Below are 56,457 nucleotides of genomic sequence, written 5' to 3'. Positions count from 1 at the left end.
TCTATAGATCATATTAAATCCTCCATAAAACCTCTTGGAATAATAGTGATATGCTGTTAAAACTCCTTTAAAGAACACAAGGAAAATAAGGAGAAAATGATACAACATATACTGATTATTTTCTCTTTGTAAACTCATATGAGAAAAATCTTCAAAAGGAAAAACCCATAAGAGAGTTTAGAGAACAATAGATATGTCTTTGATATCTTCTTTAAAAACCCCAGTAGGAGAAATAAAAGATATGACATATAATCTTGTGTAGATATTGCCTCATTAATAACCTATTATGAGAAATTTTGTAAGTAAAACTCATAAAGGAAAATAGTGCAATATGATGTATGAATATGTTAAATTCAGGAGAAGACTCCCCCTGATCCTTGCAAATCTCGAAATCGCCGTATACCAATTCTGTGAATATTGTAATGTGGAAGTTGGTAAGGACTTAGTGAATAAATCAGTGAGGTTATCACATGATTTAGTTTGTAAGATTTTTATCTCTCCATGTTGTAAGTCATGAGGATAAAATAATTTAGGGTTAATATACTTAATGATATTTCTCTTTATGTAATCCGTTTTTATCTTAGCGACACAAGTAGCATTATCTTTGTAGATAATGGTGGGAAATTCAATGGAGCCAATACCACATGATAGTTTTATGTGGTTTATCATCCTGTGAAGTCATACATATATGTGATGTTTCAAAATGATCAATGGAAGTAGCCTCTGGAATATGTTTTGATGACTCCTATGAGAAGGCTATATCACTATATAATCAGGTTGTGATCTGACATTATGGGGATCAGTTATATAGTTAGTGTCTAGATATCTCACTATGTTCATATCTTGATTTTCTGATAGAAAAATCTAGATCTTTGGTGTCATACAGATATCTGTGGATATCCACATTGACTCTTGTCTAATGGCGTTATTTGAGTTGCGATGTTTGAGCTACCAAGTTATCTGCAAACGTAATATCATGCATGCTGCAGTTTTGCGAGATATATGAGCGCTTTGATGGTATTAAGATATAGAACTTTAGGTTCAATATCTTTTCATTGTCAACCCAAGGTATGAATAGATTTTAATTCATATTTAGTGTCGAATATCTAACTATGGGGTATATATGCATAAGGAGTATATCATACACAGACAGGGTATGTGCAACACATATTAGGAAGCTTCAGATATCATGAAACTGAATTAGCGGTACCTGATATACCCAGAATCAAGGAAGTACATATCAGGAAGGTTTAGATTAGTTACCCAACTTGATACAATCGATATTCAAAACAGACTTATCTACTTGGACGTCAAGGAAGATAACTCCCGATCGACTACAGCTGGATAGGAGTCGGTACCTCACCCTTATATAAAGCGAAAAGGTTGGGGGCAGGGGGGGGGACGACAAGGGAACAACACGAAACACACGAGAGAACTCGAGGCAAGCATCAAGACCCTAGCAGAGAAGATATTCGATGACTGTAGCCTCAGGTTTGGTTAGATCTGATCTACTCTCTGTAATAGTTTTAGCCACATTGCTTGTACTCGAGATCTTCAATATACGGCAGCAACACCCTCACAGGACATAGGGTATTACTCCAATCGGAGGTCCGAAACAGTATACATCGATTGTCTCGTCTCGTGATTAATCCTTGCACTTGAAGGTACCCAGTCAATTTACGAACATATTGTCAGGAGCTAATCTTCGACAGTTAGCACGCCAGGTAGGGGTCTTCTTCTGTTTCACAGGATTCTCCAACAATGGCTTCTACGACCACTTCGAGTCGACGAAGGATAGCTTCGAGTCCCCTCTCATCAACTCAGAAATTATCTTCAGAACTATGGTTTTCTATTGGGATGGTCAAGGTGGACTGATCGACACTGGTTCCCTCGAATCCAGACCAGTGGATGCGTACCGTGAGGTGGGACATCTAGAGTGGGATCCCGTGGAGCCTAATGTTCTCCACTGCATGGACACCGATAGCGACGAGGGTGGTGACGGTGATTCTAATGCTAGTCAATATAGTCGAACAAATCGATTCGTCTATATGGCTAGAAGGAACGACCCCCCATCGGCTGATCTAATGGCGATAGATCCAAATGTCGTGGTCGACAATGGCACGGAAATTCCCAAACATCTGGCGATAGCTGTCGCTATCAACAGTACCGACGCCAAGTTGCCACCAGAAACATCCACAACTAGAGCCTTATGTGCACCCGACATGACCCTCCACCAACGAACCACGGGAGGGCAAATGCCTCCTGGCCTCTCCCGACGACTTTCGGTGGGTGCGCCTTCGCACGTGATGACCCACGACTCAAGGGAGATGCTCCCTCTGAACAGTCACTGTGAAGCTTCATCAGCTCGACCACCAACGAGCCTTGGTAGCAACGTATCCAGTACTCCAAACACTAACGTACAAGGAGCTCATCTGATTCTCAGATATCTTCCAGAGTTGGATTCGGCGAATCCACTAACTCCTATGGTCAATCAAATCAAGATCCTACTTGATGCAACTCAGATCCAAGTTGTTCGAGCAAACAAGACCAGTAAATCCAGCCCCCCCCCCCAATCGGTACAGTCCCGGCTCGAGGAGCCATGGGCGGGAACGCTCTCGAGTATAGGAATCTTATACGGGAAGCTCAGGTGGTCTAGCTAGAACACGACACTGTGGGCCAAACTGTAGCTGCCCTATCCATAGGCGCAGAAATCAAGAAGACCTGAGGAATTGTATTCCTCACAATCGGCATGATCTACAAACAGTGATCGAAAACCACCATGAAGAACGCCGTGAAGATGATCGCCGCCACTATGACCGTAGATCTACAAGACGAGATGGTCGACATGACTCCCCTGCTCGAAGAGCCAGGCGTGATAGTCCCCCCCCCTCCTCCTGAAGAGTTTGATGGGGGCTGCGAGGCTTTCGTGCATGAACTTTGATCAATTTGGTGGCCTAAGAAGTTCAAAGCAGGCCCCATCCATAAATATGACGTGAAAATCAATCCCAATGAGCGGTTATAGATTTACACCACTGTTATTCGAGTAGCCAGTGGTGACAATCGAGTAATGGCCAATTACCTGTTAATGCTTTTGATGGACCCGCAATTTCCTAGTTGCTAAACTTGCCGCCCAACTCGATTAGTTCTTGGGTAGAACTTAAGGCTCTATTCATAGCCAATTTCCAAGGTACATTCGAGTGGCTAGGAATGGAGAATGACCTCCACCAACTATACCAAGGCGACAATGAATCTGTTTGAGATTTTATCCGCCAGTTCAGTGACAAGCGTAATACAATCCTGGACATCTCCGATGAGTCGGTAATTATCGCTTTCAAATGAGGTGTTTAGGACACAGATTTACGTGGAAAGATGTCTACTAAGAAGATCTGCATGGTCAAAGAGCTTTTTGAGTTGGCCGACAAGTGCGCAAAACGAGCGGAAGCGTAGTATGCGCTAAAAACCTCCAATCTGGAAAGGATAGACCCGAGTCCTCGAAGAACGGAGGAAAGAAGAACAAACCCATTGACAAGTGCAAGGGTCCCGATATGACTATAGCCGTGGTCGACAAGAGCAAATTGCGCAACACTGGGGACAACAAAGGCCTCAGTCGAGGTGGTGAAAAGTGGTGCCCCATCCATCAGAGCAACCAACATGACTTTGACGAGTGCTTTGTCTTCAAGAAGAAACTTGATGAGAAGATCAAGGCAAATGCTGAGCGTGGTAGTAAGCAGGTTAAGCCTAATGTCGAGGGTGACGAGCCCCAGTTCCATGAGGCTGAGCACAGCTTGGCGCACATCTTCAGAGGATCCACCACGTACGAGTCCAAAAGGCAGTACAAGGCGGTCGAGCGAGAAGTCAACTTGGCCCTAACTGGGTCCACTCAATATCTCAAGTGATCAAAACAGTCAATCACCTTTGATCAAACCGTTCATCCGGTCGTGATACCACATCCTGGTCAATACTCGATCGTGGTTCAGCCGACCATACTCAACATCAAAGTCTCCATAACTCTGGTCGATGTTGGTAGTTCACTCAACCTCATTTTCTCCAAAACCTTGGATAATATGGGAATTTAGAGGTTAGAGATTAAGACGGAAGTCGAGCCTTTCCACTGTATAACTCCCAACTCATCGACCATGCCTCTCGACCAGATCGACCTGCCGGTCACGTTTGGCACGCCCGACAACTGCTACACGGAAAAGTTGACCTTTGATGTCATGGACTTTGAGATGGCATACAATGTGATCCTAGGTCGTCCAATGCTAGGCAAGTTCATGGCGGTGGTTCACTACTCCTATCAAACACTCAAGATCCTGGGTCCTAAGGGGACCATTATCGTTAAAGGGGATCAGCGCACAGCGGTCGAATGCAACAAGCAAAGTCTAGATATGGTCGAACACTTTAGTCGAGTGTCCATCACTCCCAAGGACGCAAAATCTAAGCATCAAAGGCACCAAGGTTTCATCGAGGCCAAAGATTCCAGGCTCGTAAGTCTTGCTGGCACTTTTGAGTCAGACGACGCCAAAGGCAAGAACAAAGACGGTGTTAACAATAAGAAGATGGATGGTTGCATCAAGGCAGTGCCCCTCAACCCGTCTGAACCATCCAAGACGGTTAAGATTGGGGCCAATCTTGACCCCAAATAGGAACTTGAGCTCATCACCTTCCTCCAGGCAAACCAAGACGTGTTCGGATGGGAACCGTCTGATATGCCTGGGGCCCCCAGGGAGGTGATCGAGCATCAACTAGCTGTTAAACCCGACGCCAAGCTTGTGGTGCAGAAGCAACGAAGATTTGCGAAAGATAGGAAGCGGGCCATCCTGGAGGAGGTCGATAAGCTCCTAAAGGCGAGTTTCATCCGAGAAGTGCGTCATCCTACATGGTTTGCAAATCCCGTCCTTATCAAGAAGGACAATGGCAGATGGAGAATGTGCGTTGACTTCACCGACCTCAACAAGGCTTGCCCCAAGGATCATTTTCCTCTCTCGCGCATCGACCAAATCGTCGACTCTACAACAAGCTGCGAATTGCTATGTTTTCTAGATGCCTATTCAGGGTATCACCAAATTTGCATGGGATTAGAGGATGAGGAGAAAACGGCTTTTACTACTCGCTCCGGTGTATTTTGCTATGTAAAGATGCCTTTCGGTTTAAAAAACGTTGGTTCTACGTATCAAAGGTGTATTCAAAATTGTCTACAACCCCAAATTAAGCGCAATGTAGAAGCATATGATGATGATGTCATAGTGAAATTAGGAACCAGAAGTTAATTATTTTACGATCTCATGGAAAGATTCGACAACTTCAGGAAGTATCACATGATGCTCAACCCCGAAAGTGCACATTTGGTGTACCGTCCGGCAAGTTTCTCAGCTTTCTGGTGTCAAGTCGCGGCATTGAGGCCAACCCGCACAAAATTGAGCCTCTCGACCACTTTCGTTTAGAATTTAGGCATTATTTTTCCCGATGCAGTCACCTCGAATACTAAAGGAGGTTCAGAAACTGACAGGTTGCACTGCTGCTCTTAGTCGATTCATTTCCAGGATGGACCGATGGATGAGTGAGGAATACTTTTCTTCAAGTTTTTGAAGAACCAAGATCGATTCGAGTGAACAGAAGAAGCAGAGCGTGACTTCCAGGACTTAAAAAAGTACTTATCTTCTCCATTAATTCTTACACCGCCTAACGAGAAAGATGAGGTACTGGATGAATCATGCAATGGGCGGTAGAACTAAATGAGTTCGACGTAAGCTACACACCACGCGCAAGCATGAAATCAGGAGTGTTAGCAGATTTCATTGCCAAATGGACAAGTGTTGAAGAAACAAGGCCAAATATGGTTGATGATCACTAGACGCTCTTCTTTGATGGATCGCTCACGCTTCATGGCTCGGGGGCTGGCATTGTACTCAAAATCTCCAACGGGTAATGAACTCAGGTACATTGTTCAATTAGACTTTAAAGCTTCTAATAATGTTGCAGAATATGAAAGACTGGTAAACGGGCTCCGTATAGCTACATCAATTGGGATTAAATGACTTCTTGTGAAAGGGGACTCATAGCTAGTTGTAAACCAAGTTCAAAAGGAGTACCAGTGCTTGGACGACAACATGACGGCTTATTTACTCAAGGTACGAAAGCTCGAGCAAAAGTTCGAAGGGCTAGAAGTGACGCATATCAGAAGGAGTGATAACTCGCTTCTTCTTGGGCACCGATACCCATAGGAATCTTCATTGAGAAACTCCTTAAACCATATGTCCCGATAGTTCGGTGAACGAATGCTGCCCAATCCGACCAGCAGTCTGGCTAGGTCAGCGAGGTAGAACCCGCAGACACGAATGTTTTACTACTTGAACGCAACCTGACTTGGATGACTTCGTACCAAGCCTATCTCGAAGGTCAAGACATCCCTAATGATGATGCGTCTATAGAGAAATTGCATGTAAATCCAAGCTCTACGTTTTGGTAAACGGCAAGCTCTACCGAAAGGGGAGTAACAGAATCTTGATGAAGTGCATCACTCAGGAAGAGGGCAATAAAATATTGCTCAATATCCATGGAGGAACGTGTGGTAATCATGCGTCTTCTTGCACCTTGGTCGGAAAAATTTTCGTCCAGAGATTCTATTGGCCAACTACCCTCTAGGATGCTTCCGAGCTGATCAAAAAGTGCGAGAGCTGCCAATTTTTCAGAAGGCAGACCACTCGACCAGCCCAAGCTCTGCAAACAATTCCTCTTTATTGGCCTTTCTCCGTCTGGGGCTTGGATATTCTGGGACCATTCCCAAGGGTCCTAGGTGGTTACAAGTTCCTATTCGTAGCTATCGACACATTCACCAAATGGATAGAGGCCGAACCCGTAGGAAAAATAACCGCAGAAGCGCCCAAGAAGTTCATGAGGACCATAATTACTCAATTCGGCATTCCGCATCGGATAATTACGGATAACAGTAGCCAGTTCAGAAGCGGAACCTTTATTGCATTTTGAGAAGAATTTGGCATCAAGACTTGTTTTGCCTCAATAGCTCACCCTCAGAGTAATGGTCAAGTTGAGTGTGCTAATGGTATAGTCTTGCAGAGTATCAAAACTCGAGTCTTCGACAGGCTAAAAGCCTACTAGAAACGCTGGGTAAAAGAGCTTCCCTTGATACTATGGGCCGTTCGTACATCGACTAATAGGGCCACCGGTGAAACTCCATTCTTCTTGGTTTATGGAGCGAAAGCGGTGCTCCTGACCGAGTTGTAGTTCGGATCACCTCTAGTGGAAAGTTACTCAGAAGAAGGGCATGAGCACTTACGAGCGGATAACATAAATTTACTCAAAGAGTACCGAGATTGAGCATCTATTCGAGTGGCTAAGTATCAGTAGGCATTGCATAGATATCAAAGCCAGAGAATTCAGCCCAGGCAACTCGCTGCTGGGGACCTCGTCCCGTGAAAGGTACAGAAACAAGCCTAGTGCCACAAGTTATCGCCTAAGTGGGAAGGACCTTACATAGTAGTCAAGGTCACCCGGCCTAGTTTAGTACAACTATCTACTCCAAACGGCGAGAGACTCGAGCACTCGTGGAACATCGACCAACTCTGAAAGTTTTATTCATAAGGTAGATTACAAAAAGGATCCGCCTAGCTCTGGCAAATAGTGAAGATCCACCACCTCTGATAGTTTGAAAGCGTATGGACCCTTGTTCGTCCCTGAAGGAGTCGAGGAATCTTCTATAATCCTCCCTCGGGCGGCAGCTAATCACCCCAGGAATCAGCCACCGACCAGCATAAGGGCCAGGAAAAGTGGCCGAGGTGAAGGTTCTGCTGGAGCTGATTACCGACGCTGGTGATGCCAAGTGGTTTTCTACCTGGTGCGAAGGTGATATAGCGGTTGTCGATAGAGAAGGTGATCGTGCTTCCTTCGCCAACGATGACTCAGGGGCTCCACTGCCGAAGACCTCAATGGCAGCTTGGTCGATGATTCGGTAAAGATCACCACCATCCTCATTCCTCTCCGATGCAGAGCGCTGCATCGAAGCATAGGTTTTGATATAACGGCGAACGTGCTGAGTGAGGGGACGACAATAATCCATGGTGTATGTTCTTCCCTCTCCTTCTGAGGCCCACTACTCAAGTCCTCGTCATCGAAGGACATGATGATGATGACGTCAAGAGGTATCATGGCGAGAGGCCTAGGGGAAAGGACTTTTGGGATCAGCTCAAGAGGCAGAGATGGAGGCCATGGCTTCAAACTCTACGAGTCCTAGGAGGCAATGGGTAAAGGAAACAAAGGAGACGATGAACAAATGGCTTCGAGTTCACTTTATTTATAGCAGGGGAAACAGGTTGTATTGTGTAAATATGGCTGTCAAGATCTGAAACGATGGCGTCGCCTCGGGCACGTAGAGTGTTTGGTGGAAGTCATGATGGCGTTATGGCTTGTGTCGTCTCTGCAAAGAGGGATGGGCGGCCATTATGACACGTCAGATCAATGTTGCAGTGAAAACGAGTACAAATGGGAGTGGATCTTTTAATGCCCACCTGCCCACTGGTTCAAGTTCACTCGATAATCATATTGCAGTTAAAACCATAACGCTCGGGGGCTGGTATTATTGAGTATTCAGTCGAGAACGAGCCACACTCTTCGATTGACTCTGTTTTTCAGTACATGGTCGAGAACGAGCCTCATCGTGCACATGGTCAAGAGCGAATTTCGGTCGAGTATAGAGTTATGAGCTATAAAACTACTTTCTGATCAATAGTACATGTATGTCCTTTTCTACTCTCCGATCGAGTAATTTCTTCCTTGACCATAGACTCGGGGGCTACATCATAATACTCTTGGATCGAGTAATTTCTTCCTCGACTGAATGTTTTTTGCAAAATTTTATCTCTCTGCATCGATCACTTTGAATAGGACCAACAGAGGCATGTGTTGGGTTGATGACGGATAGCTATACCTCTGGAGGCATAAAGGCACAGAGATTGTCAGACATCTCATGCCTAACGGCCAAATGGGTTTTGAAGTCCTAGTCTGTCTCGCGTGTGCTCTCTATCGAGTTCATGTTTGTATGCTGATCAAATGCGCACGTTGATAAAAGTTCGCAACAAAATTCGATATGTTCTTTATTTTTCTAGCTCTATATTAGTCTTTTCCTTACTATTATGGTCTTCTCGACTACTCGAGGGCCGCTCATCTAATAGCTTATCTCGTTAAGATTTTAGGTTTATAGATACATAATCGTATGGTCTTGTGACAACATGCATCTATCAGTTATTGCATCTACTTATGCTAATCCTATTTTATCGACAAGGAAATAGTAGACAAAAGCATAATTGACTGCCAAAATGTAGGGTTGTTGTGGGCATCCTTAGATCATAAAATATATTTTACAAGTGCCAGAACAGGATGGATCATCAGTCTGAGGGACTCTCCTCACCATCATCATTAGGCAAACTAAGCCTCAGAGACTCGACAAAGGCTGGAACCACCGGCTGAACGCTTTCGACAAGTTTTGCAGCCTCCTCGCAAGTACAATTAAACCCGACAATGAAGTATCAAGTGCGGGATTGTAACTATTGAGGATACCGAGCAATGTAGCGGCATTTATAGAGGCTGATTGGGTCATGCAGTCGAGTGTCTTCTCCTTCAGCTGTTGAAGAGCCAGGACAACAGCATCCCGTTGGGCAACGTCAGCATCCCTTTCAGTCATCATGGCATTCTTTTCGGCTCGCGCAGTGTTCACCTGGTTCTTGAGTCTCTCCCGATACTTGATATTATTGTCAATCTTCTTCATTGCGTTAGCAAGAAGTTTTTCCTTGTTGATATAGGAGGACTCAAGGCCTGAAAAAAGTAAACCGAAAAGTTACCGCCATTTCAACCACTCCCACCTTTGCAATGCCTCGATCAGCGCATAAAAAGGAATGATGACGATGTGAGAATCTCTGCACACCCTTTTGCCCGCATTAAATGCGCCCATACTTGTCATTTCAAATTTTGAAAGGTTTTTTAACTCTACTCAGAGTCGGGTGTCAATCAATTGAGTTCTTTACATATTTTTTCTTCGAGTCTCGAGTGCGGTTAGCCACAGGGCGCTCGACCTGACTTCACTTCCACTTGATACTTGAGAAAGGATTCATCCATACTCTATTCTTTCGACCATGAGTTTGATCTACTTAACTCGACCAAACTTAAACTTGGCAATACTTGAGTAGGTGCTTATGAAAACCTCTCATCCGGAGTAGAGTTAGGAGGCTACTACCGAATACCTAACTATGGGGTATATGCGCATAAGGAGTATATCACACACAGACAGGGTATGTGTAACACATATTAGGAAGCTTCAGATATCACAGAACCGAAGCAGCGGTACCTGATATACCCAGAATCAAGGAAGTACATATTAGGAAGGTTTAGATTAGTTACCCAACCGAATACGACCAGTATTCAAAAATGATTTATCTACTTAGATGTCAAGGAAGATAACACCCTATCGACTACGGCTCACCCCTATATAAGGTGGAAAGGCTAGGGGACGACAAGGGAACAACACGAAAGACAACAACATGAAACACATGAGAGAACTCGAGGCAAGCATCAAGACCCTAGCAGAGAATATATTCGGCGACTGTAGCCTTAGGTTAGATTAGATCCAATCTACTCTCTGTAATAGTTTTAGCCACATTATTTGTACTCGAGATCATCAATATACGGTAGCAACACCCCCCCAGGACGTAGGGTATTACTCCAATTGGAGGCCTGAACCTGTATACATCGATTGTCTCATCTCGTGATTAATACCTGCACTCGAAGGTACCTAGTCAATTTACGGACATATTGTCATGAACTAATCTTCGACATTTAGGGATTGAATGACCATAAGTATTTTGATGGATATGATTATCCAATATCATTTGGATATTGGTGGATTGATGGATAAATATTCTAGAAGGAATATGCTCAAGTTGGACACTTCAGCGAAATTTGGTTTTTAACCAAATCATTCATCTCAAATTCAGTCATAAGATGATTACATACTTTGTCATGTGTGGTTTGGAGATGATACAAAATTCAATTGGGATTTGATTATGAACACACATATGCAATCGTTATAGTTGGAGTAACCCTTCAGTGGAAGGAACTTATTTAGTCAGTTGTACCACAATCAACTTAACTAATTGAAGTCATGGAATGACTTACACAATATATATTATGATTTGTATTTAGATTCAAAATACGAAGTCCATTAAGGACTTGTATGTTCGAATCTATCCGATTCATTTGATCTGCCAATGATATTGAATATGAGAATATAATTTTCACACATACCATAGGGTATGTAGCATCGTAATTGATGCCGGGTCTCTACGTGAACCCTTGTGCTACTAGCTTCTCTATTTCACCACATTATGGAATAAAAATCTATTTTGCTTCCGTAGAAAAGATATTGGAGGTGCAGGTATTATTTTTGTGAATACCTCTCTTTTTGTGAGACAGTATAAATCTACCTTAATTGCTTCCTTCTATTTGATCCAGTTTGAGTGCTTGAGGCCCCTTGCCATGGCCATGGACTTTGACCTAGATCCAATTGAAGATCTTCTGCAATTTTTGAGGAGAAATATTTGTCGACAGTTCATAGTCTTTGGTATTGATTGATTCTGTGGAATCAATATAGTTCATGGAAATATTATCTCATTTAACTTCGTGTATTTTCTAAAACAATAGAGTTAGGGTGTTCTCATGACCCAGCGCCTGAATTTGTATAGACATTTGTGCTGGGCATTTGAATGTTGAATATTCATAGGCGTTTGGATAGTGAATATCCATAAGGTGTCTATCAACTTGATGTTGATTTGTATTTACTGTTATGGAGGAGGAATTCCTCTGTTTCAGTGGTAGCTTACAAGAAGCTTTGTCCTTTATGACCGCACTTCTCTCCCTATTATTTTGATTTGGGAGTTTACTTGTTTTGTTTGGTACCTCTACTCTTCCAGCACATTCTAATTAGGAACATAGGATTCGTGACACCTTTGTTGTCAGTAAATGCATCTTGACAGGTTATTTGCAATAGTTGCAAATACAAGATGTTCAGATATCAGGTATATGGATATGAGGATTGAATATGAATATGTGTGACATTATCTTATGATTCCTAGCATTCTTTGTGGTATTAATCTCCCCCTAATATCTGAAATTATCCTTAAAATGGTATGAGCATACGAGTAATAAATATGTCCCATGTGAGAGAGTCAAGGTATTATATGGTTGACGCATACTTATACCTCATATGGATCCCTAATTGTTGGGGAATGGGCAGGCTACGCTAGCCTAAAACAAAAATTTTCTACCGCATTCACCCAAAAAATCATGCTAGTAGGAGATCATAGATCGTTACCGCTCGACGCCAGTGCAGCGGAAGAAGAGTTGGAGTAGACCGATCCAACATCGTGCATGTCAAACTCCTCGAGCAGCTTCTTGATCATATCTATGACCAGCCCCCGTGCTTCTTGACCAACTCCGAGCAGATCAGCGCCACAATAGCAGCAACGCCTCTACGATATCCACATATACTGGGCAGAAACGCCGAGTGCCGATGTGCTATCACCACACGCGCGGCTAGGGTTTTGGAAGATCGTGTGGAAGGCTACGGGTAGGGTTTCGGAGTGGCTCAACCTCAGTACGCCCTACCCACGCCTCTCCTTATATAGAGTTCGCCAATGGGCTCCCACTTGGAAGCCCTTTAGGACTGTAACTTCTCATGGATCCCAATCCAATCAAAACCCATATACGAATCCAATTCACATGTTTTGTTCCAACCCATTAAGTGTGTGACCCGTTAGGTTCATGTACAAATAGCTATGACTCGAAAACCCTTTTCAAACTGAAATCAATAGCGGTCCCTAGCAGAACATGTTGACTCTTGAGTATACACAAAAGATCATATTGACCGAACCTTCATATACACATGCATCGATCCCTTCGCCTCATGACACCAGTCAAGCTCAAGGCGAGATACGTGCCACCCTTTGTGATAGCTCGACCGTTCACTCAATCAAGTAGTAGATTCATCATGATTAACTATTTAATCATATTGGCATGGCTATGCACTTTCTTAATCCAACTACCTCAAAGGGCCTAGAGATATCTCTCCCATTATCAAGGAGGGTCAAATTCCATTTTGATCGCTCATAACCCATGACATATTTCATGACAAACTCGAAAACTACCTTTATGACTACCCAGTTACAGAATAGTGTTTGACAGCCTCAAAGTACGCCACTACACATTTTTGGAATCAATGACGATCTCAAGTTTAAGGATCCTGCAGGTACACCATTTGAGATAACAACTGATGGCACATCATAAATATCAATCCCAACAGTATCTTAAGGTGGGTATGTCCAACATCATATTCTCTAACATAAATGGACACATTATTGACCTGGTATCTCTATACCTATGATCTGTGAAATGTGATCATCAATCAATACATATTCTGGTCTTATGTATCATCACAATGATATGCGACCAGGGATCGACTAAGAATAACATCATGATATAAACAAAGAGTTTAATGAACAAGTCACATACTTGCCAATCAATGTAAATGATAGTAATTCTTGGAAGAACACATTATTCGGTAGCACATGAACATAGAAGTGTGATACAATTATCTCTATGATTGTCTCTAGGATACATCACCTTCACTAATGCCCTTTGATATATGCTGTATGGTGGTGATATCAGTACATGCAGAACATAACCGATTTACAGAAGGAAAATACTTGGCTGAGGCCAAATTTTCACGCAATAACTGTAACAGAGGGAGCTGTATGATTGCAATTGGATGAATTTGGTGTAATGATGTAGTGTGTAAAGCCTCATGTCGCCAACAAGATGTTGGCAAATTGTAATTCTATGGTTGATCATGTAATGAATTGATTCTCTTGATGAGATATTCAGCTAGACCATTATGAATATGGACATAGGGTACTCAATGCAGTAATGCCCAAAGCTAAATAATAATTAAATGCACGTTAAGGAACGAAATTATCCATGTGAATTGATTTGATCCTGCATCCATGATAATTTGCTCTAATTTTAATTATGTGAGCAATGAGTTTGGCATAATTGTGGTACCTTATGTATAAGGACACATGTGGGACTATTTTGTAGATGCATCAATCAACATTGTAGAGTACATAGATGGTTCATAATATTGCTGAATAGAGCCACATATGTTCTTGAAGGTGTTCAAGAAATTGGGTGGCGCATTTTGAATTTTAAGGTAAGTGGGCCATAAAATTAAATTCCCTGTGACACATGTGGTGCATATAAATCTGAAGATTTTGGAAATACTATGACCAATAGAATTGTTAATAATTTTTCTCACCATCTCTAAGAAAGAGTGAACAAGACAATCATGCCAAGTTTTGATTTGATCAAGATAGAAAAATTATTTTGTATGCAATTTGTGGTACCGGATTTGATGTATGTATAGTACATTTCAGATGGTATTTTGGGAGGATTGCCATATTTTTTATAGGTGACGGATATATCTATAATTTAGTAAGGTACGGGTTGAATTGGGATACAATAGAGCATCAACGATTATGACTTGTGTACCCATATGAAGAGTAATTATGGCACGATCAGAGCCAACAATCACTATATTGCGTCCAGCGATTATCAAAATATTTTCTTTGTCTCTTAGTAAGAATTTGGAAATTTTTAGTTTCCCTAAGTTTAGAATTTGTGGTGCATATGTCCACAAGGCACATATCTTCCACCATCGGATTGATTCCCAGTATTCTATATATAGAATTGAAGAATTTGATATCAAATTCTTTATCAGATATATAGAATACATTCAAACTTTATATATTATCATAGTGCTGAGATAATATTGTATTACAACATTTAATGTGACGTAGATAACATGGTATCTAACAAATTGGGAGAGTAGATAAGGTTTCCAATCATGTTGTGTGAAGCAAATTCGACAAACATGTTTTTCATGCTCATGTGATCTTCTAGTTGCAGAAGAGTCTGGTTGTTACTTGGTTCTTGTAGAACATGGTTTGAAACCCTAGCCTCCTTGATAGAGTCAGTTTGAAGATTGAAGTGTGCTTCAAATCTTTGTCTTTGAGCAGGTTGGTTATGTCCCATAGATTATAAATACAGATCAATTAAATGTCATGGGGTGCAGCATTTCTTAGTAGAGTGCTCGTGGCATCCATACTTGTGACAAACATAAGATTTGTAAAGTTTGGAAATGCATTGACCTTGATTTGGTACATATGGTTTCTGCTTCTTGTTGCATTTACATTTATCATTGAAGTTCTTTGGATGGCATCTAAAAGAGCCAACGAACTTATTGTTATTCTAGATAGTAGCATATATTTCAGGTAAAGGAGCAGCGCCCATTAGACGCTGATGATGATTCCTTAGAAAGAGTTCATCATACTTTTCGACCTGAAGTAGTGCATGGATTAAGTCAGAATAAACTTGGTATTCTTGCACGGTATTATTGCTATAAGATCCTATCTGCGGGAAGCATAGAAGATAAAGTTTTCTCTATCTTTTCCGCATATGTAGGTTCTTATCAGTAAAAATGCAATTTTGAGCGAATTTTATGAACAACATGATTGTATTCTTTGACAGACTTAGAGTCCTGGAGTCAGTGATGTGTCAATTCATGACTTGCATCAGTCATAATGACTGCCTATTGTTGTTCATACATGCTTTTGAGAGCTAGCTATAAAGTGCTCAGATTTTCTTCAATCAGATACTCAGACTTGAGATCCGGATGGATATGATGCTATATGTATAATGCATCATATTTAACATAATCTGGTAGCGGTGGATCACCCTTTTTGGGGAGGTGGCAGTGCTGCTACTTTTCCGCTGGACTCAAGTCTGACCTTGATGTCCATTGCCCATGTTAGATAATTATGACCACCAAGCGCGAGTTCGTTGAACTCTTGGACGGTCATTATATCATATATAGATTTTGAACCATAGATTTGATTAATTTACAGTAGGTAAATGAAAATTCATCATGGTAATGTTGTAATAATGATGCAAAATTTGTAAAGTCAAAATAAGACTTGAATTACATAGTGTAGACCTCAAATTATGTAACTAACACGTTGAAGATAATCACCAAATGTGATGTTGATCTTGCAATAGTAGGAGGCATAATCTGATATTTGTCACTAGATTCTATGTTCCTATTACTTTGTGTTATACTAATATTAGTTGAGATAGTTACTCAAATTTTTGCATGAAAATCCGCATTTAATTAAGCACTTTGTGCTTTTATGAAGCAATTTTAGGCTTAAATCAAAATATGAGTGCGGATAGTATTCAATTGCAATATAATGTAAATTGCAAGAATTTAAATGTATGGAAATGTAAATACATGTTTTTGGGACTGTAGGATGCAAACACATTGAACATGTTGCAAATCTAGTCCTCATTAGGTCTAGAAATGCTTATTCATAAAAGTACAAAAACTAGTACAATTATGAATAATCATAGGGGCTATAACAGAAATAATACACATAGTACTATTTATATGGGCTATTTATTGGGACCTAGGGGGCCTAAATGGAAATAGCCAGCCTACTGATATTTTGTTTCGGGCTTAAAACAAATTTGGGCTGAAGCCATTTCATTTTTCAGCCCGAAACCGCAGAAGGGAGGGGAGTTTTTTTCTTTGTGCGCAAGGCCAAACAAACCTGGGCCGCAACCCTTGAGGCCTTTGGGCCCAAGGCCCGGCTAGACGCACCCCTCCCCACGCCGTATAAAAGTAAAAGGGGCGGCGGTTAGGGTTTCCAACCCTGCCCCTTCTCTCTCGCACCCATTTGGCGGCGGCGCCGCCGAAAAGCTACTTCGGCCGAGCCGTCACCACCGTTGCTGGGCGTCGGTCGGAGGGAGTCGTCAGCGTCCCTAGGCTAGCCGGTGCAAGGTGATGGTGCGGGCAAGTTTGGTGTGGCCATGGAGGGCGACGTTGGTCGATCTGCTCGAGCCGGCCTCCGTCTGAGAAGACAAAGCGTCGACTTGGGCCGGCCATGATAGTCATAGCTGCCGCGGGAGAAGGCAGAGGCGTCGGCCGATGGCCACCGTCGGTTAGCCGTGAGTTGCACCTGACGGTGCGCCAAATCTGTGAGTGTGCTGCCTGCTGAGAGCGCTGGCCCTACGAGGGCTATCGCCAGATAGGGCTTCACCACTATGGCACTGATGTGCCGCCATCTAGGCATGACCAGATGTCCGCTACCAGAAGGCGAGGGGAGACGCTAGAAGATATGCGAGCCAATTTGGTGGCAAGACCAGGCACCGCATGAGGCCGTCGATGGAGCAACTAGTTTCCACTGGTTGAGTAGGTGCCACCACCGCTGCTAGGGTGGTTCGCGCCACCGTTTCCCTCAACGAAGCCATGTGGGAGCACCGCCGACCGTCACCTGGTGAAGATGGAGCAATCACTGAGGACTGTCGTGGAGCCAACCCAGATCCATCCCATTTGGCGGTAGTCCACCGCCAGCCGGTCGTAGTTGGGCAACGGTGGTCACCGGCGGGTGGGAGCCTATCGGGCCGCACCATTCTAGGTGCATCCATCGCAGGCCCGTGTTATCCGGGCACCACTAGAGAGTGGGCGTCGCCAGATCGATCTGTGCGTGTGCGTCATCGGAAGGACGCCATCGTAGTGCATCATGTGGTTGGATGCTGCCGGCCTAGGGTTAAGCAAGGAGGCCGCCGTGCACCGCCGGAGGGCAGGCACGTCGGAAGGGGCGCATTGCCAGAGGGCGGATGACGCTGATTGCTGCTAGAGTGCAGATTTACCCCGCCAGAGAGCGGGCGCCAACCATCGCTTGGTCGGCCGGCACGCGAGGCAGGCTGCCACCGGGTTTGTGCGGGAAAACACCATCAGGCAATGGCTGGAGGGGCAGGCCACCGCATGGTCAGCCGAGGGCACTGTTTTCATGCCGTGGTCGTATCTAGATCTGGGGGATCTAACGCCATAGGAGGCTTGGCCGGATGGAGCCGGCTGTGAGGGCCAGAGGAGCGCCTCCATGGATGGGTGCCCATGGACGCCACCAACGTAGTTGGTGTTGCATATCTGGATGGGACCCAGCCGATGTACGTGGAAGGCGATGGCCAAAAACAGGGCATTTATCGGTGATAAAGGGTCGAAGAACTTGGGCATGATGAAGGTGAGTCAACATCATGACTCACATGTGGTGCGTCGTCTGAGGCCTTCATTGTATGCCTTGATTCTCTGTTTTGGTCGTCGCATCGTCGGTGCCGCCAGAGACGAGGTGAGAACTTTGTTGATCACCATGGCTTACTTGTAGGCGTGTAGATGTACTGGCCGATTAGGCTCCTTCGGTGTCCGGCCATCGTCATCCTCTGATCGTCGAGTTCTTCATTGTTCTTCGCCAGTTCCTCTCTGTGCTTGTGATGCCCGGCATGGCCGTGTAGTCTCGATAGAGCGACGTGTCTGATAACGTATTGTAAGTAACTGTAGATAGATAGAAAGTTGAGTAGAATGAAACTCTTGTATTTATTGATCATGATGTTTACATATTTATACATAGTGAAGAGACATAATGAGAGAACATATCTATTAGAAAGATACACCTTTCTAATAGACATAACTCTTAATAATTGATCACATCTAAAAGTATCTACAACATTTTTCAACCTTAGCTCCTCAAGAGGCCAGTGACACGTGGCTCCAAGATGTTGGGGCCAGCATGTCAGCCTCATCCCGTGGGGTGGTCCGACGATGCTTTCGGTCCATCTGGAAAAGGGTGGTTGCCACGTTGGAAAGGCAGATCTGCACGAGTGGATAAAGATTGGAATTTGGAAGTGGCGCCGCCGACAATATTATACTCGTGTGTGCCAAGCCAGCCTGTCACCACCTTTTCTGATCCAGGAAATACTTACTATGATTTACTATGATTTATTCCCCCCTTCACAAATACTTAACCTTTTAATAAGAGTTAATCAATTTTTTTAAAACTTTGATTATCATTACCTTTTAATTTATTTAGTTTAGAAATATACAAATTATGTGTAGATTTGTATAAAATACTATAATAATCTTCTAATTTTGTTAGATTTTATAAATATATCATAATACAAAATAATGGTCAAATGTATACGTTACAGATCGTGTTATGTTTAAGATGTCAAATATTTTTTTTGCTGGAGGCGGTACCAGACAATATTTTTCGGTCACGGCTGGGATAGGAAAGCTTGAGATGAAATGGTGGTCGATGAAGGTTGTCTTGACTAGCGGTTTGCTTCCTGTATTTTGATAATGTTTTAATTAGATTTGGAGAATTTGAAATTAAAAATATCCCTATTCGAAATATTTGTAAGTACTGTACTAACTATTTTGCAAATCTGCTGATTTGATCCAAATCTACAGCATTCTTCTGAAAAATTGACAAGATTTCATGGGCGCCTATGCAGCCTTAAATTAACGGAATTAACGGCAGTGACATGAAAGGGAATGGAAAAGTTAACTTGTGATAAGGAAGAAACTCTAAATTTTGATAGCAGACAAATTTTGGTAAGCGAGATTATTAGCGTTCACTGGCACATGAAGAATTGCCGCAAGCTTATCTCTCTTTTTGAGCGCAGTAGTACCGCGAGCAGGGAGGCCATTCACGTTGGCAAGAAAATGTTCGCCGTCGGATCATTATCGTGTGGTCAATTCCCGTCCCCCTATCTGTATCGTCTCACGCGGAGCGGTCCGGTAGACATTGGAAAGTTCTCGACGGAGCTACCGAGCCCTTACCTTATCGTCTCGGGGAAGCAACTGAGGAATCGGCGGCCGGCCAATCCCAGCTGCCGCCGCGCCGCAGCGGCATGCGCTCTCCGACAAGGTTTGGGAACATGCCTTCTTCTTCCTCCTCTCCCTCTCTGTCTTACCACAGGACACCAACGGGTGGACAGTAGTGGAATACCCATGCCCTCACCTATCAGCCTCGGGGCACCTCTTTATCTTCCATGGCTTTAACACCTACTGACTTATGTACTTCACCATGGACCACCAATCCGACGTCAAGGAGCCCACCGAGTCCTCCACGATGAGCACCCTAATACCGAGGAGCCCACACCACTGTGCTCTGCGCCGCTCTTATCCTCTTCCATCAAAGTAGGCCTCCCATTGTCCTCTCCTCACCAATGCCGACCGCCCCTCCTGATCGACACTTGGCTGCTCTATTGTCCAGGTAACTCTACCATGCTGTTGTGCTGGACAATGTTATTGCTTAGGATGTGCTGAGCTCAATGATGATTGTTAAATTCGAATATTGGGCAGTTCTTACAGTACTCTAGTTTATATCCTTTGCGTGGTGACGTGTTGCTCTGGTTGGATTACTGCCGCTGCTAGTACCTGTTAATTGGTTTGCTGATATCTCTGTTACGCTATTAGTCCTAGAAACTCTTGTTTGGTTAATTGTTCGGAGAGCCATTTAAGTACAGTTCGGCATGTGCTTTATATTTTGCTGAATGCTAGTTGGTTTTATCTTGTACTGGCAGTTTATTCTCTGAAAAATGATGGCTATATTATGTAGACAAGCAGCAATTTTTCAGATTAGTAACTAGTTGTATTGTTGTCTGGCCTAATTGGTGAAGAATTTTTAGACAGTGAGGGAGCAGGAACATTATAAGCCCAGGGGCCAACTGAATTAATAATCAAGGAGCAATAGTTATGTACAATCTTACTATTCAAATTCTATTATACATTTATAGCTCAATTATTTATGATATGCTTCTGTTCGATGCTTGTAAGATCATGTTTATCGACTACTTGTGTATTTGTCCTATTGTTATTGTTGGAATATTATTTTTGATCATATTGTCACATATTTTACAACAGTCCAAAAATCCTATATTTGTTCAGTTCTTTCTTTACACATGGTATTCAATGCTTATTTGTGTGAAATGTTATTAAATCATTGTAAGGTCCTACTTATTTGCTACGTTATCTATTTTTCTTTAATGATGATACTTAGGAAATTAAAACTAACTTTGTAAGAAAATCTTAAAAGTGAATTTAGTTTGTGTCACCTACATCTCCCATTTGAGAGTGTTTGATTATAAATATGACTTGATAACTCATTCATATTTATAAGAAGATGCTTCTAAATTGTTCACGTACTTTGGACAGTTTAAGGATATATGATCTGAGTAGTAGGTTTTTGTGCTCTTGTATGGTTGTAGAGAGGATTTCAGTGATGTTTCCCTAGTGTTTTCCAAATAGACACCCTCTCGACTCATGTCGAGACATGTATTCGGAGAACAACAAGGACATGCTGTTAAAAAAATTTCTAGAATCGTACAAGGGCATGAAAACCTACTCGGGCCACATATCCTCGAATGGTATTAGGACCTATCTTTTTCTATTAGAAATTAGCTAGGATCCTTCGCTTTAAATAAGAAATACATCATATTTTCATAAATTCGTATAAAAGTTAATATAGTTACTAATACTTATACAGTTATATCTACATATTCCTATCTATTAGATATCTGCCAATGAGCCTTCATCAGGATCCTCTGATGAAGGACAAGCTCGTAGTAAGATATCTTTGCAACCAGGTCTGAGTAGAGCAACAGTACGAAGGCCAAGTAAGAAGGCGAAGGGCACAGGCAAAGTGGCTAACAGACAAGATTACCATCACGGATTTTGATGATGATGGTATGCCTATGGAGAAGAAGGCCCTGTAGAGGTTACGGAAGCTCACATGCCTTAATGCTCGGGAGAGGATGCCATTGACCCTTCCGAAGTTCAATGACTTCATTGTGGCTCAAAAGAATGTCCTGTTCAATGATGGCATCAATAAGTTTCTAGAGTTCCCAGAGAACATGAAGGCGAAGGGTTGCATGGATGCTATGAAAATGATCGCCAAACTTTGGAGAAGCTATAAGAGCAAGCTTGTGAATGAGTATATGGAAAAAGTGTTGGAGCACTTCAGCAAGTACCCATATATGAAAAGGAATGATTGGGACGCTTGGTGGGGGTTGAAGACCTCAGAGGCATCCCAAATGAAGAGTTTAGCAAAGAAGTAGTTTTGAGAAAAGAACAAGTAGAATCATAACCTGAGCATAGCGGGTACGTGGGGAAAAGGGAGAAATGGCAGGCAGAGGATAAAAAGTTAGTAAATGAAGGCCACGAGAATCCTTGGTTGCAATTCCTAGGACAATCACAATCATATTTGTGAGCAAAGGGTAAGCTGTCAGATGGTGGAGAAATAACCTTCAAATACAACAAAATCGAGGCAGCCATTGTAAAGGTGAAAGAAATAGCATCCCAATCCATCGAAGGTTTATTCACTGGGGTCAGGGAACATAACGAGCTCTCTACTGCGCTGGGAAACCTGAGCACCGAGGTCGCGTGCGAGGCGTGTACAGTTCCTAGGGCTGGAAGTTAGGCTTGACACAGTCAACCATGAAGAGCATTTATTAAGACCTCTTGCAAAGGTTTACATCATAGGGTGTCATAATTCCTAATACACCAATGGGTGATAGCCCTATTGCTGGACGCAGAAGTAGTCAAGCCTTCAGGGAGGTCAAACAACCTGTGTTCTCTGCATCCATAGACTTTCTTGTTGGGCCCACACCATGCTCGCTGGTCATAAGACATAGTGTCGAGGGTAAATCCCTGACAGTGATCCCGGGGTATGTCGGACGGTGGGTGTGTGAACGGCGTTTCAGGGAGTGAATGTGTCTATGTGTGTAGATGAAGGATTCGGAGACACCGGGGGGTTATACAAGTTCGGGTCTCCCGGAGGATAACAACCCTACGTCCTGTGTTTTGTGTTATAGTAGATCTCACTTAGTTACAATAGTGTTCTAGCAGATTGCCAGAATTGACCTGTCCTAGTTTCAACAGGGTCCTCATCCCTTTATATAGTAGGGAGATGGAGAACTAACATGCGGGCTCTACACAGACGGCTTCCGCTTATTCTAATATCTAACTCAAATCATCTTTACGAAATACCAGGCATGCAACTTGCTCGATCAGCATTGCAAATCATGCTGTTGTGTGTCGCCTTGCTTAGCTCGTAGAGCCTTATCCTTTTGCATTTAATGCGACGGGATAGAACGGTGCCCTTCTGCACCGTCCCTGTTTGCTTGTCTCTCTGCTCCGTCCCCATCCACTTGCCTCTCCGTGTCATCCCCATCCACTTGCCTCTGTGCACCGTCCCCGTCCACTTGCCTCTGCGTCGTTCCCGTCCAGTTGACCTGCCGGATGGCTGACAACATCCCATCTATCGTCCAACGCTCGTCGGCATGTGGAGTCTTACTCCATAGCCTTTAATTCTACGGGATAGGACAACACCTCCCTACACCGCCCACGACCTTATCCATTGGTGCTGGTTCTTGGTGAAGAGAAACGTCCAGGCAAGTGTCCAATCCAGTCCCGTGACCAGGGGGGCTGGTCGTGGGTTTGTGTGAAGGTGTAGTGATATTGGTTGCTTGAGGCTTTGTGCTGGTCGGGATAGCTCATCGACCGATTAGATTTTTTAGATGCTCCCCTAGCTATTTGCACCCTTTGTGGGGCCTGTTAGCCGGGGTACCCCTTTACTTGATACACCGATAGTACCCCCAAACTCCCTTGTTATCGCGGTCCGATCTGATCCTACCACTTGGGTCCCAGGCCAAACATAGTTCACCCTAGGAGTAGTTATTGACGCCGTCCATCCTCAAAGTTCAAGTTTTGAATTCCGCATCACGGGGGGAGGTTTCAAGTGCCCTTGGAGAGAAGAAAGAGGGAGGCACATTTATCGCCGTTGGACCTGAAGGACTCTTAGCTCTTTCTGCGTGCCCAGAGTCCAGTTTCTTCATCCCATCTCACGCTCGGCTCCGTAGTGTGGATAGACCTAGAGGTAATGACGTGTTCCCCTCCCTTCTCACCGGAGAGGTTGACAATTTTGGATGAACCAGTGGGGTGGGGGGATTTACTTCCCACCCAGGATCCGCCTACCGCGGTGCTTCCGGACGAATCTTCTGTTGCGGTCGTGATCACAAGATCGGAGCTAATACCTGCCTGCACGGCGCTCGCGACCACCAATCTTACGTCGTTCTATAGAGAGCCATCCTCTGCAGGGCCGTCCCACTCTCCTGCCTGAACGGACCCCCTAGCTGATGTCATTGATATTTCTGATGATGAGGAGGGGATTGTTTGGAACCTTCTGGAGAAGGAGATCAATGAAGAGGAAGAGTTGGAGAAGCGGAAGGGAGGACTTCGGGGTGCGCTGGAGCCGATCAACAGCTCTAATAGGGCCTTTGCGTCGGTCGCGCATCTTGGCCCTTACGCTGGTCACCGTTCAACCCTCGGAGTGGTGAGCTACCGTCCCAGGGAGGAGTATAAGAGGCTCCTTGATTCGTTCAGGGGCAGATAGAGGCGAGTATCCGATGGGCTTTATACGTGAACCTCGCACTGGTTACTAGAATTAGGGAGGATAGGGCAAGTAAGTATTTGGATAACTAGCCCGAGTGGGTGTAACCCACTGCGAAGGACACGCCCAAACAAAGAGACAAAAGCACGAACAAGTCGAATGCAAGTTAAGAAAAGCCGAGCAAGAAAGTCACCGATTAGATTTAGATCTATCTAATTAGCCATATACCCTATTTAACAGGCTTAGATCAATACAAATAAAATAAGATATAAGGTTATTATCCTCTCAAAGGTCTGAACCTATATAAAATCTCTACTTAAAATATTCTTTATTTTTTGAATAAGTTTATTAGATCAATGGTCGACGAAAAATTAGGCAAATAGCTCTGTGTTCCACTCCGCAAATCACCATCACCAGTATTTTGCCACTTTTCCATGCCTAAGAGCCACCCGTCGCCATCTTGGAAGCCCCCATCTGCATGGTTGGAGCTTGTACGTTTCTGCTTGCACAGTAGGGAAGAAAGGGCAAGGGGCATAATGGTCAGGCAGAAAAATGAGACTGATTAGACCTTTTACGTCATTGAAAAAACTCGAGCTAATTCCGAAAATCGACGAGTTCCGGACACTGGGACGCACTCAACATTGAACAATAACAAGATTGCCAGGAAGGCCGATAAAAAAATTGCCAGGAAGGACCTGAGCAACAATCCGAAGGCTACACAACTTTAGACTCGTGTCACTCTGGCCCAAAACTAAACTTCCAGCGGGCCGGGCTAGTCAAAAGCTTTAGTTAGAAGATGTATACTAAACCAGTAAATCACCGAAGCTTCAAATTAACTTTCAAAAGCATGAGTACTGTACATGGTGCAAACAAGCAACTAAATTACCGGTTCGACCGTTTTGAAATATGTATTCCATTCAGTACAGGGACCATGAGTGAAAGATAGAGGGAGAAGAGTGATGAACCGGAGATGATTTTTTCAGTGGAGTATGCGATTCCATTAAACCATGGATGAAGCCAAATCGCTCCTCACTTAAGACTACTGAATACAATCTGGAGTGCCATCTAAGGTTTTATTTGATTGGATTTTTTCTGGCTTTTGCTTCTCAGAAGTTAGAAGCCTAACCAAATAGATTGTTGAAGCTGATTTTTAAAAAGTTGAAAAAATAGTTTATGAGAAAATAAACTAAAAACTAAAAAACTGGTTTAAAAGAGTTTTTCTAACTTTTAACGTACTGAGAAGCTAAACAATTATTACAAAAGCCTATAACAAAAAGTCACCAGTCATCAGTCAGAAACTAACTTTTCAGCTCAAAAACTAAAAACCTTAGTCCAACCAAACACAATCTAAATCTAGATTGGAATCCACGTTGCGCCTTATTACATTCTGTAGGACAGTACGAAACTGAAACTTGTATGAAGTGCAGTGCAAGGGACTCGATCTCGACAACATTGAGCGAACTGGAGCCAAATCGAAAGCATCTCGTTTCAGGGCCATCTTTAGCATATATTGTTGCACTCTAGGACAACATTTCCCATTCCTTTCTCAATTGCAGCTCGAGAACCAAATAAACATGCAAGAGCTTCTGCATGGAAGGAATTCTGCAGCAAAGGCAAACAACCAGCTCCTCCCGTGATCGCTTCCCCCTCATTTCTTCTGATGACATAACTCCATTCCCCGCTGCGAGTATCCTCTCTGAATGCACCATCAGAATTTATTTTCAGTACTCCTTCCGCTGGTGGCTGCCATTTCTTCAGAATTTGCACTTGCTTCTCTTTTGTAGCATTAAAAACTTCGTCAAATTCAGCAGCTTGCACTCGGATGATATATGCCAAATCAGCTGTCTCTCTTCGACGCCTACCTTCTCTAATATCATTCCTCTCATTCCACCGCAACTACATACATGAGATAATTATCTGCTTAAATTGATCCGATCTTCCCAACACATCTTTGATCACTTCCTTTGCAGACTGGTGTTGCTGTAATTGTAAAGGTTTCTCCTCTCGCTGCAGCGCATACCACACTCTTCTCACATACTTGCACTTCAAAAATAGATGGCCTCCGTCCTCCATACACCGCTGACAAACAGGGCATACGTTATCTATGTTCATGACTTCATCCCTCTTCTGCACAAATTGGATCTCAGAGCCAGAGTACTATGGGCCATCCTCCATAGGAAATAGTTAATCTTATTCGGACATTTAACTCTGCATAATTTCCTTCGTTGTTCCTCATCAAGTAATTGTCCGTTTGCAGATGAAGCTTCTCCCCTTCTTCCATTTCTCCTTAACCGCTCACAAAAGACTTTGTATGCTGATTTAACTGAGAAAGTCCCTCTCAAATCAAAATGTCACGCTGGAACATCTTGCATTTCTTCATGCCTTGGCAAAGCTAGGATCAGATCAGCATCCTCTTCCCGAAACGTTTGCTTGACAAATGCCATATCCCAAGTACATGTCCCTGGATCGATGAGCTCCCGCTACCCGCGTAATAAGATTGGATCTACAGGCCGGGTGTGATCGGCCTCCTAGTCCAGTTGGGAGATTCGACCTCCTAGAGTTCAACTCCCGCTCTACCCTGGATCATTTGACATATGTACGTGTTCACCATAGCCTATTCTCTAAATAATACCATCATTTAGCAATTTTATGCGGCCCAAGATACCCCTCTATGTATATGACATGCCATGCGCTGGTACAAGTTTTAAATTTCAAAACATCACCTTCAGGGAAGTATTTTGCGCTAAAAGTTTGAGCACATAACGAATCTTGTTTTGTCAATATTGCTAGTGGCAATAAAAGCTAGATGAACTGTGAGAGAGAGGTGTTACACCTGAGACAGAGGGCTGAAGCGAATGATCGATGTGCTTCCTTCGTAAGAAGGGTGCTTCTTACTAGACTGATGGAAAATTATGCTTTACATCCTTCAAAGATCAGGAAGTGATGCAAACTCTTACAAAAAGGCTTGCAGACGTACACACGTAGTCTGCACAAGGCTCTTTCAAGCCAGATAGGGCTAGGGACGAGCTCACTTTGGCCTTGGGAAACAAGAAGCACGTTGACCGCACATGAGGCATTGGTGTGATGGGTTGGAAATAAGGATTCCCCGACGTCGTCGATAATTATAAGAGTGGAAAGATATCCTAAGCAGAGTAAGATACAAAATAGGAGGCAAAACAAGTTAGGATGATTAACATGTTTGAATGCGCTACAACATGAGAGGGAATAGATATATGTAAAAATAAGACAAGTAGTACTGGAAGCCATCAGGCTTGAACAGGGCACCATTATTATGCAACAGAAATAGTCAGCAGCATCTCCTAATGTTTTGCACTCCAACCCCAATGGTCGTCAAAGTAGCTGTGCATCCACGGGAGTTCCGGAAGCTAACTCCATCACTTATCCCGCAGACCACATCATAGTAAGGATACCATGTGAACTACACATTGGTGCTAAGAACATTATCATCAAGGTGGCTTCCGGTGTGGCTTATCCTCGTAGTGCCCATGAACTTTTAGACGATGTAGTTGACCATTACAATCATGTTGAGGTGTACTACCCCGCAAAGGACGGGGCGCATACTATAGGAGAGAACGAGCACTATTTCATCACGTGGGAGAAGGCATACATAATATTTTCACCAGGGACAGCTCCCGATAACCTCTACTCTCCACAATACCCTGGGTCACCGTTGCCTCATAGATCTCCCTCTCTTTACACATCTCCTAGAAGAAGTCCACATCCTTAGCCCTCGCCTCGAAGAAGTCCACCGCTCAAGAAGCTAGCACCATCAAGAAGTCAATCATCATCTCAGAAAAAATGATCAGTTTCCGCAGCATCCAAGAATACGACATCATCTAAGAAGTTGGTGTTATCTAAAAAGTTGGTGGAACCCAAGGATGTCTATTCACTTAATGCGGAGAAAAAAAAAGATGACGGATGTCAGTGTAACGGCTTTTTTCCATCCTCTAGCACCTCAAGTAGGCCAAAGTTAAACAGACGGTGGCGGCTTCAAGTAGGCCACCGACTAACTATGAACGCATCAAGGAGTCTGGGCGGAGTCACGGGTGATCATAGCTAAACACATGGAAGTCAAACAAAGCATTGAAGGCAGATGAAGATAGCGTGTTGACAAAGTCAAGCGAAAGGGATGCTGGTGCAAGTTACAAGGCGGCTCGAGAGACTTGCCGGTAGTCAGGATTGTATGACGGAGTACACACGCCGACATCGAAGCGCTTGCTTAAGGTGTAAGCAAGGCGGTGAGTCACACTTTGAGAAGCGTGCAGGTGGCTTCACGGTTTGGCTTCAAAACCGTGGGGGACTGGAGGAGTATGTGGCACTATCGCAAAGCTTGCGTCGAGACGAAGCTAAGTTATGAAGGCGTCGCGGCCGTCCGATGAATGGAGAAGAAAATAGACCAAAATACTCTCGGTAGTAGGTAGGAGTGTACTACAAGAGATGGATATTTTGAGAAAAAACTAGAAAAGTTAGGGGTCAAGTTTCTTAGGCCTATAAATAGAGGGGTAGAGCTATGGGAGAGTTTGAACCAGCCACTTGAGCCCCCTTGTGCCACCCATTTGAGAGCCTTAGAGCTAGGGTTTTAGAGGAGAGAACAATGAGTACTTAGCCTATGTAATATGTGAGAGTTTTGAGAGATAAATCTTTATAATCCACCTAAAATAGGGCTGGCCTCTTTGAGTAATGAAGTTTAAGTTTTTTGCATATGCTTCAATGCCCCTCATTCTAGTTTCCCTCTATTGGTTCCTTTTCAAATTTGCAAGTTTTTCGGTTTTTGGTTTTGATTTTCGTTTTGGTTTTTGGGCTGAAATTTCAGTACCTTGTGAGGTCATTCTTCTTGTTTCTAGAGATATAAAATCTCACATACGAGTGTATGCTCATGGTTCTTGAGTACCATTGCCTCTAGATCATCAACTTAGAGAGATTCTTTACCCCGTGATCTTTCTTTGAGCTACAATTTTTCACCTTTTCAGGGTTATTTTTCTTGATGCTAGTAGCTTAAATACTCACATACTCATGTATTTGAGAGGGTCTTGAGTCCCCTTGCCACTAGACTATCATCTTGGAGGAAACCTTGTCTGGTGTCCATCTTCTCTAATTTCTTTGAAATTTGTTAGTTTTTTAGCACAAAGACACATAGAATGGTCTTGAATGGAACCCATTATTCATATTCCATCCGTGGTGTCATGTTGCCATGGAACTAGTCTTCTTGCTTTGTCTCTCTGATTCTTTTGCTTCCACTTGAACGTTCTGAGGTGCGTTGGGTGAGAAATAGGAAAAGACCATCTATTTTGAAAGAAATTTGTTAAGACACCTATTCACCCCCCCTCTAGTCATCATTCCCGTTCCTACATCGTCCATTTCCATAGGCCTTCGATCATAGGCGGGTTGGCTAAACGCCCGTACAAATGGGTTATGCCCCGCCTCTAAAAAAAGTTTTTATAGTAGTGGATGTCGCTTGGCATAATAGTTGTTCAAGGTTCATTGGACTTTATCAATATATTTCCATAAAAAATAGTGGTCAAGGCTATGTTTTTGACGAGGCCGTGTCGCTCTCCCACTACTACATAAACCCCTATATATACCGGCCCATCACTATCAATTTCTAATGGGCCGACAGTGATGGGGAATCACTATCGGTTCATAAGCCGTGCGGGTAAAATATAGTCATCGTGGCTTACGAATCGACAGTGATAAGGGCATCACTACCGGCTGTTGGCTTGAGCCGGCGGTGATGCCCTGCTCCATCTTCACTGCCGGTTTAATCCACTGACCGATAGTGATAGAAGGGCATCACTGTCGGCTTATTATATGAGCCGGCAGTGATGTCTCGACTATATAAAAGTTGACCTTTCCTTCCCTAAGCCCGAGCACACAACAGAGAGGAGCTCTGTTTGCTCGGTGGCGGCTATTTTTGGTTACCAAGTTCTTAGTGGCTTCAAAATTTTGAGCAATCCTCATGCCCTAGGTGTTCCAAGGTGTGTAACTTCATCTCCAATCCATTTCTAGTTGAATTTTTTTTGCTAAATTGCTCTAGATTTTGAAATGATGGAGATGCACCTATGGCCATGATGTTTTAAGACAATATAGATGCAATTATATCTCATTTATTATACAAAAGCTTCAATTAGTAGCTTAAGGTGGAAAGTGTCTTTATTATTGATTTACATTATCTATAGGTTTGAGCATATTTATTTTTTATTTTTAATGAATTGAAAAATTAGCCATAAAATTAAGATATATATCAAGATTCAATTATATTTTTATATTTTAGTTAATTTAGCAAGCTCCAATATAGAAAAATTAGGTATGAGCATATTTATTTTTGATTTATGATGAATTAGAAAAATTAGGCATGATATTTAGGTATGTTGTAAGCTCCAATTATATTTTTATATTTTAATTAATTAGCATGCTCCTATATGAAAACTTTAGGTATGAGCGTATTTATTTTGATTTTTAATGAATTAGAAAAATTTTCCATGATATTTAAGTATGTAGCAAGATCCAATTATATTTTTTATATTTTATTTAATTAGCAAGCTCCAATATATAAACTTTATGTATGAGCATATTTTTTATTTTTACTTAATTAGTCCTACAAAAGGGTTGAATAATAAAGAAAATTTTTAGGGATGGCACCAACAAATACTCATTGGACACCGTGTGAACTACACATTGGTGCTAGGAATATTACCATCAAGGTGGCTTCTGGCGTGGCTTATCCCCGTAGCTCCCATGAACAATTGCACGGATGTCCGATACCAGAGGGCTATGCTGTCGTCGAGGTAGACGAGGCAATTGACCAGTACCGCCATGTTGAGGTGGACTACCCCGCAGAGGAGGGGGCAAACACTATAGGAGAGAACGAGCACATATTCATCGCGTGGGAGAAGGCCTACATAGTGTTTCCACCAAGGACAGCTCCTGAGAACCTCTACTCTCCAGTGTACCTTGGGCCGTCATCACCTCTTAGATCTCCCTCTCCTCACCCATGTCCTAGAAGAAGTCCACCTCCTCAGCCATCGCCTCAAAGAAGTCCACTGCTCAAGAAGCCAGCACCATCAAGAACCCAGCCATCTCGAAAAACACGATCAGGTTCCGCAGCATCCAAGCTGATGACATCATCTAACAAGTCAGTGGCATCTAAGAAGTTGGCAGAACCCAAGGATATCTGTTCACTCACTACTGAGGAATCCAAAAAGATTATGGATGCCAATGTCATGTCTCATTTTCATCCTCCACCACCTCCACCGAAGCCTGTTGTGCCTGAAGATGCCGTGAAAATTTTCACGAAAATGGCCAAAATTAAACAGATAGGGGCGGCTTTAAGAAAGCCATCGACTGACTATGAACACGTCAGTAAGAAGAAGGCCAAGAGCAAGTCAGACCCAATCATTAAGGATGCTCCAAGCATTGCGGACTTCCTGGCTGAATCAAGAATAATAGCAGAGGAACTAACACGACTTACTATAGGAGCGGATATCAAAAAGTTGGATATTACATGGCCGTTTGAGTTGGCCAAACCTTTGGTCAAACCAGATATAGAAAGAAACCTTACAACTCAAATGCGCCGATTACATCAGTAGTATTTGGAGCATTCAAGATAGGGTTTTTTAAGATGTTCCCCGTAAGATATACAGATGATTATTTCCTCAACAGGGATGGCTCCTTCTAAGTGTATTTCAAGGACTTGTATGAACTGTATAAGGAAGATGCCCTCGACGTGGCTATAGTCAGAGTGTTGACTCTGTAAGTGACTTATGTATATAATTCACGTTATATGATCTTGTACCTTGAAATTGCATAGCTAACTTCTCTCTTTCATAGAATGGAGATCCAAGCATACGGACAAGACTTAGATAAACAAGTAGGATTCATCGATCCTGGGCTTGTGAACTAGAAATTTACGAAGGACTACTTATTGAAGTGTCTGCTTCACCACCAATAGAAGAAATTCATACTCTTACCCTACAATTATGAGTACGTGTTTGCATGCCAGAGCGTCCTCATTTTTATGGGAAACTGGATTCTAGTACTAATTTACTATGGTGACATATTCTGCAGTTTTCATTAGATCCTTATTGTCATCCACCCAGACTTGAGCAAGATCATTATCTTAGACTCACAAAAGAGAGATCAGACGACTTACCAACACCTCATCGACATGCTAAACAGGTTAACTCGATCATTTAATCTTCTCGACGATTGCATCTCAGTTTAATTGGTATTCATATTCATGTACAGGGCGTACACAAGATACCGAAAAAAGAGTATCATCTACTTTCCATTCAGGAAGCAATATGATGTAAAAACTGACTTTCTGGTGCGCAGGGAATATTCATGTCTTATATTTTCTAGTGAATAAAAAGGTTCAATTCATTCCACTGACGATTCTTTTCCTCTTGAAGTGTATGAGGCAGGCAGCCGGCAACAATCTCTGCGCGTTTTATGTTGTTACTAACATGCACGTATTCAGCTCGGACGGGGACCCTGTTAGGTTCAATGATCTTGAGGTATGAAATAACATATCGATACCTTCTTTTCAATTTATATACGTGTTCAAGGATTAATTCTTTCGATTCTTCAAACGCAGCACTCGAAACTACGCACAAATGTGTTAGAACCTGCAGAAACATGCCCTTCAAGAACATATCGCCGGGTTCTTCTTGGAACATATTATCAACCCAAACGGCTAGTTTCATGAACCAATCGTGCCGTCCACGCGTCACAGATCTTCAGATGACACCATTCCTTCTAGTAGAGAGTATGTAACAAGGAGGAAGACTACCAAGGAGCTTGACAACGTATTATATTTCACCAAATGATACGATATTAATGTATGTCATTAATTACTATTTATTAATGAATGATATGAATTACTATGTATGATGCGAAGTTGGTATCAACGGGATGGCCTTCCAACGATGATGCGAAGGAGGAGTAAGAAGCAGCGGCCATGAAGTGTGCCTAGGAGGAGGATGAGAGGCTGGCCCGTCAGCTGTGCGCTGGGGAGGAGCAAGAAGCTGCGTTCCGTAAGCGTGCCTAGGAGGAGGAAGACGCGAGGGTGGCACATCAGTGTGTTGCGGAAGAGGCCGAAGGCTCAAATCGTAGAGGTGTTCAGGCTTCAGACTTCGATGTCTTTGACACACCAGCGAGCCTGGAGCTTAGGCAACGCTGCGGTTGATCAGGCATGGCCGGATCCAACGCTCCACCACCATCGGCCCCCGGTGTTCCCGGATGTACACACACTAATAGTCGACAGTACAGAGACACGGTCCTCATCGCGAGAGAGGTAGAGGTAGAGGTAGAGGGATACTGGACTGGCTGAACTCAACCGACTTTTTAGGGGGTGACCTGTGAGAACTATTATGTATATATATGTGTTTGTCGATGCCTATAACTTGAAATATGTGTTCATTACTGTGTATTAATGAAGGTGCTTTTATTATTGATGTACATTAAATATATGTATCATTGTATACATGTATTGAGAGAAAGACGGAGAGATCGAGGAGTGAGAGGGAGTACAGAGAGGATAGAGAGAGGGAGGAGGGGAGGGAGGAGAGGCAAAACACTGTCGGCTAAATCCTTCAGCCGGTAGTGATTTTAGGTTTATCACTACTAGCTGAAGGATTGAGCCGGCAGTGATGCCTTGGATATCACTATCGGCTGAATCATTGAGCCGGTAGTAATAAGGCTCGGTCCACCGAACCAACAGTGATAAGGCCCTTCACTGCCGGTCCACCGAACCGGCAGTGATAGTCCACAATTATCACTGTCCGTTGCTTATTGTCGACTCTAAAATCTGTAATGAATGTGGTCTTGAAGTCGGGAGTTAATAGGGTTTCTGCAGTAGTGTCCAAACCGTAACTTATCCGTGGCCGGAGAGGGAGTAGCTGGTTGTTGTCTAACAAATGCAGATGCAAAGCAATTACTGCCTTTGCATATAGGTCCAACATCTACGCTCCACAGCAACGCTTGCCAATTAGTTACACTGACCAACTGGCCATAAGAGAGAGAGAGAGAGACGCTCCCTATAGCAGCACCCACGGGATTAAATATCTTTGCTCTATAAATACAAGAGAGGGGACGGAATAAATCTGAGCAGCTGAGCGGACATGCCCAATAATCCAGTTTCTTGCTTCCTCCTGCTCCTGGCAATGGAGATAGTTAAGAGACAGAAAGATTAGATGGTGGGTGTGCATGGTGGAGAAGCAGGGCACGTGCATTACCATCCAATGCTGCCATGCTCCCAGCTCCTCTGAGCTCACCACCCCCTGGATGGATGGATGGTTCTTCATGTGCCCACCTTCTCCACCGAGCACAAACTGTCTCAACATATCCCACCAGGTGATTCATGCATGCCTAATCGGCGTCGCGCCGTGGGCGGTTGCGGTTTCTCTCATCACTCATCAGTGCTTCTCACTTTTAAAAGTGAGATCCATGCTCGTAGCTTTGATGTTCTCCTATGTCTCTTGCATATCTGAGTTCCTCTTTGCTTAATTTTAGCTACTTTATGGTGTTTCAGTAACATTTTAGCTCAGGAATTCAGTATTCTTTCAACAGAGGTACCAAGCCGTAGAACTCAGACCAGTCTATGGATATTTTCTTCAGCTTAAACTGTTTTCGCTACTAACTTCTGGATTCGATCTCTAGCAACACGTAAATGGCGTGACATCGTTTTCGCAGCCGAAATGCAGGCAATTACCCGAATAATCTGGTAAGGACACTGTTCTACCCTGTGATTGATGTAATATTGTCGGTTGGCATGATAGATCTCGCACCGTCGCAAGCAATAATCCTCGGCGGTGAACTTGCGACCGGCATTCCACCTTGTTCTTGTGTTCGGCTGTCTCAGTTCAGGATCCTCATAGACGCCCGCATCAACCAGCTGACAGAAATGCGCACACCATATATCCTATGCATTTCTGCCGTACAAACAGCAGTAGCTATGAAAGGAAAAAATTACGGTGTTGTTGCTACCCTTCCTGAAAATGAAATTGCCAATTTTATCGTAGCTGAAACAGCTGGTCTCACAGCACTGTACATGTATCTGATACAGTTTTCATCTTTAGTGCAGGGCGCAAGGCGAAGCCGAGACGCAAAGCTGTGGACAGTTCACAATATCTGCATTTAAACTGTACAAGATGAGAAGCCATGATGCGAGCACAGTTCAGTCAGGCCAGAGAAACGCTGGACATCTACTTCTGGAAGCGCTTTTACGCTCTCTGAAAAGAAAACTGTATAAATCCTTAATCCAGTGGGGAGTTAAATAATGCACAATGTGCATTCAGTTATCAGTAATGTATAGTTATGTTTTGAAGAAGGGATCATATATACCTTTGATAGTCCTTTGTTATAGCATAAAGGCACTTCTCTCTACATGCTTCAAGATTTTTTCGCTACTAACTTCAAGATTTTCATGTGTTGATAACTTTGACCAAAATGGTAGGCTACTAGGGAATAATGGATGGCTCTAGTACCCTATCTGGTGACCTTCGAATTACTGTGGATCTCACACCGAATACCTCAGCGGTCCTAGCCAGATAATGCACATATGAAATGGGTTGCTATCTATCTCCTTCAGACAAAGTGGTCCTCCTGCATGTCTATTCAATCCACTGTGTGGCCTTAATCCTTCTGCACACTTTCACAGTAGCAGATCATGCCTACACAACTGCAGCATATACCTGATGGTTCCAGCAAGCTGGGTTGCTCCCAGATCCGGTGGCGGAAAAGAAATAGAATGGTGCTTGTGCAAAAGTGGCCAGGCAAACGGCAAACCTCACCGTATCTTTCGGTGATCTCCCTTTAGATACAGTGAGATCTGCAGCCTCTGTTTTTTAATGAATCAATAATACCTGGGGGTGAAAGAGTGGAGACAGCACTTCTTTGGAGATTTTTCTTTTCATTGTGTGGAGCATGACTGCTGCATCCCCTCAAAAGATTCTTGGCGTTGTGGAAGTCCACATGGAGGAAGAACAGAACTCGATTTTCAGTTTCCGGTGGGTGACAAAATCGTCCACCGAAAACGTTCAGATTCTGGGGGAACCCGAATGCGATCCGTGCCGCGGCGCGGAACGGAACAGGTTCCTGTCTCAATGTGGCTAAAACCTAGGTGCAGAATTGTGACAGGATTTCAGGGATCAGGTCCTTGGTTTCCTGGACACATATCCTGCTCTGCTGTCTTGGATCAGTTCAGTTCAGTTCCAATCAGGATAATGGACAGGGATCAATGGCGATCGTCAAAGTTTGGCAGCGAAAACTACGTCCAGGCACGCTCAATCATGTGCTGATTTGCACGTCGTTCTTCAGACAGGGATGTCGTGAAAGCTACACAGTGATTGTATCCTTGGAAGGTTGGATTGCTCGGTGCCATTTCTGCGCCTTCTCTGTCGTGCTATAACTTGTAGCAGCTGCTTGCATTCCCTCGCCAACCAGAGAGCAACATCTGTGTGCGTGCGCTTCTGCCATCTTTGTCCAAGTTCCCTAGCCAGTTTTGCCAACTGCTTCCGTATCCCCAGCAGAAAGCATGGGCGGATGTTAATAATTGGATTTGTTCTTGAGTTTTCTTTATTTATGTATAAAACTTCTATTTTGGTGCCATTTGTTGGCATTTCTTTCTTGAGCCTATGGCTCAAACTTTGTAAAAATTAATGGTTTGGTGCATGTCTTATACAAAGGCTAGAATGAAGACATTCCTTCATTAAAAAATAAATGAGAACACTGTAAAATTTTCAGAATCCAAATAGAAAAAAAATTATCTTTGACAAAGGCAAATTTGTCTCCAGTATAAAAAAGAATGTGGATTTACCTGTAGGACACTCGTATGTTTGATATTAGCCCTAGGACACTGTGAGATCGTGATTTTGTCGGGAGGAGGGGCCAAAGACCATTATCCCTTAGCTTCATTCTGCAAATTTTCCCTGAAAAATCTGGAAAAAAAAAGTCGAACGGATGGGGAATGAAACAGTGTGTCATTGTGCAAAATTTTAGAATGAATTATAATCCATGCATGGACAAAATAATTTTCATAGTCGTAAAGCTAATAGCAAAATGGTCTTTTACTCCTCTAGTATCCTAAGACAAAACCATGATTTCGAAATGTCCTGAAGTCAATATAGAACATAAGGATGTCACCCAGGCAACGCCATGTTTTTTTAGTGTCCTGTTGACAATTTTTGCTTGGACAAATGATGGAATGCAAGGATCGTTGTTTTGAGTTACTTATTTCCTTGTTTCGATTACGGAGAAAACCGGTACGATGCTAATTTGAAAAACAATGTTTTTTCATGTCCTACGCATGCATCCTTTCCGATCATCAGCAGCACAAGCGATACGCACTTTCTGCTAAACACCAAACGTGGTCGCGTTCCCGAGCCGCGCAAGGTTATCGAACTGTCCAGAAAGAAAGGACAACAACAGGGAAAAAAGGCCTCACTGAACGGCCTCCGCCCCCTTGGACTCCTGCACCGCTGTCGCCTCCATCGCGTCCGCTGCTCTCCCTTCGCCGTCCCTGCAGTGGCACGGCACAAGTGCTCGAGGAAGGTTGCTGGTGCCTGGAGGTCAGGCTATACGCCAGGTCCGCCGGAGAACGAGCAACAGTAGCAGGCTGGGAGACATGCGCGCTCGATGGCTTAGAGTTGCAAACTTTATTTCAACCAAAAAAAATGAGAAGTAAATAAATGCTCCAACCTAAACAAGAACACCCAGTATCACATCTAAGTTTTAAACAGCCTGTTCCTAGCCCACAATTAACCAAAAGCAGTAGCAATACATTACTACCATGTATGATGCAGTACATAACACAATGTGCTGATTTGCAACAGAAGAAGAGGATCAATCACACCTATGTTCATGGCCTTCCCCTAGGCAATGTGTCATGACCGGTAAGTAGCATCGTACGCTGGAGGACAGAAGATACCACTTTGCCCACATCGGACGGCTACCGAGACTTCATCCATTTTTACCGCGCTGCTATAGTTATTTTCAGCCGGTAAACAACCAATGAACTGAGTTAGGATAGCTAAGCTAGCTTAAGCTTAATTTGCTTCCTTTAATCTCACTTATGGTTGTAATACGGATGGACGTATATAACCACCGTTGCGTGATGAGTTGGGACTCTATGCCATTATGTTTTAACCCAAGAACACTCGGGATGAATGAATATAGCGTTCATCTTAGTTTTCCTCACTCTATTCTTCCTTGATTCTTCGCAATTTCTTATCGGTTCACCCTCGAATTCACCCAAATCTAGTCCTGAGCGTGTCAATTGGTATCAGGGCTCAGCAGATTCTTGGAAATTGGCGGTGAATGTCGTCTTCGGTGAGGGTTGCTCTGCATTTGTTCGAGCGTAAAATTCCGGGAACCGAGATGATTTGAATTGCGGTGGTGTTGGCTGTGGTTTAGACTCGAGTTTGGGTTGCTTGGTTCATCCGAGTGTAAAATCCCTTGACCGATCTCTAAACCAAGTGCAGGTAGATTCGATGGTGTGGACAAGTTAGGGAGGAGACTATCTCTGAATCGATCTGCATTGCGCAGTGAGGATGATGACGAATACCAAGACAACGGCAATGGCAACGGCATCAGCAGCTGCTTCCTCAACCACGGCGGTAACCAACCTTGATGATCTGCATGTGCTTGACAGCTCGAGTCTGGGGTTTGTTGAGACTATTCAGGATGAAATGTTAGATCTAAATTTGGGGTTTGTTGAGACAGGATGAAATGTTAGATCTGAAATCAAGGATGGGCAACATGGAGATTCACATGACTCAAATGCAGGAGAAAATGCATTCGATTCAAACTCAAATGCAGGAGCAGACACAGTCCATTCGGACAACAATGAGGGAGTTTGTTAGCAAACCCAAACCGATTGTGCAGCCAGGTTTGGAGAGAGTGGTTGAAGAAGTACAGCAAGGAGAGTTGCTTGAAGGAATAGAAAAGGAAGTCACAAACAAATTGAAGGGAGAGATTTATGGGAAGTTTCAGACTGAGGGTCATGGTGATCTGGGTGAGCATGTGCATTCCCCTCCCAGTACTACATTTGGATATGTTTACACAGGCACACATAGAGGTTGAGATGATTCCTGATAGACATGCACATCATTTTACTCACGCTCAAACCAAGATGTATTCCCACCCTACTTACATCTCTCCACATGCTAGACACTATGAAAATGCCAAATCAATCCAGTGGGCTCATCAGGATAAATGGGAGCACAGGCAACATGAATGGTCATTTAGCCTATCCATCTCTAGGCCCAAACTGGATTTCCCAGGATTCCAAGGTGATAATCCTATTGGATGGACAAGGTAGTGTGAGAAGTATTTTGACCTTGCTTGCATACCACCAAACATGTGGGTTTCCTTAGCCACTTTGCACTGCACAGGTAGGGCTAAGCACTAGTGGTGTGGCTTGAGGTTATCTGCAAAGCATGTTAAATGGGCATAATTCTGCACAATGGTGTGTAATAGGTTTGCGGAGCACAACATGTTTGATTTAGTGGAAAATTTCCATTCCATCATACAAGATACATCAGTTTCCTTGCATATTGATAAGTTTGAAGAACTTATGGGCCAGCATGCCAAGGCAGCACCTTGGGCTTCATGAAGATTATTATGTTAGATGCTTTTTTAGAGACCTTAAGGAACCTATCAAGCATTATCTTAAGCCACATAAGCCCAATAATCTAAGTGTTGCTTACATTGTGGCAAAAGACCTTGAGAAGGCTGCTCTAAGCATGAAGGCCACACATCTACCTTCTACTGCTGCAAAAAGACCCACTTTCATTGCAAATTCTACATAGATGATGGGGTTTCCAGTTGCCAATATTGAAGTTGTGCAGAAGCCTAATAGATCCCAGCATTGCAGTTAAGGCTAGAGAGCCTAGTACTTGTTGGAAATGCTCAGTTCCATACACACCTAAACATAAAACCAAGTGCAAATTCTACCAAGCTTCAACTCATGCTATGGCACTGGAACAAGATGAGGTCTGTTTCAATGATGGTGAGAAGGAGGAAAAACAATTATGGGAACAAGACCAAGGAAAAACTTATTGATAAAAAAAAAATATCGGAGGTTAGCGATAAACAGGATTATCGGATTTATCGGAATTCTATCGGTGATAGACAAAAGTTTTCAGACAAAATTTGAAAAAAATGGCTCAATTTCTCTAAAAAATCATATATATTGTATCCAAACCATTTGACATAGAAAACAACGCTTAATAATATATAAATGAGATAATATCACACTTCCATATCACACATTCAATATGTTACATTTGATAAGTGCACAAAACATCATATAAGATCATGTCCTTCCACATGCATAGTCCATTATATAGATTTAAACATAACAATTGACATAGTCTCAAATATAACATGTTTGGAAAAAAGTAGGAAACATTAGCATCAATCCATAGTCTGTGGATTGCAAGTGACACTTGCGCAGTCCCAAATATTACAAGTTTGAACAAAATGCACAACATAAACATCAGTCCGTAGTCTCAAATATTACAAGTATATAAACCAAAACAGGACCACATAAGCTCAATATCTTATCACTAAATCAGCCATTACTCCATAGTCCCACATATTACAAGCACATAAACCAAAAGGACAACATGGTGACATACTCAGAGCTGATCACTAACTTCGTCCATACTTCTTGGCAGCTTGGATCACTACAAATAGTGACATATACTCAAATTTGGAAGGAAACGATTCAAAAGAAAATAGAAATTCAATGTGTAGATACGAGGGCAAGAGGTTTGTCAAACCTTTTTAAGATAGAGGCCCTTGATAGAGAGTTTCTTTTGCCTTGTTGATCTTGGACGGATAGGGATTGGTTGCTCACGTGTAGCACCTACAAATTTAAATATAAGTAACATAGGTATCAATTTGAATTTAAATGTGACATATGCAATTGAGTTATCATTTGTACCACAACCTACATCATCATCTGAACTGTTATCCCCTGATTCAGCATAAGTTGGGCTACCTTGTGAAGAATCCAACTCAAAATCGTCCGCAATACCTTCTTCATCTTCCTCCAATCCTACCTTCCCTTTCTTCTTACCACCCTTTCTACCAGAATCAAGCTTCCTTTTAAATATGGCCACTTCTTCTTCATCCATTCCTAACTCTTCTATAAGAAATCTACTTGGGCTTGGGGATTCAGGCTCGTTGTCAACATATTCATCAAGAATAGGCGCAGACTCACTCCTAGAGTTGCACAACCAATCCATGATTGGATTGCCTTCATCATACATGGCAACATCCATCATGATGCTACAAGGATCGGACTCCCTTTCTTTAGAGCCTTGCATTTCTTGGAGGCTTTGCATGTCAGTTTCGAAATGTTGGATGCGCAACTTCAAATTGTAGTGGACATAAACCAACTTATGGAGCTTATCGTAACCCAACTGATTTCTCAACTTGGTATGAAACATAGCAAATGTGCTTCAGTTTCACTCACACCCACTGGAGGACATGCATTGTGAAACAATACGCCGTGCAAGCTTTGGTAGTTCTTCGTGCTCTACTCATATGAATCCCACCAATCAACTACAATAAATGACAAAATAATTATCACAACAAGAGAAGTAATAAAAAAAACTTGCAATGACACCATTAAAAAGCTACAAACAAAACAAAACCTGCACTCATACGGCCATTAAGTGCTGATCGTCGAGCCTCCTCTCCTTCAAATAACCTCTTTGCACTAAAGAAAGTCTCGTGTTGATTACTTCCATTATCCTATCACGGAGATCTTCCTTATTGCTTAATGTAGCACATATGTCATCTATGACTTTCAACATCTTTGGAAGGAATCCAGATATAGATGCACTTTTTTGCTGATCAGCAAAGCGAAGTACAGAGTATATTGGTGTGATAGCTTTCAACACCAATTCCATGTCACTCCACCATCTTCTATTTGTCAAACAATCATATGTGAATTCATGGTCCTCTTCATCCCACCACGCACTGTTGGTCCACTCATCAGACACCATCCATGCTTTAAACTTATCTTGCCTGTCCCAAAAACTTTCAAGGAAGATGAAAACTGTACCAAACCTGGTGGCATTCCACCGAACTAACTCTCCACCAATCTGCTCCCTCATCATAGCATGCAGCCTGAAAACGAAAAACCAAAGTAAACACACAAGTACAAGTGTATTCAACACCAATTTCTCAAGTATACAAGTATTTACCTGTTATGGTTATAAAAGAATCTACAAATTCGCTTTGCACTGTCCACGACTTCCGTGACCTCTGGAAAACATCCTATGTCCTTCAACATCAAATTGATAGTATGAGCTGCACATGGCTGCCAAGTAATATGTGGATATTGAGCAATGAGCTGCTGACATGCTTTCTTGTAGTTGGAGCCATTATCTGTGACAATTTGAATGACAACCTTAGCCCCAATCTCCTCAACAACCACCTCTTTAAGGCAATCATAAATAAAATCTGTATTCTGGATAGAACCAGTTGCATTTATAGACTTGTGAAAGAACATGCATCCATTGCAAAAGATCATAAAATTAATAATGCACATCATGGTAGGACCTGTACAATCATGCAAAAAAAAAAAAACAGAAGTGCATAAATACAATTGCATTCAATTTTATTTCCTCAATTATACAAGTATATACCTGTCCATGAATCACACATGATGGTAACTCCATAGTCATCCCATTCATCCTTGAATTCAGCCATGTGAGCCTCCATGTCTTCATAGTTCATATCCAGAAATGGGCCATTTATTTCTCTTCCATTAGGAATGTGCACTCCTTCTCCAAGTTATTGGGCTAATTTAATAGCTGATCGAAAGTATGGACAATCTGCTTTCCGTCCTGGAATATCATTGGCATGAAACCACTTGGCCAAAGCTTTCCCAAGCTTCTTTTTGCCATCCCCCATGAGCATAATGTCCACCCGAGGCTGCGCTTGTGCCCTGCTGCGTGCCAAATCTATGTCAAAGGGAGCTTGTGAAACACTTTGACTTAGGTAGAACCCGTACAATCATGCACAAAAAAACAAAAGTAAATACACTAGTACTATTGCATTCAACATCAATTTCTCAATTATACAAGCCTTTACTTGTCAAGTGTACTTTGTTGATTAGCTGAACAACTAGCAGACCCACTTCCAGTAGTCTTACCAAAAGGCAAAGTGTTGGCATGTTCCCTCAATGACTCTCTCACCGCCATCTCAATCTACCCAGCTTCATCAGGAGGAATTCTTGCCCTGCCAAAAGTACCAAATCTCTGTTTGCTTGTATAACCTCCTTTTCAACATAGAGACTAAGGTCCTTGTTTCGTTTCCTCCTTACTCTCCGGATTGCCACTTCATCCGTCATTAATGTCTTAACATTAAGAGGCACATTTTTTCAGGACGCCACATTCCCAGACAATCCGCCCAAATGCTCCCTGAGACGGCTCACACCTCCACCCTTAATGCGAGCAGGGCAATAATTGCAGCTAAAGCCATTGCCAAGAGGCTCACCATGGCTCCAAGGGTTCTCAATGGTTCCTGTTAATTTCACTCGTCTCCCTACAGTACCATACAAGAATAGGAACATATGTGTAAGAGATAATATAACCGCTAACAAATATGATGATATGCACATAAAAGCGATAATATAGCAGCTAACAAATATGATGATATGCAGATAAAAGAGATAATATAGCCGCTAACAAATATGATGATATGCACATAAAATAGGAACATAGTTACCAAACAAATGTGAATGGTTATATCTTTCTACCTTTGTCATCCTTATATCCATCAAATGATCAATGAGCCAAAACATATTTAAGTGCTTGTTGTTCATGAATACAATCAATACATTGCAAGTGCTAATAATAGGTTACTACCTCCTTGAGTGACCACCTCAACAGCGCCATCTGTTGCCGTGTTCCTACCAGCAGCACCACTGGTGGATGATGCGCTGGCGGCACCCTTGCCTCGATCCATCCCTCCCTCACCTTCTATGACCATCGCAACACACTAGAGACTCCTCCGATGGCCGAGTGCAGTAGAGCAGTGCACAGCAGAGAGCAGAGGGGCTCAGCAGCGAGCAGAGACCAGAGAGCACGTCACTAGTGCACGGGCTTGGCGCTGAGCAGAGAGCGTTGGGCGCTGTCGCGCTGAGAAGAGAGCACTGAGCGCTGGCCGCTGAGCAGTGAGCAGCGCAGCCCCGCGCCCGCCCTGCCTACTCGCCGTCTCACTAGTCGTCAGCAGCGCCACCCCGCCCGAGCTCGCCGTCTCGCCAGTAGCGTCGCACCGCCGGTGCGCCCTATTGCTCGCCGTCCCGCTCGCAGTCGCCACCGCGAGCCGCTCGCCGTCCCGCTCGCAGCAGTGCTAGCTCGGCGCCAACTCGCCCAGAGCTCGTCTCTGCTCGCCGCTCGGGCGTCGGGCGCAGGGGCGCTCGGCCTTAACCACACATGGCGCGTCGCGCGCACCGCAGAAGCCGGCAAGCCGCCTGCGAGCTCGCAAACGGGACGAGGACGATGGATTGATGGTCGGCGGCCAGGCAACCAGAGGCAAAAGCTGAGCGGCGGCGCCGGCGGCCGGTCTAATAGAGCCGGGTGGAGATTGGGGAATTGGGGATTGAGAGAGCTAGGGTTGGTGGAGACTTGGAGTGGAGGCGTGTTGTGGGCCGGGCTGAAATAGTAGGCGTGGTGTGAGCCGGTGACAATTCAAAAAATCTGAAAAGTTTGGCCGGCATAAAAAAAAATCGGGCCCCACCGGTAAACGGGAAAATCGGGTTTATCGGCATCTCTATCGGCGATAATTTTTTCCCTGAACAAGACCACCTGCCCATAAACTCCCCATTGATGCACATTTCAAAACAAGCCATCCAGGGAACAAAAAATGTAGCTACCTTATGCTTGCCCTTGATCATGGGAGGAAAAAGAGGAACTGCACTGGTTGATAGTGGGAGTACAAATAGCTTTTTGGACGTTACTTTTGCCAACAAGGCATATTGTCACATTGAGCACACCCCTCTACAAAAGGTTAAGGTGGCTGAGGGTGGTGAGCTTCTTTCTGGAGGTTTCACCCCACATGGAATCTCCATGTTTACAAGGAAAAAAATCCAAGACCAATTCCAACTGCTGGAGCTAGGGAGTTATGGTATGATCCTTGGTTGTGATTGGATTTTCCAACATAGCTCAATTAGCCTTGATTTGAAGAAGAGAGTCTTAACTATCACTAAAGAAGGGCACAAGCAAGTGCAATTCCAGGACTGCTTATAGTCTGAATTGGGGGGACAAATTGAACAAAAGGGCTTGGAGAAACTACTGCACAAGGGAGCAGTGGGATGTCTTACACATCAGTGGACATATAGATGGAGACCAAGAAAGGGAGCTAAAGGATGAGGATATCTCAAGGCTACATTCTGAATACTCTGAAGTCTTCAGTGAACCATATGGACTGCCACCTGGAAGAAATTGTGCTCATGCAATTCCACTTAGACCTGGAACTGTGCCCCTAAATATTAGCCCCTATAGAATACGTTATTACTAAAAAGATGATGTGGAGAAATTTGTCAAACAATTATTGGACCAAGGGCTAATTCAACCTAGTGAGAGTCCATATTCTTCACCTTCAATATTGGAAAGAAAAAAGATGGGAGCTGGAGATTTTGCATTGACTATAGGTAGCTGAATGACCAAACTATCAAAATAAATATCCAATTCCAGTTGTTGATGACCTATTTGATGAGCTTCATGAAGGAAAAATCTTTTCCAAACTTGATTTAAGGTCTGGATTTCATTAGGTGCTCATGAAGACTGAAGACATACCAAAGATTGCCTTTAGAACACATTTTGGGCACTTTGAATTCCTTGTTATGCCATTTGGTTTAGCAAATACACCTGCAACTTTTCAAGCAATGATGAACCATATATTTGCTACTTCTCTCAGAAAATTTGTCTTGATATTCTTTGATGGCATATTGATTTACAGCAAGACCATGGAGGAACACAAGCAATATCTATCAATTGCGTTGCAAGCATTGCTAGATAATCAGCTCAAAGCTAAAAGAACTAAATGCACGTTTGTTGTACAGCAGATAGAGTATTTGGGCCATGTGATTGATGAAAATGGACTATCAACTGACAAAGCCAAGGTGGAAGCAGTGAACAAGTAGCCAATCCCTAGGTCTGTCACTGAACTAAGAAGTTTCTTACGGATTGCAGGCTACTACAAGAAATTCATTAGGAACTATGGACTCATTTGTCGACCTCTCCATGATATGCTCAAGAAGGATTCCTTTGCATGGGGCCCAGATCATAAGGCATTTGAAGAGGTAAAGCACTAGCTTACTGTGGCACCTATTCTTACATTGCCCAACTTTTCACTGCCATTTACATTAGAAACTGATGTTAGTGGGTTAGGGATTAGGGCTGTCCTAATGCAAAAGGGGAAGCCAATTGCATTTTTCAGTAGGGCTCTTGGTAAAACAACTAAAGGACCTCAACCTATGACCTTGAAGATTTGGCTATCCTAGAGGCTATCAAGAAATGGAAACATTATTTCCTTGGAACTAAGCTAATCATTAGGAAAGACCAACAAAGCTTGAGACATATTGTTGACCAAAGGCTGGCTGAAGGAATCCAGCATATGCTTATGTTAAAATTGATACATCTAGACTATGAAGTGGAATATAAAAAGGGAAGAGAAAACAAAGTGGTAGATGCCCTTTCACGAGTTGACCTCAGTTGTTCAGCTCTAATAGCAGTGCAACCACTCTGGATTTCTGAAATTATAAAAAGTTAGAGCAATGACACTTAATGCCTCAAACTCATAGCTCAACTAGCAATTACCCCTGACCCCAACTCTGCATACACATTGCATGCTGACATCCTCAGGTATCAAGGGAGAATTCGTGTGGGTCAAGATGAGGAAGTCCAAAGGATTATTCTGCAGGCAATGCATTCATCAACTCTACAGGGACATCCTAGCATTACTGCCACCTACCAAAGGACCAAGAGGCTATTCCACTGGAAAGGGTTAAAAAGGTCAGTAGAATCTTTTGTCACAACTTGTCCAGTCTGTCAAATGGCAAAAGGGGAGCAATGCTTCTATCCTAGGCTTTTAGATCCCCTCCTAATCCCTGATATGGCCTGGTCCTATATTTCTCTTGACTTTGTTGAAGGTTTACCTAAATCCAATGGAAAAGATGTGATACTTGTAGTTATTGATAGACTAACAATGTATGCCCATTTCATTCCATTAAGCCATCCATGTACTGCTAGTACTGTGGCAAATCTGTTATGGACAACATTTTTAAGTTGCATGGGCTTCCTGCAGCAATGGTTTTAGATAGGGATAGAGTGTTCCTCAGTGATCTCTGGCAAGCACCTTTCAAACATCTGAATGCCTCATTGCACCTTAGCTCTACCCATCATTCTCAAAGCGATGGCCAGACAGAAAGAGTAAATCAATGTATGAAAGTTTATCTCAGATGTATGGCATTCGAAGAACCCAAGAGGTGGTCATACTAGCTGTCCTTAGCTGAATGGTGGTATACCACCAATTACCACTCTTCTTTGAAGTGCATCCCTTTTCAGCCTCTATATGGTTATGCTTCACCATTGATCAATGAAATCTCAGTACCAAGACCTGAGAGCCCAGCTATGGAGTTCCTCACTGATATGCAAGAAACAATATCCAAATTGAAGATCAACTTGTCACAAGCTCAAGCTCCAATGAAAAAGTTTACTGACTTGAAAAGAACTGAAGGAGAATTCAATGTTGGTGATATGATTTACTTGAAGTTACAACCCTACAGACAAACTGCATTTGTGCTAAGGGGATCTCTCAAGCTGGCAACAAAGTTCCATGGACCATTTTTAATTCTACAGTAAGTGGGAAGAGTGGCATACAAATTGCTGCTACCTAATGAGGCTCAAATTCACCCTATATTCCACATTAGCCAACTAAAGAAACACATTAGTTCTCATGCTATTCCCTCTGCAGACTTGCCTCTAGTGGATTCTCACGGCCGAATCAAAGAAACTCTAGTGGAAGTGCTAGAGATAAAGGTCATGCTCAGAGGGGATCGTGTTGTCACACAACGGCTTGTGCAGTAAAAAAAACACTCCTCCAAATGAGGCTACTTGAGAAGATAAAAGTCTCATCAAATTTGTCTTCCTTTCCTTTTATAGAAGCATCATTCACAAGTGGTAGCCTTAAGACCCATATCCTAACAGATGATCTGTAGGCTCAACTAGTAATCCAGCTTCCTTAGGCTTCAACACTTGAGGGCAAGAGAGAAAATATGTCACGACCAGTAAGTAGCATCATATGCTGGAGGATGAAAGATGCCACTTTGCCCACATCGGGTGGCTACCGAGACTTCATCCATTATTATAGCACTGCTATAATTATTTTTGGCAGGTAAACACTTATTGAACTGAGTTAGGATAGCTAAGGTAGCTTAAGCATAAATTTCTTCCTGTAATCTCGTTTATTGTTGTAATAAGGATGTAGGTGTATAACCACCGTTACGTCATGAGTTGGAACTCTATGCCATTATGTCTTAGCCCAAGAACACTAATGAATATAGCGCTCGCCTCAGTTTTCCCCCATTCTGTTCTTCCTTGATTCTTCGTGATTTCTTGTCGATTCGCCCTCAGATTAACCCAAATCAAGTCCCGAGCGTGTCACAATAGTGCCATATGCTGCTCAGGCTGCTTTTGGACGCTAACATTAATTTGGAGGGTGCGGTTCAACGTGGGCCACCGGATCTCGAGGTTGTGGGTCATCGAAGGCCGCCACCACCTCCGCATGATGCCGCAGCCTTTTGTGTGGGCGGTCGTCCCAGTCTTCATCTGCTTAGAGGCGCGTGCGAGCAGGCCAATCTCCACCACTCTGCAGCCAGCCATACTGCCCTGGTCCCACAGCCACGATCCGACTAGAGCGTCTCGGCAGATGTGGTAGCCGCCAGGGACCGGTTTCTCGCAGGTAGCGGCAGGGCGGTGGCATGGAGGGAGGAGGGAGAAGTGGCCAAGGAAGAAGCTAGCCAGATCTTCGGCCTCACCACCCCCTTTCCCTTGGACCTCAACAACCTCTGGCTGGCCTTCGCCTCTCAGCTCCGGCTTGATCTAGCCTGAGCACTAGCGAGTGAGCGGGAGATCTCGGAACGGACGCGATTGAGAGGTGATAAGCCACAATCAGAGCAAGCCAAATCCGCCGAGACGATGTCCGATTTCCCAAGAACAACCCACCTGTTCACCGGAATCAACCGTTTCAGACAAACCCACAAGTCGTTGTCCCAAAAGTCAAGCAACAAATTACAATTCTTGCTCCGAAATCACGTACCTGAAGTCAAAGCTGCCTGGATCTGCAGCATCGACAACAGGTATCTTGGCCGAGCTGCATCAGAAGGAGAAAAAAAATCCAAAAAATTACTAAATTTCAAAATAATCTCTTGCAAGCTTAGGGCCCACGAAGAATCAAATAAAAAGGCAACATAGGTGGCGGGCGCATACTCCGATGAGCCTTCTGTGGCAGCATGGCCGGCGGCGTCATTTGGCGGCAAGGTGAGGGTCGCCATGGAAATTTTTTCTAGAATTAAAATAGGAGTTGCAAATTTTGTTCATATAGACAAAATTAATTTCTAAATTTAAATTTGTCATAGGTTATAATTAAGTTTGTTGCACTCATGTTGCAGTAGTTGCAATAGGATTTTATGCATAGAAAATGTTTGCAAAAGTTCACTAGAAGGCACTCGTTTAAATCTCTTTTGAAAATTGTTTAGATTTATAAAAGAAAAGATTTTCTAAATTATAAAAATGGTTCCAGTACGTTTCCCTTCCCATAAAATGTTTGCAAAAGTTCACTAGAAGGCACTCATTTAAACCTCTTTTGGAAATTGTTCAAATTTATAAAAGAAAAGCTTTTCTAAATTATAAAAAAGGGTTCCAGTCCGTTTCCCTTCCCTGGCCCAACTCTTCCCTTCCCTCCTCTCCCTTCCCTCTCCCGTTGGGCACCGAGCCAGGCTGCCCCGCACCTAAGCTGACCCATCCCACCGCTCTCTCTGCCTCACGGGACCAGCTGGAGCTGCACTGCCTGAGCTGAGTCGCCAAGCCGCCCACCTGACTCACCTTCTTCTTCCTCCCACCGTGGATTCTGCCCCCAAAAAAATCCTGCCGCCCTTTCAAATACGCGCCTCCCTGTGCCGTTTCCCTTCAATTAAAGGTCGTGGCCATGATCCTCTCCCCTCAATCAAATATCCCCAGCCGTTTCCCCATCCTTTACCCCTCTAAAATGCAAAAACCACCGCATTTAACGCCATTAAGGCCGCTGGCAATTTTCTCCAATCCCCAGCCGATTCGTTTTCCCTCTCGTGCATATAAGCCGCCCTCCTTCTTCTTGGTGACATTCTGCACCTTTTCCACACACTCTCACCCCGTTTCTCGCTTGGATTCACCATCAGCATTGTCTTCTTCTTCAACTCCAGTGAGAGCTCCGTCTTCGCTCTTTTCTCCATGGTCGAGCCCTTCTAACCCCTTTTCTCCCATTCTCCGGATTCGCAGGGTCACCAGAGAAGCTCCCGGTCGCTTCTTGGCATCGTTCGACCCCTGGAGCACTGCGACATCAAGCTCAAGCCCCGCCGGCTGCCTCTCATCATTGTCGGCCACCCACCACCCCTATCTGCCACATCGAGATTGATCCCCGCAACCTCCTCTTCATTTACGCATCCCCCCATCGAAATCCATGGCCAGAGGCGCTTTTTTGCGTCACTCTGGTGAAGTTCCAGCCACCCGCCGCTGTTAGCCGACCGCCGGCCACACCCAGTGCCCCCGTTCTGAGTTCTTCCCCCCAATCAATTTTTGGTCATCCGATCAATATCTAGCGGCACAGATCACATACCCCTTCACTCATGTGTAACCAGTCCACTGTGGACCGTGTACCTGCTTTCAGGCTGCAGTCTATGGACCCATGAACCTTTTTCGTGGGTTTTTCAATAGAAAATATTTCCTTTTTGCTTTATGACATCATAATCAGGATTTTTCAGTATAAAAATTAATAGTTTTATTCTCTGCAATCAAAAAAATATTTGCAGGAAAGCCCCTAGAACTTCAAAAGCTTATAACTTTGTGCTAGTAGCTTTGATTTGGGCAATTTTCACATTCAAATTCTTGTAGCAGCATGTAGAATCTTTTTATAGGGTTTTTACCTAGTTTTAGTACTATTTAGTATACTATTCTTAGTAGTTTTCCTTGTATGCTTTTCCAATATGTCAATTAGAATGTGATTAGTTCGGGAACCTGCAAGATCAAGCCTTTGAAGACTTCAAGAAATCCTCAGCTGAAGGCAAGTGTCCTTGAACATCTTGCTCCTATTTTAGGATATTTATGTGGTTGTTTATCCTTCATTGCATGCTTGTTTAAATTGGAATCCCTATTTCTAGATTATGTATGATTATCCTTGTCGCCGTTAATGAATCATGGGTTATGATGGGTAGTTATGCTAGTGCTGTCATGGTTGGGTAAATGTTAATCTTCACTAATGCCTATGCAACATGAATTGGGTATGGTAATTTTGTAGCAACATTGTATATGGATCATAATAGGATGTTTGTGTGATGATGGTGCCAGAATGCACGTGTGCGGGTAATGCACAGTTGGTTTGTGGTTGTTCCTATGTGGGATTCTAAGGACTGGTTCTTAAAGCATGTAACCAGTCTAAACCGCACAACCATGAGGCTTATATGGGTATGGTATGGCCAATTAATTAGCCACCCCTTTGATTGTGTGGGCACTAGTGGGTGGTTGAGTGGCACAAGAGGGGGCTTTTGTAGTAATAGAATCACTGTTAGCAATCAAACCTTGGTGGGTGCCTACAAGTCAACGGGAGCTTATAAAGGCCTTGTAGTGAGACCCCAACTCCACACCCTGGAAGTGTGAAGTAACACGAGAATCACTCGTGGGGAAAGCTGTGCAAACTTTGCAGAGTATAAAACTTATTGATCAGCCATGCTCATGGTCAAGAGCGGCTTGGACTTCTTCTTAATTAGCTGGGATTAGGGTTTTGGTATGGTTGGGTAGCCGGGTAATGGGATTACCTTGTGAGTCTTGGTAGTCGGATGGAATCCGATGAGTCATTCGTTCTTGATATTATTATGTCTTCACACTTAGTAAATAGGATGCCTGTTGTAAGAGTTATAGTTCATAGTTTCTTAGTGCAGTTAACCAATGTCTAACATTTCCTTGACTTAAGCCATATAGCATGTTTTCCCTACACTTGCGGAGCATATTATGTACTCACACCCATTGTCCCCTTTCTTGGTTCCCTTTCCTGTTCAAAAGCCGTCAATGAAGCTACATCCTTCGATGAGGACGACTTCGACCCGGACCTCCTGTTTCAGGCTGGTGTGCCCCCAGTTGACGCTTGTGAAAGATGGAAGACCCTATGGCGCTGAAGCTCTCTTTTTTCATTGCATTTTTCTTTTGGACCCTTGGGTCCTTTTATAATATGTTAATAACGTTACTGTAATAATGGCACTGTAATGATATACTTATGTTGTATCGCGTGTATGGAAACTTGATCATGGTATACATGTGTTGTACCTGGTTTTGTTCCTTCAATACTGGGTGTTACAGAAGTAGAATCAAAGCCGTGTTGACCGTAGGATGCAACCTAGATTGAAAGGACGTGTTAAGAACTTATGTTTGTACAAACTACTTTTGTAAAAAAAAATTCTTTTAGTTTTTCCTTACTCTGCCTATTGCTCTTTATAAAACTGTTACTAATTTTCTACCTTCTTCTAAATTTTAGATGGCCCACACAAAGATCACCCCATGCAACTGTGTGCTAGTTCCTGTTCAGGAGATCCCTATTGGTGCTGTCTAGGCGCACCAACCCCCTACCAACTTCTACTCTGATGGACAGCTCGATGACTATTTCGCCTGCATTCTATGGTACATGCTTCAGGGTCTAGGCTACCATAATGCTCCACTCTACAAGGGAGTGAGAGTTCTGCTCAGAGGCCGTGGTTATTCCTGGTCAGTGGAGGTGACCATCTTTGAGAAGACCACTAACAATGGTATTCTCCGGGTTCGCCGTGTTCACTCTGCCGTCACCCTTAGAGCTACCTTCGAAGCTAGGATATAGGACATCGCCCATTAGGCTCTGTTGTTCTCTACAGGGTGAACAGATAGGTCCTCCATCTCACTCAATTTGACATGTTCCCGCAGTTTGGATGGATGTCTGAGAGAGCAAGTCCACCTCATTGCCACCCTGTACGCTGAGCTCGACAGAGCTGGAGGATATACATCAGTGTCACGCAGAGCAGGAGCAGAGCATCTGCAACCTGCTGGAGGATCCCAACCAGTTCCCTGAGGAGGCTCCTAAGAGACTCGTGGCTGCACTACCCCATTCCCCGTCGCGTAAGAGGCTTCATCTAGAGGCTCCAGCAGGTCCAGCATGTGCAGCAGGTGAGGTGCAGTGTCGAGCTAGGAGGATGTCCTTAGCTGAATAAATCGTTTAGCCTCAGTTATTTCAGTTGTATATGTCATTTGTTGAGTCTGTGGTCATTGCTTGTGTCTGTAATGTGAGCCTTGTTATAAGTTGGATCATGGCATGAGTGTTGGTGTAATGTGGGGGTTCTTCCTCTACATTGCATCAGTTAATAATATGATAATAGTTGGGGGTCCCTTCTTTCTCTCGTGCTATATCTGTTCTTGTCTGTTCTTGTCTCTTATTTCCACCCTTGCTTTTCTCTTATGTTCCCCCGCTCGTACCTTGGCTACCAACAGATGATGAAAACTAGGCGTGGCAACACCAACAACGACAACGTCAATGACAACAATGCCAACCAGCGTGATCTTCCACCCCGCCTCCTCTGATGGATGCCAACCAAGCGATGACCATTCTCCAAGGCTTGGTGTAGGCTATTAATCAGCAACCTTAAGTCCAGGAAGCACTGCTGCAGCAACAGCAGTCCAGGCTCCAAACTTTCTTGATGTAGGACCGAACACAACGACTAGAGGGGGGGGGGGGTGAATAGGCACCTCACAAAATTTCTTGCGAAACTTGATGGCCTTCTCCTACCTGATCACTCAATGCTCCTCAACAAAAAAGAAAGTGAAAGCAAAATGAGAGAAATACAAGAGAAGCCTGAAACCTTGTGACTTTGTGGATAAAGTATGAACACAAGGATCGATAAAGTCAATCTATGATCCTTGTCACAAAAAGCTTAAAACTTTACAAAGAAGACTAAAAGATAGGCATCGGACAAGAAAGATCATAAAGTTGATGACTTAGAGGCAAGGAATGCAATACCGAAATTTGTACTATTGTACACACATTTTATGCCCCTAGCAATAAGAAGATCAACCTCGCATGGTGCTAAAAATTTAAGCTCAAAAAGGAGAAACAAAAATCACAAGCCAAAAGACAAGCTCGCAAGGAAATGTGGAGGTGAGAATGAGCGAATAGAGAAACTTGTACTTCATTAATCTTAGAGGTCAACCCTATTTTACGAGGATTACAAGAAATTTTTCCTCTCAAAAAGCTCTAACCTATTATAAAGCTAAGCTTATCGTCTCCTCTCTCCTAAAGCCTATCTCTTGGATCTCAAATGGCTGGCTTAACGGTTACCACTAGCCAACCCCTTCTATTTATAGGCCTAGAGGGGTTACTTAACCCTTAAGCATCATTGTTCCCAAATTACCCCTTGCTAACAATGGTCTCCCACCTACCATAGGGGCATTTTGATCCGAATTTTGCTCCATCCATCGAACGGCCGTGACACCTTCACGACTTAGCTTCGCCTTGATGCTAGCTTCACGGTGATGCCACGTGCACTCCATCCTCCTATGGTTTTGAGGTCAAACCGTGAAACCGCTTCGCACGCTTCTCAAAGTGTGACTTGTCACTGCTTGACTTGCTCTCAAGCAAGCATCCCGATGTTGATGCGTGTCTCCTGCATTGCGATCTTGACCGCTAGCAAGTCTCTCTCACTCCCGATCCCTCAGGCAGCCATGTCACTCGCACCGGTATCCCTTTTGCTTGACTTTGTCAACACATCGTCTTTACCAACCTTCATCCCATTCCTTGCTTGATCTTCATGTGTGTAGCTAGGATCACCCCTGACTCCGCTCGGTCTCCTTGATCGTTCGGCACTAAGCACCCCACTTGGCTCCGATCACCCGTCGTCGACCGTCAAATTGCATCCAGCACCTGCATATCAATAGACAAGCAAAAATGTATCTCCAGAGCTAAGTAATTCATCACATGTTAGTCCAAATCAAAACCCAATTGAGAAGGACAAACGTGGCCAAAAAGGTGAACACCGGATGTTCCAAATAATTGTTTAATGCTTTTTGAGTCCAAATATCTTTTCATTATTCACATTTAGACAAATATACCATGTGTTAACCTATTCTTGTTGAAAGCCTACATATCATTATCTTTCTCACACTTGCTAAGCGCGTCATGTGCTCACACTTGCTATTTTTCCTATACCATGCGACATGTATGGTGCTGCTCAATGAGTGAAGATGTTGAAGACTATCAAGATGAGATTGTGAGGTTTTAGGCGCGTGTCTCCCGGTCGGTTGCCTATGGTGTTGTTGTGCACCAGTGTTTCTGTTCTGCTGCAGATATCTACATAAAAGACAATATATGTCAATTGTAGTAAGAGTTTAACGTTTATGCTATAAAAGTATTACTTTTGTTACTTCACCTGTGACGTCATTATATGTGTTGAACATCCTAGGCACACATAAGCCGCATCTGATTTTGTCTGCTTGTGCTTCATTAAATAGATGTAACCATATCTACTAAAATTGTCAATGAAAGTAATGAAGTACTAAAAAACACCTCTAGTGCATTGGTAGTGGCGACATGCTAGGGTCGGAGGTGCAGCAGGCGTTGGAGTCAAAGTCAAAGACTGAAGACGTATTAGCAGAGGAGGCACACTCCAAAGCCTGTTGGAGTTGGTGTATGCGGTATTGGGACCCGAGGTCGGAGTCCATGCCGAGGCCGATTTAGATTCTTCGGA

At 43.4% G+C, this 56,457-nt stretch overlaps 1 long non-coding RNA gene and 1 pseudogene across 2 annotated transcripts; one reads left to right on the top strand and one right to left on the bottom strand.

Moving 5' to 3' along the window:
* The first annotated feature begins 34,527 nt into the window (after window positions 1–34,527).
* LOC133929755 (uncharacterized) lies at window positions 34,528–35,776 on the top strand. Of its 2 annotated transcripts, none has more exons than XR_009911643.1 (2): window positions 34,528–35,148; window positions 35,509–35,776. It is a non-coding gene; the product is annotated as an uncharacterized LOC133929755 (long non-coding RNA). The 2 variants fall into 2 exon arrangements; XR_009911642.1 differs by having other exon boundaries at window positions 35,504–35,776.
* Window positions 35,777–40,943: 5,167 nt separating this feature from the next.
* On the bottom strand, window positions 40,944–42,821 carry LOC133929754 (uncharacterized; annotated as a pseudogene).
* Window positions 42,822–56,457: the final 13,636 nt, after the last annotated feature.

This window comes from Phragmites australis, chromosome 9 (assembly GCF_958298935.1).
Source record: "Phragmites australis chromosome 9, lpPhrAust1.1, whole genome shotgun sequence".
NCBI classification, from domain to species: Eukaryota; Viridiplantae; Streptophyta; class Magnoliopsida; order Poales; family Poaceae; genus Phragmites; species Phragmites australis.
The sequence above is the reverse complement of the archived record's forward strand: the minus strand, read 5'-3'. Positions and strand labels throughout refer to the sequence as shown.